Here is a 72,089-nt window from a genome sequence, read left to right as displayed (position 1 = left end):
TTAGCACCTTGCCAAGCATAAAAATCACATATAGATTACAACCAGAGCTCATGACACAGAAAATTCCTTATGTAATTTCCAAAATGCAAAATAGCAACAACAATCCCTGTTATCATACCTAAATGATTCTGCATTTAAAAATATTACTTGAATAAATGAATTATAGAAATTGAATGAAATTGTGTTTGAAGAACTGATAAAAATGGATATTAAAAAGAAATCTTAGAATATCTCGGCACAGAAGGCACAACTGATGTGAACCCATATGATTATAAATTGAGTTAGAGGATATTGTAGGATATTACTTCTGTGTGAAGTTATTTCTCCTTGATTACTGGCAGTGAACTACATATGTTTTCTCTAACCATATGTTATGTGACAGCCATGAAAATAAGCTCTGGCCCACGTGCCCAGGGTCTAAAATAAATCTGGGTGGGCCTAATGAAAGTCAGGCAGCAAGCCCAAAAGACATTTACTATACTCTTACTTGTTCCCCCTTTCCTATCTCATTCTGGTTTGGTTTCCATGGAAATCTTCAGCTCTGTCTATATAACAGCCTGAAAATATTTTGAATGTGAGGAAAAATATAGTTGAGCTTAATGATTGGATGCCAAGAATGTTCACTTTCAGCCTTGACCAAGTAAACAGATTTCATTGCTTTTAGTCAAAACAATTTAACCAAGTATTTTCTCTTTTACTTTATATTTCTGGGATAGCCATCTGATTGTTTTGGGTTTGTGATTTATTGACAAATACCATAATGCAAATCAAGTAGATTCTCTATTGCAGTCACTCTGTAAAAGAAAATAATGGTTCTCGAAAAGCAGGACTTGTACAGTAGTATTGTGATTAAGCACTTTCAAACTATTTTACACCTTAATCAGAATCCAAAATGACAAGACTATTAGCTTAAATGTTTCAGTATATTGGTTTCTCCTGTAAATGTACACATATTATATGTACACAAATACAAATCTATAGATGTATCCATAATATATATGTAAACATATTTGCTTATATATACATATATATACATATATATGCCCATATGTATCTGTATATATCTGAGTGTATATATTTGTCTACATACGTATGAAAATATTTTGTTGTGTACGTTTTATTCTCAGCACCTCCCTTTGCTTTAAAAAGGGCTTTAAAACATGCACATATCTAATAATTTAATCCGTTAGTTAAACTAAGGACAATTTCTACCAGAGGCCACCAATCTCTAGTAAATTGATCTATTCAGGACTCACCATTATTCCCTAACCCCTCTAGCACCCCACTCTGTACACCCAAAACAAACAAACAAAAAACAACAAAACATACACATTGATAAAAACCTGGTAAGGAATATGCTTTCTGGAAAATGCCTTTGACCAGATAATTGATGTTGACCCATTAAGAAATTAGTCTTGAAGAGGGGAAGTGATACTGGCCACCAGATGCCATAGGATAGAACTTCACAAACAAAAGATCTAGATTTGAGTTTTCCAAGTCTGTTACCTTCCCAGAATCCTAATTTTCAACTTTCTTTTAAAAAAAAGAATGTTTTCAAGTGCATCTCACCATATGTTTAGCTTTCTCATTTATTTCTTATTTACATTCATCTTTTGGCCTTGCTCATAAAAATCACAATATATATTTCATTTCAATCAGCTTGCATCTTTCATGTTGTTCATTTTGTAGCATCAGGACTAGAAAGGAAGGTGTTAAGGGATAAAATTCTAGCTAAACTGTCTAAAATATCTAATGAGTGGTCGCCAATAAATTATAAGCTTTAGCAAGAGTTAGACTTTTAAGCATTTATTAAGGAGAATAAGAATTTGATAAAGAGAGAAAGAAAGGCCTAGATTCCTATCTATTAAATAGGGAGAGCACATTTCTAGCTCCTTTCTCTGCCAGAGTCCTCAGGAAAGAGAGCAAGTCAGAGCACCCGGCTCTTCCTTCTTCCTCCCACTAGCCCACGTCACTTCCTGACGCCAAAGAAAAGACTCCTGGTCTTGCCCTCAAAGACCTTTGCTTCATGGGCGGAACTCTTCTACAGTAAGTCTCCAGCAGGTGACGACATCCCAATCATTACAAAGGTAAATTGATCTTAATATATAAAATACTCTGATTCTGTATAGAAATATTGCTCTTCAACCATCGGTTAGAAATATGGATATACTATAGTTTTTTTCTTAATTTGACAGTTAAGTAGCTATTGTTTCAATTCAATTCTACAATCATAGTCATGTGAAAGGCATTTTGCTAGGCATTAGGGATATAAAGGCAAAAAACCTTTATATCTGCCTTCATCAAGCTTATATTCTAAAGGGTAAATTGAAGTTCCACACAGAAAAGCAAATATAATTATATGCAAATGATTTATATGCATATTAATATAATTTTATTTTAAGAGGAATATAACATTAACAATGGGAAAGGGGACACCCAGATAGTCGCATATAGAAGATACATTTTGAAGGAAGCTAAGCATTCTAGGAAGTAGAGGTGGGGAGACTGATTTCTAGATGTGGAAAAGCATCTTTGTAAAGATACAATGGAATAAAACAAAATATAGGAGGCTAATTTGACTAGCATGGAGGTTGTATGAAAGGAAATGTATAAAATAAGACTAGAAAATTGAAGGAGTGTGATCGATACTGTGGAGAGCTCTAAATGGTAGGCTAAGAAGTTTATATTTTATCTTCAAGGAATTAGAATTTCATTGGCTATTTTAAAATATGAATCCTTTAGTCAGATTTGCTTTAGGGATATCCTATTTAAAGCAGTGAGAAGGATATATTAAAAACAGAATACATAAGACCAATATGGAAGGTATTGCAATAATTCAGGCCTAAGGGGATGAGGGCTTTTGCTGGAGTAATATTTGTGTGAGAAGAGAGAAGGATGGTATAAAGATAGAAATAACATGGTTGGAAAGCTTGATGGTAAGTGAAAATGAAGAGTCAAAGGTTTGGGTTAGATAAAGGCAGTAAAGGAGAAGGTTAATCCAGTTATAGAGGGAAAATTAGCAAAGACAGGGAAATATGAACATTATAAAACATATTTGATTACTTTTTTTACTTTGCTTGAAGTAAAAAGTGTGAGGATAGAATATCTTAGATAAGACTAGAAAGTTAATATGCAACCACATTTTGGAAGGCTTTGTATTATGGCAAAAGAGTTTGAAATTTTCTCAGTAAATAATAGGGATCTACAAGTGATTATTCAGCAGAAGAGTGATGTGACCAGATCTGTAAATAAAACCTATAAATAAAGAGGTCAGTCCAAAACACAATTGAAAATCTAGGTGAGTGGTAATAAGAATAAATATTATTGAGAACAGAGAACTTTAAAAAGGTAGAAAAGACAGGATTTTATAATAATACCTGAAATGGAAAATAGAAATCACAGTTACCATGAAGGGTACCAACCTGGGAGACTGGGTAAATTTAGTTGCAATGTGTTTCTTGGGAAATATCATAATCCCCATTTAAAGCATTTTGAAATGTCATTGGTACATCTAGATAAATGTGAAAATGTAGTGCTAAAAAGAGAGATGACAGAGGGAGAGAGAGAAGATGATAGATAGATGATAGATTATAGACATATACAGACAGAGCTAGATGATAGAGATATAGACATGGATATAGACAATTGTGAGTAATTTTCTGTTAAGTGATCATCGAAGCTTACAAAATGAATGAGATTGCTGGAGACAAGAGTATAGAGCAAGAATATTTAATTTTGCATATGTGATAAAACTTTTTGGAAGTTTAATAAAACCTATGTATCATTTTTCAAAATAATATTTCGGGGCAGCTAGGTGGTGCAGTGGATAGAGCACTGGCCCTGGAATTAGGAGGACCTGAGTTCAAATCCGGCTTCAGCCACTTAACAATTACTAGCTATGTGACCCTGGGCAAGTCACTTAACCCCAATTGCCTAAAAAAATATATATATTTATACAAAACTAAATACCTAAGCTTCCCATATGAACTGATTACACTGAAAGAGGAAGAAGAGATAGGAAAGGAAGAATAGGAAAAGCATTTATATAGCATCTATTATGTGTAGGCACTATTCTAGTCACATTAAAATTATTATTTTATTTGATAAGATTTGTAACTAATAAAATTTAATTGTAAATTAGTTAGAGTACACAGTGGATGGAACATTGAACCTAGAGTCAAGGAGATCTGAGTTCAGATCTGGTTTCAAACACTTTGTTCACTATGTAATGCTGAGCAAATCATTTAACTTCCGTCTGCCTTGGTTTCTTTATTTGTAAAATGGGGGTATTAATAGCTCCTTTCTTCCAGGATCATAAAGTTTAAATAAGAATATTTGAAAGGATTTTGCTTTCTAAAACTTTATAAGTGCTAGTCATTGTTATTATTAGTTATTAAAAAGTTGTTGGAAAATTTGAAGTTATCAGACCCTAGGTTAAAAACTTCTGGTATATAAAGAAGAATGCCAAGGTTAAAACCCAGGAGAACACCCACCATTGAGAGTTTGGAAAAAGGATTCAGAGATTTTGGAAACAGACATAAGACAAATAGAAAGATGCTATGTGTCTTTTAACAAGGACAAGCCTACATATGTTAAAAGGAGGGGGGAGGCACAGTGGATAGAGCACCGGCACTGGAGTCAGGATTACCTGAGTTCAAATCCGGCCTCAGACACTTAACACTTACTAGCTGTTTGACACTGGGCAAGTCACTTAAGCCCAATTGCCTCACTAAAAAAAAAAGGAGGGGGGGAGGGCTTATAACTATAAGGCTAATGATCAGTACTTTTTTTTTTCTCCTAAAGTGTTTCATGAAGATCATGGTTCTAATGAGTACAGTGTTTTTGATAGGGAAAATGTATTATACAAACACTATTTTATCCCCTACCATAGTGATCTGCAATGTTTAATACATATTTGTTCTATCATGCTGTATTGTTTTGAAAGTGTAGCATATCATGCACCCTATCTTAACTGTGTTGGTGGAAGGAGTATTCACATCAGTGAAATCACAGACATTTCTATGTATCGATGTTCTTGAATTACCAAGAAGGATGAACCTGTATTCCCATCTATCTCTTATCATAGAGAACTTGGCCCTTCTGGACTGATCACATTTTATCTTATTGACACTATCCCTCTCTTGCTCAAAACAAGTCATCTCTTCTGAATAAATGACTACCAGATTGGTCTATGTTGTCGTGCTGTTTTTCAGCAAGCAGCAAGTATGATTCATCACTAAAAACTTTTCCTTCTTTGCCTTCCCTCATCCAAGCCTCATAACTTCTGAGCCATTCTTCACTATATCTTCTACACAACTTCCTCATTGTTACTCCATTCCAGGTTGCTCATGAAGCTGCTGCAGAGCCACCTTGAATTTTAAAAAATTATATTCAATATAGTCTGTTCTTTCCCATAATGGAGTGCATCCCATTTATAGCTAAAAGCACAGTCTGTCATCTGGTTTCCCCAAAGATGTACTGATTTTCTTGATCATCTTGATGCATCATCTATCATCATACAGAATAAAATTATCCTTTCTGCCCATTCATTGTCTTTTTTCTGTTAAAATGCCTTGCTTATGTTTACTTTTTCTCTACATTTTTTATTGTAAACTTAACAGCTGAAATGAACATTTCCATATACAGAGTAGAAGAGAGTTTTACATAAAACCGCAAATCTTTATTTTGTAGAGCTTGCCTTTTTTTTTTACTACTCACGTATTGACAATGAAAATTTTGCTGGAAATGCATGCCTTCCTGAGGTTGGAGCATGGCATCCTTATTATTTAGGTTGATAGTCCATAATTCTCTGCTGTCTCTGCAAAATATTCTCACAATTTTTTTGAATATGTGTACTCTTTTTCAAAACAAAGTTATCAGCATAGCATACAGCCTTTCACAAGTGATTTTCAGAAGTGCTTCTGAAATTATTCAGAGCATTTGAATCCGGCAACTGGTTACAAGAGAACTTCCAGATTCCATGTGTCCCAAAAATATTGGGGAGGCATAAATGCAATTACTATGTAGATTTGCTTTTTTATTTTGGTTTGGGAATATGGCTCAGACCTAGGCATTTGCACCCCACATATAACTAGTTTTTAACTCATTGATTGCTCAAAAACAGTAGACCAATTAACTATTCCCCACTGAACAATCAATCCATTGATCTGGTAGCCCCATTCAGGGACTAACATATATGTGTGTGTTTGATGCACGTATGTTTTCATGTATGTGTAAATAGATGTATTTATGTATATGCATATGTCTGTGTTAGAAGTATGTGTGGGAATAGATATGTATATATATGTTTAAATATGCATATATGCATGTATGTATGCAGGTGTGTATGTTGTATTATGTATATATACACCTATTTAAAGGTGTGTATGTATGTGTATACATATATACATACACATACACGCACACATACATGTATACATACATACATATCCCTGGACTTCCAGTTTTCACCCATTCCATAATGTCCTTGACAGAGTAGCACAAATCACACTGTCCCTACTCATTCCTTGGACCATGTGACACTATAGTTTGCATCATTGCATAAAGATTTTTGTCACCAAATGGGCCACACACTCAGGGATTTATTTTTTTCCCCAGCAATTAAGTAATTAATTGATAGATAAACTAATTAAACATTTATTAAGCCCTTACAATATGAAGGTGTTGGTAGTATGATTTTTTTGTTATTTACTTTGTTGATCTTTGTTTTTGGACAAAATCTTTAATTTCATTGGTGTAGGGAATCCCTGATGAGAAAATTCCCTCTACCAATTCAAGTCAGTAACTACAGTCTTAGAAAGTTATCTGGGTGACTGAGGAAAGCTGTCACTCATCAAGGATTACACAACTAATATATGCCAGAGACACAGCATCCTTAGTTCTCTTGATTCCAAATCCATCTCTGTCTACGCTTATGCTTTCTCCCACAAGGGAAGCTCTAAAGTTTAAATAATATACAAACCCTGTCTTCATTAACTGTATAGCCTCATAGGGAAATAAGTAGTAGCAAATTCATGTAATTAAGTCCACATGCAAGAAGGATTTTGTGTGTGTGTGTATGTGTGTGTGTGTGTGTGTGTGTGTGTGTGTGTGAGAGAGAGAGAGAGAGAGAGAGAGAGAGAGAGAGAGAGAGAGAGAGAGATCGATTGATCACTGGGGGTTGGGAGTAGAGAGACAGGACAGTAAGAAGGGACAGAACTTCACACATAAGGTGCTCACACAAGATGCTACCCTAGATGAGGTTCGTCCTTTTTAGGTTGTTTGCTTCAGGACTGATTTATGTTAGGTCTAAGGGCCATCAATTGTGTGAGAGGGACTAAATCTCTTCCCAAAATGTTTTTAATGCAGAAAAATATGATATTTATGAAGAAACTAATTTTACAGAAATAAAACTTTAAATTTTCCCAGCCAAGTTCACAAACCCTGAGAAATATATTGGTAGAGCATTTAGGGGTCCATGGACCCCAGATTAGGTATCTATTACATAATAGAAATTATTATGGTGCATTTCTTTGCTTGTTAAAAATCTTAACAGGATAGGTAGACATAGAGATAGATATCCTGAATATATATACACATATATATATATATATATATATTTATATATATTATATAAAATCTATGGGTCTCCCCTTAATCCTCAGCTTGAAATAAAAGAAGAACAAAGTATCTAATTTCTGTAAAAGGTCAAAAGTTCTTCCCAAATCTCTTTCTACAGCATTATTAATTACTCAAGAAAGGATGTCAGCCATTTTTTAATTTTTTTCTTTCATCAGACACATGAACAAAGGGGATAGAATCAGGAAGTAAACAATATAAGTAATAGGGCTATAGAGAAGAACTCCACAGTTCAGTTGAGAAACCACTAACTTTGAGCTGGTCACCACTTTCCTGAAAATATAGATATGAGTCCTAAAACTTAAGGGGCAAAGAGAAGTAGGAAAGCACTCTCCATACTTGAAAGTGCCCTTTTACAGTGCCAGTCCAAACCTATGTTTCCATGTGACCAACAAGATAGAATTTGATGAAAAAATACCAATTTCACAATTAGAATTCATAGCAAATATTAAATAAACCCATTTAACCAAGCAAATAGTGAATAGAAATCAGAAATTATGCAGAGGAAAATATATACCACACAAATATGCAGACTAAATGAACTCTTCCATTGGCAGTGAGATAACTCAACAAAGGGAGAGAATTGCAAATCTCACGCAAAGAGAACATCCCCAGAGTATCTAGTGAAATAAGATAGTGACAGAGATATGCTTCAGGTGCTGACACATCTGTGTTTGTGTTTATTCTCAGGATCTTTCTTCTCCCATCAAAGACCTCAAAAGAGTTAGGACCTGGAACTATGTGACTTTATTCTTAAAGTTGGAAGCCAGCATAATGGGCCCTCTCCAAAGTTCTCACTGACTCTATTCATCACACAGAGAAAAAGCAAAATGAGTAATCATTCTCCAACAATGAAGAGTATTTTACAAACATGCTTTGAATCATGGGTTAGAGATGATATTTTTTTCTCTTTGCATTTAAATCCTACTGACAATCTGCCAAATTCCAAAGCTCCAAACCAATCAAATTCTTCTCTGAAGGTATTTGTTTGCCATAGAAAGTGTTATAGATCCTTCAAAATGAATTGTATTTTTTACCATAGCAAGTCAGAGAGAAGGAGGCTATTTCTTCACTTAACAAAAGGAAATGTCTGTTGTCCTTTGGGGTTTTCATTTAGTTTCACCCTTAAATATTAATTCAACTAAATTTATTCAAGAGACATTTATAAAGTATATACTTTATGGAAAGCACTGTCATAAGCCCTGATTATGAAATGACAGGAGACAAACAATAAGGCTATAGAAGCTCAAAAGGAATTTGTTGAAAATGCCACTACTTGGGGACAGCTAAGTGGCATAGTGGATAAAGCACTAGCCCTGTATTCAGGAGGGCATGAGTTCAAATCCAGTCTCTGACCCTTGAAACTTACTAGTTGTGTGACCCTGGGCAAGTCACTTGATCCTCATTGCCCCACCAAAAAATCCAAAAACCAAAACCAAAACACACACACACAAACAAACAAAAAAAGAAAAGAAAAAGAAAATGCCACTACTTGGCAAGGAATTGGAAATTGAGGGGATGCCCACCAAATGGGCAATGGCTGAACAAGTTGTGATATATGCATGTAATGGAATACTCTTGTGATATAAGAAATGATGGGCAGTCAGATTTATGAAAAATCTCGAAAGACTTACTTGAATTGATGCTGAGTGAAGTGAGCACAACCAAGAGAATATTAAACACAGTAACAGCAACATTGTGCAATGATCAACTATGATATACTTAGCTCATCTCAGCAATACAATGATCCAAGAAAATACCAAAAGATTCATAATGGAAAATGGTCTCCACATCCAGCAAAAGAACTATGGATTCTAAATGCAGATGGAGGAATACTATTTTTACTTCTTGTTGTTGTTTTCTTTTTTCATATTTTTCCCTTGGTTCTGATTTTTCTTTCACAGCATGACTAATGTGGAAATATGTTGTACATGACTGTACTGTATAACCCATATCAGACTGGTTGCTATCTTGGGAAGGGGGAAGGGGGAAGGAGAGAGAGAGAAAAAAACCTCAAAATCTTACAAAAATGAATGGTGAAAATTATCTTTACTTGTAATTGGGGGAAAATACCATTGAGTGAAAAAATGCCACCACTCTTTGTGTATTTTTATGAGTATTATACCATTTGAAGGATGCATAGCATCAGATTTAATAATGCATACTAAGAACTTAATTAATCAATAGTTTATATAACATTTGTATGACCGTGAATACCTCATTTTCTTTTTCAGTTCCCTGTCATTTATTGATAAGTTTCATTGAAAGTGCTGACTTGAAATGGTGTAGGGAGTTTTCACATCTATGAACTTTCTGTGCCAACTAAATTGTAGGTCCAGTCCATATTCCAATACTTATTAGGTGACTCCACTTCAAATATAGTGAGGAAGATGGTGAAAAATGTGTTGGAAAATGTGATTCAGAAGTAAAGAATTAGAAAGATCAATGGCATACTTAATACAAAGAAGCATCATTGTATTATACATATTTTCAGAAAAGAATTGAAGGAAGCAGAAATGGTGATTATCAAAAAATCATTTTATATTCATTTTATTTTAATAGACAGGAACCAATTTGTTACTTATATGGAAATCATTTCCCAGAAAAATAATTTTGTGCTCTCAGATTATGAAGTTATTAGAGCAAGGACAAAAATCAAAACCAAACTAGAAAGAAGGACAAAAATTTGAGCACATCATGTAAAATTGAGAAAAGTCAAACTTGCCCTTTTTGAATTAAATGATGATGTTTAAAAATGAGAAATGGATCTTCCCCATCCCCAAAAAAAGGCATTAATAGTACTGTTTACAGTTACACTAATGTAAATCAATGTCATTTAGACCAAAAGAGTCTTGAAATCACCCTCATGCTGCAAATATTTGGTCCCCTTGAAGGGTAAAAAATATAGCGGTCGAAGACACTGAGAGTTTAGACTATAAACTTACTTATAAATTCTTATATATGTGTATGGTAACCCATTGAAAATAGTAAAAAATAAGAGAGGCAAGAAAACATTTGCAAAAAGATTAGTAAGAGATCTACCAATGAAAGTCATCCTGAGGAAATTTAAGAATTAAACTATAGAGAGGACAACAGGTAAGTGGAAATCTGTAAAAATTTAATAACGTTTTCTCCATCAATTAAAATGGTGATGCCACATTTGGACTCTAGAATATGTTTGCAGTGTAATGGATGAGTAAGTTGAAATGACACCAAAGAAATTGAAGATAAAAGCAGCTCAGCTGGACCACATAGGTAAGAAGAGATTTGGGATTGATGTGGTGCACCTTTGAAGGTAATGATGCATTAATTTTCAACGAATATGAAAGAGATGATACTAAAAGCTTAAAAAGCTATTGTTCTTTGTTGTTATTGAGAGTTTATATATACATATGTATACATATATACACATATATATACATATATTTACTTATTTAATACGCATTTCCCAAGATAACTATTTCCCTCCCAAAGAAACATCCCTAATAAGAAAAAATATATAATAAAAAGGGGACAATTATACTTTAATATAATTTTTTAGAATGGCAAAATCTGACACATTCATTGTTCCACACCTCTGGAAGCTCACTACTGCAAAGTATTCAAAATCACACAGTAAAAACCAAAGAGAAAAATTGGGTTGGGGCACAACACTCAAAAATTTCATCCATGTCATAAAAAAAGGAACTTAATAAAAATTACATCACAGTTTTATATGTTATAAAATACATAAATACTTTAATAAATATTGGTAGTGAGAGCAGCCTTAGGCTATTACCATGGAGCTAAGAAAAGCAGAAGATTAAAAGCTAGAGGATGGCCTTGGCTCAAGCAATTCTAGGACTCAGGGTATGGTCATTGGCCTCAGCCATGGCAAGGATTGAATGTATGTGTTGGAAATGGTGGCTAGGCATTAGAATGCATGGGTATAAACCAATCAACCTCCACCCAAAGCTCTTACTGTGTGAGAAGATATATCATAAATATAGGCTTAAGTTTACATATGGAAACAGGTGTAGAAAGGACTGCTTTTTGTGAGTAATTTTGTAGTGTTGCAGTTTTATGGATTTTCGCTGTTTCTTGAGAATGAAATTAGGTTTAAACAACCACAAATTTTGCATTATGCTTAAAATTTTTATATCAATTGTGTTGGAACAAATTCCTTTTTTTTAGTACAAGCATTATATAAGAACTTAGTATATTTTGTTTTCAATTGTTTGCTATTTTGAAAAATGCCTGCTAAAAATTTGTCTTTGAAACCTTTTTTTAAAATTCTTTAAGCATTTTCTATTGAGTAATGGTTTTTGGTCATATGTTTGCATATAATTGCCCATATATCTTTTTTTTGTCTCTTATTTTTTCTCAATTACATTAAAAATTTACATTCATTTTGAGAAAAGAACTGACATGTTGTAAAATGTTTATAGCAGCTCTTTTTTTGAATTCCAAATTATCTCCCTTCCCTCTCCACTCCTTGAGAAGGCAAACAATTAGATATAAATTATACATCTAAAGTCATAAAAAACATTTCCCTATTGTCTGTATTGCAAAAGAAAGCATAGACCACCACCCAAAAAACATAGACCCCCCCCAAAAAAAACCCAAGACAAATAAAGATAAGGCATACTGTTCTAGTTCTGCTCACCTTACTCTATATCAGTTCATATAAATCTTTTTTTTTCTTTTCTTTTTTTTTTTTTTTTAAGTGAGGCAATTGGGGTTAAGTGACTTGCCCAGGGTCACACAGCTAGTAAGTGTTAGTGTCTGAGGCCGAATTTGAACTCAGGTCCTCCTGACTCCAGGGCCAGTGCTCTATCCACTGCGCCACCTAGCTGCCCCAGTTCATATAAATCTTAACAGGTTTCTCTGAAATCATCCTGCTCATCATTTCTTATGGCACAATAGTATTATATTACAAACATATACCACAAGTTCAACCATTCTTCAGTTGATGGGCATCCCCATAACTTCCAATTCTTTGCCACCACAAAGAAATATTATATATATATATATATATCAGGGACCTTTTCCTTTTTCTTTTATCACTCTGGGATACTGATTTAATAGTGGTATTACTGGGTCAAAGGGTATGCAGAGTTGTATAGTCCTTTGGGCATAGATCAAAATTGCTCTCCAGAATGGTTAGATTAGCCTATTCCTTAGAAGGCAAAATACTGAAGCTGAAGAAGTTAATGAGAAAACAAGACTCATTAGAAAATGCCCTGATGTTGGAAAGATTGAAAGCAAAAGAAGAAAGTGATGGCAGAGGATGATATGGATAGTGTTATGAAAACAATGTCATGAACTTAGAAACACTTTGTTGTTCATCCTTCATCTTGAAAGAGGAAGGTGATATCTTGACTTACAAGTGAATTGGATTTAAGTGAGGCAGGACTATGCAAAGTCACCTGCCTCACTCTCTCCTCCTGGATCATCTGAATCCAGTGACAAGACATGGGTCAGGATTACTGGTTATGGCCCTGGATGCAATGGGAGACCTTGGCCTTCTTAGAGTCTTCCCCTCCCATATTGATTCTTTTGAAAATTCAAACTAGGGCCATGGTTTTGTCTCAATTCTTACCCAGCCTTTAATTATTGAATGGGTATTGCTTCAGGACAAACTGATACCCAGGAAAGAACTTAGCTTTAAAAAAAAAATGGGAAGAATTTGAGAGATAGAGTAAGATAGAAAGACCTGGAGTGCTCTAGCCCATGGAATCACAAAGAGTGGAATATGACTGAATAATTGAACAAAAACATGGTTGGATCAGTTCATAACTCCGCCAGGAGTATTGCCTATATACCTTAACTAAAATACTTCTTGAGAAATATCTGACACAAACTTTTGACAGTTCATTGCATCTTGTTTATATTAGTTCCATTAACCTTATTATGGTAAAAAAAAAAGTTTCCCATTTTACACATATTTTAATCACCAATCCCCAGCCCCCTTATTTTTAGTTAATAAATTATACCATTGTCATAGCCATAGTTGTGAAATCTGATATGATTCTCTTTTCATATTTTTATAGAATGATTTTCAATATTCAAGTCATGTATCCATTTTGAATTTATTATAATATAGGGAATAATGCATTGGTTAAATATAATTTCTGTCATAATGCTTTTTCATATTTTCTAACAATTTGTATAAAATTAGTAATCATTTTCCCTACATGATTTATGCTTTCAGATTCATCAAACACTAAGCTATAGATTTTCTCTTGCCTCTGAAGTGAACAGAAATAATAATTATAAAATTTCCAAATAGCATGCAAAGTTCTCTTAATGAATACCAAAAATCAATTCCTGATTTAAAAAAAAATGATCTTGTGAACTTTCAAGAAAATGTGGAACAAGAAATATTAGAAAGGTTTAAAAGAAAAATGACAAACACAAAGGAAAAAATTGGAAAGATGTAAGGATACACACACACACACACACACACACACACATCAGAACTTGGAATTCTTAGGGGCAGCTAAGTGGTGCAGTGGATAAAGCACTAGCCCTGAATTCAGGAGGACCTGAGTTCAAATCCAGCCTGAGACACTTGACACTTACTAGCTGTGTGACCCTGTGCAAGTCACTTAACCCTAATTGCCCTGGGGGTAAAAAAAGAGGTAATTAAAAAAAAAGTAAGAACTTAGAATTCTCAAAGCAATTTTAAAAACTTTAATTCAATTTTCAAATTCGGAGGGGTGGAAGTGATTGCAAAATGGAGAATTTTTTTTTTCTTAAAGGATGTTGAAAATTAATAGATTTGGAACACACACACACACAAACAACGAAATGGGGGAAAGATAGTAAGAAAGAAACAAAAGTCCTTGAAATTATAAAAATACAAGAATTATACAAGACAAAAATGCGGCATCTTGATGAAATGAAATGTAAAGATAAGCATGGATCAAAAATCTCCTAGAAGAACATGGAAAATTAAAAAAAAAAGCCACTATAATGCAAGAAATAACACAACATTGCCTGTATATTTTTGGTAACAAAAAAAGAACATCCATCATGAAAATTTATAGATTTTCTCCAGAAAAAAAATTGTGCCCAAATATATTTTAATGTCATTTACTAATTATATAACCATAAAAATGCCAATTAACCCCTCAGCCACTTCCTCATATGTGAAATGGGAGTAATAATGATTGGATACATTAAGACTATAAAGTTGCAGATAAAGTGACAATTTTTGTCACTTTGTGCTGAAGAACAGCACAAATTTCTTATGTTGACCAACTTATAGATCTCATCTCCCCTTACCACAGTCTATAAATTGCAATAACACTATCAGCTATTTTTTCATCTCAATTGAATTGACCTATGTGCAAATATATATCATTATTGTTGCTTTGTCCTTCATTTTCTCTTTTCTTTTTTTGGTGGGGCAATGAGGGTTAAGTGACTTGCCCAGGGCCACACAGGTAGTAAATGTCAAGTGTCTGAGGCTGGATTTGAACTCAGATCCTCCTGAATCCAAGGGTAGTGCTCTATCCACTGTGCCACCTAGCTGCCCCCTTTGTCCTTCATTCTCAAAGAAGACCATGACATCATGTCATGACTTGCACTGGACTGGATTTAAGTGAGAGAAGGCTCAATCTCTCCTCCAGAGCCATATGTGTTTAGTGGCAAGACATATATCAGGATGACCAGGGATTGTCCCAGATGTTTAAGGCAATTGGGGTTAAGTGACTTGTCCAGGGGCACATAGCTCATAAATGTCTGAGGTGAGAATTGAACACAGGTCGTCCTGACTCTAGGGCCAGTGTTTTATCCACTGTGCCACTAGCTGCTCCATTTATCTCAGGTTTATTGTGAAGAAAGTACTTCATAAATCTTAAAATACTATATAAATTTATTATTAATATTGATACTATCATCATCATCCTGCTATAAACTGTACTTTCTAAAGGAAAAAGTGAATTTCGGTCTAGAACCAAAAATCACAATTTTTTTTTTTGTTGTTTTTGTTACTGTTGTTTTTCCCATAGCTTAAAGAATCAAACACTGATATGCATCACTGGTGTTATTATAAATCACAATGACTTCCACAAAGGAAGTTGAAGGCAAAGAAAGGTTAACCTAATTATACTGTTCTATACAGTTTGTCAGAAAAGAGAGAAAAAAGGTTGCTAAGATGCAAGATAAAAAATGATGCATACTGAACAACATAGGATTATATTTCATATTTTTTTTCGGTTAAGAAACTGAGTCTCTTATATTATTAACATCTTGTCCATGGTCACAGAATTTGGTAAAGTAGCATTATACCCACACAACCCTCTATCTACATTTAACACATATTGGTAGCATGGCATACTAAATAGTTAGTCTTAAGAGTCAGAGAAAATGCCATCTCTTACATTTACTAGCTGAGTCATCCTGGGGAACATTACAACTTACCGATGGTTTAAGCAATTCTTTAGGTCTTATGAGTCCAAAGTTTTAGAGAGATTAGAAACTGAACTGATAGAAAGAATTCCCATGCTGGACATATTTATTATGTAACCTTACTCCAAAGATACTTATGTTCCAATCAGGGGTTGCTATCAGGAAGTCTGGAGGTTTAGGTGGGAAAAGAAAGTGAAATATAGACATTTAGTCTTTATTTTTTCCTAACAATTTTTAATATTTCCCCCAGAAAAGACTTTCCAGCTGGTCTAGACCACATCTTCCTCCTACTAGGTGTCCAAGGAGACATACATAGCCTTACCTTGAGTGTTTTTTAATTTCTTTTTATTACATCACTTTCATTATTCCAAGTATCCCTTCCCCCATCCTATATGACATGCTATTTTCTTTAGAGAGGAAAAAAGGCAGTATAACTGATTGATATGTGGAAAGTCTGAAAACACATGCAATATGTAAAACCTCCCACTTCTATGAAGGGTAAGTTCGGGTTGTCTTCACCTTTCTTCATTCAAATACCCCTTTGTCTTTATAACTTTTTCATTTACTTCTTTTAATTTTACTTTTTTTCATTTACTTTTGAATGTGTAGTTCTTTCCATTTAGATTATTATAGTTACTGTGTATATTGTATTCTTGGCTCTGCTAACTGTACTTTCATCAGTTCAAAAAGATGTTATCATGTTTGTCTGTATTCATCACACTCCTCATTTCTTACAACACAATAGTATTACATTACATTCATGTACCACAATTTGTTTAGCCATTCCTCAATTGGTGGGCATCTACATTGTTTCCAATTCTTAGACATCACAAAAAAGTGCTGCTATAAATATAGTAGAGTGGGGACTTTGAGGGGTAGAACCAATATGGTGAAGGAGAGAAAGCAGTGAGAGGAAACTTCATTTCTTATAAACATCTCTGTTACAATTCTATGGCTTCCTTTGCCAGTAAGTTAAGGATAATGTTTTTCTATTGTGTTTTTAAAAATAATTACTATTGTTATATATCAGTTTTTGGCAGGTATATTTTAATTTATTCAATATTATATACCAATAAAGGTTTGATCACATGTCTCTCTAACTTCTCATGGTCTCAGACTGGGTGGTAGAAAAATCAGGGAGTGAGATTCAGCATGGAAGTTAGTGTGAGGAAAAGTATGAAGAGACCCAGAAGACCTAGAAGCCAGAGAGATCCTCTTAACACACCCCCCAAAAAAGACTCTAATGGCTTCTTCTGAGGATTTATATCCTCTTTTGATAGAGGAGGGTCATTGTACATTGCTCAAACCTAATTGATTAGCATTATTCAATTCCATTGGTTGACATGATTTGAAGGTGGTCCATATTAAAATGAACTATACAGATAACATCAGAGAAAAGAATGCAAAAGACCCTTACCCCAGTTGCTTAAGGCCAAGTCCATTATCTAGATGTGGTTTGATCCAATCAGTCATTCACACAGGTAGACAAAAGAATCCATCTCCATTTCTTTTGTTCCCTTAGATTTAGAAGCCTAGACTTTTGTTCCCTTGGATCTAGGAGACTGGACTTGGGAGTGGGGAGTGGGGGGGGGGTGAGGGAAATGAAAAGGAACTGAGAAAATGATCTCTGGGTCCCCCCAAGAAATCCATTATTAATAATTATTTCCTTACACTGCTATGTTATAATTATGATATAATTAATGCATTTCTCAGTCTTCTCAAGCACACATACTGTATCATGGGCAAAAAAAAAAAGCCTACCATTGCAGATAACAGAAATTATCACAAGGATTTATGACAAGTTTGATGCCATTTACAGAGCAGAGTAGATTAGAGGTTGCAGTTGATTTCTTCCTGCTTTCTGGAAGATCTCTCTGTTGATCACCACAGGTGTCATTAGCCTAATGCCCTAAAGTCCCCAAGTGCCTCTATAGCAGTCATGAACAACTACAGGAAATTTGCAGTTATACATAACATAGTAGGAAATTCACTTTCTATAAGCCTATTTTCAGTGTCTTCTTTGTGACAAGTGTGTTATGCTCAAGAAGTGTTTAAATTGCAGAAGCAATAAGTCAGTTCTGTTGTTTTGTGAAGTTATCCACTGCGCCACCTAGCTGCCCCTAACTGGTGTATTTTTATATATTTTTGATCAATTAAGTTTTGATCAACTAAAATCAACTAATATAAGCAGGCTTTTTGTTATAAAGTTCCCAGTCTCCAGTGTGAGAAATGGGTAGTAAAATATTCCTTTTTTTCTCCCACTGGAAGGGGAAAATAAAATATAGACATGTGTGTATATTACATATATAATATATACACACATTTACATGTGTGTATATATTATATACAAGTGTCACATAAGGAGAGTATGTGTGAAATTTGTACTTTGAAAAACCTTGAATTCATTTTACCATGGCAATGAAATCCTATTCGCAATATGTCTTTCTTGGCTCTTAGAGACCACTAATAGATACCAATTAGAAGACAGCATTACCTAATCCATTTTCTTTTAGGTTTTTAATTTTTTTTTTAATGTATGAGGTATTTTATTTTTTCCATTACATGTAAAGATAGTAGGTTTTTAATTTTTTAAAAAATTAATTCGCTAATCTCTTTTCATATGAAAATTTGTAATTTTTTTTTTTTTGCAGGGCAATGAGGGTTAAGTGACTTGCCCAGGGTCACACGGCTAGTAAGTGGCAAGTATCTGAGGTCAGATTTGACCTCAAGTCCTCCTGAATATCCAGGGCTGGTGCTTTATCCAGTGCACCACCTAGCTGCCCCCTCATATGAAGATTTTAAAATATTTTCATTTGCTTTTATTTAGTAAACATGCTTTAAGATAATGCTGCTACATCCAATAATTGTTTATCTTCCCTTACTTCTCCAAAAAATAATGGTCGTTGGATATTTCTCAACCTTAGCCTAGATTTTCATTTTCTCTCCTTTCAGATATTTGTGTTTCCCACTAGATAGAGTGGATTTTAAGGAACAGAGAACTTTCAGAATTGAGGTTGAGGTTATGACATTAAATTGATGTGTGACTTTTAACATATCCAAAAATTCCTTAACTTTTAATATGTGACTATGATTGCAATTAGGTACTATCATTTCTGATTCCAGTAAACTCTAAATTACATAGCAATCATCAACCAAATATGTGATTAAGAAAAGACTCAGAAGGGGCCATTGGAAATAGCACTGAGTTAAAGTCAGATAACTTCAATTCAAATTCCATCTCTGATGTGTGGCCTTGATAAAGTCACTTAGACTAATTAGGACTTTGCTGCATTATCTGTAAAATTATAGAGGTTGGAATAGTTATTGTATTTTTAACCTTTTTCTGTGATGAACTTCTTTTGCAATTTGATAAAACATATGGACCTCTTAACAAAATATTTTTAAAATATTAAATTTCGGCTAAAGACTAGTGAAGAAACAGATGATTTTCCCCATTCAAGTTCACTAACCCTCTAAAACTTAGTCATGGACCCCTTAGCAATCCTTTAACCACAGTCGAGACTCTATGGTTTGAGTGGTCTCTGAATTTATGATCATTTAAAGATTATGGCTTTTTCCTTTTTTTTGAGGAAGGGGACTGGGATTTTGAGTTCATTAATGTAGGGATTCTCCATGAGAGAACTACTAGCAATGCAAAGAGAGAGTTCATACCATTCACATTTACAGTTATGATTACTATTTTCCTCCATCCTATTTCCCCTTTTGTTTGTAAATTTTTTTCTTCTTTTACTCTATTCCACCTCGTCAATGTTTTGCTTCTGACCACTGCCTCCCTCAATCTGCCCTCCCTTTTATCAGCCGCCCTCCCTTTTCTTTCTGCTTTCTTTTGCTGCTGTTGTCATCTCCTCTCAGTGTCTGTCCTTTCCCTCTTTTCCCCTTTTACTTCCCTTAAGGGTAAGATAAATTTCTTTATCTAAATGAGTGTATATGTTATTCCCTCTTTTGAACCAAATCTGATGAGAGTAAGTTTGAAACAATGCTCACCCCTCCCTTCTTTCCCTCTATTGTAATAAGTTTTTGTGCACCTCTCCTTGTGATGTAATTAACCCTATTCCAAATCCCCCTTCCTCTTCTCCCCATATATTCCTTTTTCACCCCTTAATTGTCTTTATAGCATCACATCAAAGTCAATTTATACATATAACCTATCTATCTATCTATCTATCTATCTATCTATCTATCTATCTATCTATCTATCTATCTAGTCCTTCTATCTGCCCAAATAGAGATATAGTTCTCAAGAGTTATAAGTAAAATCTTCCCCTGTAGGGATGTAAACAGTTTAACATTATTGAATACCTTTTTTTTCCTGTTTGCCAATTTATGCTTCTCTTGAGTCTTGTATTTAAAGATCAATTTTTCTGTTCAGTTCTTGCCTTTTCATGAAGAAACCTTAAAAGTCCCCTATTTCATTGAATTTCCATTTTTTTCCCTGAAAGATAGTGATCAAGTTTGCTGTGTAGCTGATTCTTGTTTGCAGTCAAAGGTACTTTGTCTTCCAGAATATCGTATTCAAAGCATTCTGATCCTTTAATGTTGAAACTATCAGGTCCTGTGCAATCCTGACTGTGGCTCCAAGATATTTAAATTATTTCTTTCTGACTGTTTGCAGTATTTTCTCCTTCACCTGATAATTCTGGTATCTGACTACAATATTCCTTGGAGTTTTTCTTTTGGGATCTTTGTTCAGGAGGTGATCAGTGAATTCTTTCAATAATTATTTCATCCTCTGATTCGGCAACATCAGGGCAGTTCACCTGATAATTTCCTGGAATATGGTGTCTAGAGGTTTTTTGTGGTTTTGTATTTTGAGGTTTTTGGTTTTTGGTTTTTTTGTTTATATCATGGCTTTCAGGAAGTCTAAGAATTCTTAAATTATAACTCTTGGATATATTTTCTAGGTCAGTTGCATTTCTTATGAGGTATTTCACATTTTCTTCTATTTTTTTCATTCTTTTGATTATGTTTGACTGATTCTTAGTTTTTCACAGAGTCATTAGCTTCCATCTGTCCAATTCTAATTTTTACAGCATTATTTTCTTTGGTAAGCTTTTGTACCTCCTTTTCCATTTGGACAATTGTTTTTTCCCCATTTGGCCAATTATATTTTTTAAGGAATTGTTTTCTTTAGTAAATTTTTGTCCTTCCTTTTTCTAAGCTGTTGACTCTTTTTTCATAATTTTCTTGTATAACTCTCATTTTTCCCCCTTTTTTCTTCTACCTCTCTCATTTGAATTTTAAAATCCTTTTTGAGCTCTTCCAAGAAGGATTTTGGTCTTGAGATTAATTCATCTTCCTCCTTGAAGCTTCATATTTAATCATTTTGACAGTATCATCCTCATCTGAGTTTTTTGTTTCAGTCTTCCCTGTGACCATAGAAGCTGTCAATGGTAAGGGCCCTTTTCTGTTTCTTACTCATGTTGTAACCTATTTTTTAACTTATAAAATTGAGATCTATTCCTGGGGCACAAGCAATAATATTGCAAGTTTCTTGTGTTGTGAGATAGGGGTCTGGTCTCTGGCTTTCTGCTCTGAGGCCTCTGTGGTTTGTGAATTTCTCACTGCCCTGGGCTTGCTACCTGCACTGGTATAGCTTGGTCTGATTATGCCTGTCCTTCAGGAGGTTCCCTAGCTGGCAGTTTGCCTTCTCAGCCAGGGCTGGCAGGTCTCACAACTGGCTTGCTGTACCACCTGTCTTCTGAGCCAGGACCAAGGGGCTTAACTTGCTGATCTGTGCTGTGGCCAAGAGCCTCCTGCTGACTTGCCCAGACCCCCTCCATACTGTGCTGAGCTGCAATGTGCTCCCCTTTTGCTCAAGTGAGACTGACCTTTCCTGAAGTCTTCTAAATTACCTCAAATTGGAATGTTGTGGCTCTCTTTTTGTAGGTTCTATAGCTCCATAATTCATTTAGAGGCTTGATTTAATGCTGTTTTTGAGGAAAACTTGGGAGAGCTCAGGCAACTTCCTGACTTTTCTCTGCCATCTTCAATACCAGCATCTTCTACTGGCTTTCCCACCTGACTTTGTCTTTGTCATTGTCATTAAAATAAAGGTGTTAAAAGTTAGCTGAATTGATTAACTAGGGCTTTACCACTTTATTTTCTCTAATGAAATAGAAAAGTAAACAGTACCAGTTTGGAAATGAAATTAAAGCATTTATAAATAATAAGTAAAATTCACCCCCTCCTCCGGAGTCTATTTTTCTTGATGGGGTGTCAGGATGTATGAGATGGTATGGTATGGATAACACATTAGGATGATACTCGTCTTCAAGCAAGTGTACAGCAGAGATGCTTGGGTGATGGCAGATGTTAGGGTGCAAATTATTCATAAGGTCTTTACTTTGGAGCAAGAAAATACTTTAGAAGCCGTTACATTTAATCCCCTTATTTTACAGGTAAGGAAACTGAAGTTTTGAGAGATTACAGGACTTATCCATGGTCACACAGCTAATATGTTTTGGAAAGGTAGGATTTGATCTAATTTTCCTGAATATAAACACTACATTCAGTTCAGTGTACCAATTCTTCAGGAACCTATCCATTTTCCCTACACCTAAATGGGGAATTTGGCATGGGACAACTAGTTGGTACAAAGAATAGAGAACCAAGCCTAGAGTCAGAAAGACTCATCTTCATGAGTTCACATCTGGCCTCAGACACTTACTAGCTGTGTGACCCTGGGCAAGCCACTTAACCCTGGTTACCTCAGTTTCCTCATCTACAAAAGGAGATGAAAAAGGAAATGGCAAACTACTCCAATCTCTCTTCCAAGAAAACCCAAATGAGGTCCCAAAGAGTCAAACACAACTGAAAAACAACAAAACAACCACCACAACAAAAGAGTAATATATGGTTTCTTTCTTCTGTTGTTTCAGGAAGCTAAAAGCAGCATCCTGAACATTTGAGGCTTTGCTACTTCAGGGAACTTGGTTTAATTTTTTTTTCTTTTTCGCAGGGCAATGAGGGTTAAGTGACTTGCCCAGGGTCACACAAGCTAGTAAGTGTCAAGTGTCTGAGGCCGGATTTGAACTCATGTCCTCCTGAATCCAGGACCGGTGCTTTATCCACTGTACCACCTAGCTGCCCCCAAACTTGGTTTAATTCTTGATTCTAGCTGGAGTCTTGTGACTGAATGCTATAATCAATCAGATAAATAAAGGACATTTATACCCAAGTGAGAAAAGAAACAAGGCTAGTAAAATAAGACATTTTATCTATAGAGTTGAATATTTTTCCTTTTAGTCATTACACCAAGCTGAGTTCCACTTCATGTCTCATGCTTAAAGTTAAAATAAAAATCCAGAATGATAAATGCATTTTTGTCTGCATGAATTTCAATATTTTTGGTAAGAGATTCCCCCAAGGCATCACCCATATCCTCTTTCTCATTTTTAAAAGCAATGGCACATCTGTGCTGCTTTATTCCTTACTGTGTCCTCTTGCTCACAGTTCACTTTAAACATCAACTTCCCTTCTGAGAATATAAGATAGACAGAGAGTTGAACAGATTGTAAATATATGAATATTAGGAAGAAAAGTTTCTTTTCCCATACTCTCTTCTGTTCTAAGTCAATTTGCCAGGAGTTCTCAGCACCAGACAGTCTCCAAGTTCTCTAAGATTTCTGATACTGTATTTTGCTTGTTTGTTGTCAGATATACTTGACAAGTGTGTGTTCTGCCCCTAAGAACAGCATACTTTATTTTTTTTCCAATGAAAATTCAAGTTGAAGGTCATGAAAATAAGTACTGACCCTTTGTAAAGGTTCTAGACCTAAATAAAAACAAGAGAAGCTAATGAAAAGCAAGTATTCCTTTATTCATTAGATTTCAAGCTTTAAGGCACCTGACATCATTAACTACTTCAAGCTCCTAATTTTAGAGCTGAATAAGCTGGGGTTCAGATAGAAAAGTCTAAAATGGAGGTAGAAAATCAAATTGCTATTCCTTCTTTATAGTCTTTTTTTTTTTTGGTCTAGTTCAGGAGTTCTTATATTTTTTGTGTCATCAAACTCTTTTGGCAGTCCCATTAAGCCTATGGATGCCTTCCCAGAATTAATGGTTTTAAATGCATATTTAGGCATATAGAATATTTAATGATTGGAATGATGCCACCTACTGGAGACTTACTATAGGAAAGCTCTACCATGAGGAGAATGCTTCAGAAGGCAAGGCCATGCAGCTTTTCCTTGGTGTCAGGAAGTAACATTGGCGCCAGGAAGCAACATTGGCGCATGGGTACTGTCCACCAAGGCTACCAGCCAATCAACTTGAGGAGTCTCCCATTTTCTGGTAAGGGACAGGAAGGAGGAAGGAGAGCCTGTGCGGGGAGGTCTGTCTCTTTTGGGTTCCTGACTTGATGGTGGGGGTGGCGTCAGAGGACTTCACAGGAAATTTGAGGAAAGATAGAATGGTAGGCTGTTGGAATTCTGTTCTCAATCTTTCTCTTTTGATCTTTCAATAAACCCTTAAAAACCTAAACTCATTTTATCAGTGATTTTAGTCAGTTTCCCCCCAAACTGGGGGAACATATCAGAACCCACATTTAGAATCTTAAATTACACAAATTATAAAGGAAATAGATTGTATTGAAATATAGTTATCAAAATTGTATTTAAAAGGAGAAAGAAAAGTTCATGAACCCCTGCTTATGAATCTCTGTATAATTTACCTATATATTTTCTTGACAGTTCAGGAAGAGTTCCATCTCCTAACTCCTTACTTTATAGAGTAAAAAACCTGTCACATAACTACTAAACATCAAAAGGGAGATGAGAACTCAGAATCTTGGACTCTTTCCACTATACCATGCTGCCTCCTGACTGGCCCAACATAGCACAGACTAACACTAACAAAACCAGAATTGGAACCCAGATGTTTTAGCTCCAAGCACAGTGCTGTTTCTACTATATTATTGCTTCTCTTTATCCAGAGAATTTATTACTTTGAACAGACTCTTTGAGAATTCTATCAGTTTAGACACTTATAGAAGCATTTATTTAGAAAATGACCAAAACTTCAAACCCATGTCATTTTTATGACTGAATTTCTTCAAAAGAAATAAAGTATATGTAGAAGATAAATTTATGTTCAATTCATTGACTAATGAACTCTGAACTCACTTTATAGCAGTGAGTTTAGACCAATGAAAAGACTTTAATGGAAAAATGAAACATTCAGTAACATTGTGCTAGTAGCATGTGAGGTAGCACCCAGTGAAATTAATATGTTTGTCTCAAATTATAGTTTGTATGACTGGCATTGTACTTCTATATGAGTTACTGAGAAATCAAATCATTGGTACTTCCAGCATAGTAAACATATTAATTAATATTTGGCATTACCATAGAAATCCTCTTAGCACACTGTTACTGAATGTTCTGTTTTTCATGGGGATTAGGCTTCCTTTCTAGAGTTTTCTGAACTAACTCAATCTTTTTATCCTGAAGATTTCAAAAGTCTCAGAGAAGGGAGAAGTAAGATTCTATGGATAAAAATTCTATATGGGGAGATCCATTCAGCAAAGATAGAAGACACTTCACAATGAAGTTCTAAAGTTACAAAGAAACAATGTCAATGAGAAAAACAAAGGGGGAGTTTTCTAGAGAGACCGATGTGGATGCACAGGGAATTCATCAAACCAAAAGGCAAGTACAGAAATTGGAAATAGGGACAGGTGATATAAAATGAGTATAAAACATGATATAGTTGTATAAGAAAAGTGTCAGAACACAGGTAAGAAATGTTAAGGACAGTGCAAAGGGGTATGTTCCTGGAGGAGTAAAGGGAAAAATAAGGATTGATGAATGGGTAGGACTGTGGCTCCAGGTAAATGGCAAAAATGAAAAGAAATAGCAGATATAGTCAGTCATTTAACATTGATATTGTTTCAGTTTTCTCTGGCAAAGGCAAATGATATTTGGAATGGAAATTACAGGGTAAGAAAAGCTAATAGAAAGGTAGTAAGAAAATGCCTATGTATAATTAACAGGTCTAGGTGAATTATATTCCAGGGTATGGAAAAAATGAACAAATATGATTGCTCTCTCAATGAAGGGAATCTTTGAAAGATCATGGAGAATACAAGAACTAGAGGACAGAAAAGGGGGAAATGATGCTCTGGTTTTCAAAATTGTTCAGATAAAAGCATTTGTAAACTACAGGCTGGCAGACTGTACTTTGGTCCTTGGCAATTCCAGAAGGTAGTATTAAAAGAATGATCAGTAAACATTTAGAAAAGGAAGTAGTAATGTGGGGAGGGGGGGGGAGATAGCATGGCTTCATCAAGAGCAAATAATGCCCATTTATTTTGCTTAAATTTTTGTAGTATGGGCCAACATCCCCACCCCCCACCCCCTCACACACACACAATCTTCTCTCTCCCTATGAAGCATGCTCAAAGTATCTATTCCTCATTCAAGGAGACCATAGTGATTCCAGCCATGTGGTGATGTAGACCTGAAAGGACATGGCATTTAAGTATGATAGATTTAACTTTTAATCAAGTCCTAGTATATTCATTTCATGAAAATAGCAGGAGTAAGGGTGAGCATTGGTTAAAAGTAAGATAGTTTCCAGCTTACTCTCTTTGTTTTCACTCTCCTATGAGGCAAGTCTTGGCTTTCTGCTTAAACTGTCTCATACGGTCACGTTAAAGATCCTTCCCCATTCCCAACAAAAGTACAATATGGTTATACTTGGTAAACTCAGGCTTGGGCCCCTGCCAGACTTTTCTGCTTTGTCTCCCTTCTGGATTAAGTGACCAAACACAATTGTTAAGATGGATGACTTTAGTCTTATGGGAGAACTTGTTAGTTTGAGAGGTCCTGAGGTCCTATATATTCTAATACATTTTGTTTGTTTGTTTTGCAGGGCAATGAGGGTTAAGTGACTTGCCCAGGATCACACAGCTAGTAAGTGTCATGTGTCTGAGGTCAAATTTGAACTCAGGTCCTCCTGAATCCAGGGCTAGTGCTTTCTCCATGGCACCACCTGGCTGCCCACTTGAATATTCTAATATGAATAGCTAGTTATAGCAGGATCAGAGGCAGGCTGTCAAAAGGGAAATATTTCAAAACAGAAGGCATGTACACCAACAAGAGTTCCAGGGCTAATCATTTTACCAGAGAACAAATTAGGACTTATTTGGATAGAATACCAAACCAAGCTGAAATATAAAATAACTCTTCCCACAACTTGTATTTGTATTATGCTTGCTTATAATTGTACTCCTAGTGCTTTGCATAATACTTGGCACATAGAGAGCACTTAATAAATGCTTACAGATTTGTTGAGTGAAAATTGCGTCATGTTCTCAAGATTAAGTTATATTAAGCTATTAATTATAATTTAAAGCATTTTGGGCTACACATTGATATTTCTTCAAGTACCTTAACTTCTTAGTTCCAAAACACTCAGTTGCAATGACCTACTCTTCCATTCCACCTAAATTATCCATATAAATGGTCACACTTTTAATCCTACAATCTTCCACAAATTCTTTACTTGAATAAATTCCAAAAAGCCTTTCTCTTATCACAATATCTTATCATTGCACCTTTTCCTGTGTTGAATGCTCACTAGCTATGTTTTTCATTCTCACCTTGACCTTTGTGACCTTTGAGTTCTTTATCCTCGGGAATTCCCCAGGTCATTAACCCTCTACTCTCCTCCCTTTCCTAACTTGACCCCTTTATGAATCTATTTAACTCTACACTAAAATCCATATCCTTTTCATCTATCACTAGTTATGCCTTCATAAACCCCAACCTTGGGTTATTCCCACTCTCACTATCTGAATTCCTATTCATGTGCTGCTGAGAAAATCACAAAGCTGTCTTAATTGGGTCCATTAAAAATTGATGTCTCCTCATCTCAACTGAACTCTAATTGCAACAAGGAAATTTCTTTTTATTTTTTTATTAAAAATTCTTAGGATTGACTTTTTTTCACCAAAGACTGCTTCACTCTTCCAGAAAGGGGAATGGTAAACACCTTGATAAAACAATGAAATGGGGGCAGCTAGGTGGTGCAGTGATAAAGTTCAGGATAAAGAACCAGCCCTGGATTCAGGAGGACCTGAGTTTATTTCTGGCCTCAGACATTTGACACTTACTAGCTGCATGATCCTGGGCAAGTCACTTAACCCTCATTGTCCTGCCAAAAAAACCAAAAAAAAAAACCCCATAAACATAAAAAATGTTTCCATTCACAGTAATATCTGTAAGCAGCCTTAGTTCCTTAATGTAGTCAAACACTGAACTTTCATTGGCTATATCTTTTATCTGTCTCCATAGAGGAATGGTACACTATGAGGTAGAAATAGGATGGCTCCATTCACTTTAACCTTTTATTTCTCCTGTGATAAGTGTAGACCATTTTCACTGAAGTTTGCTCTAGCTTAGAACTATGACTCTCTAGCTTTCTACAGAGAAAAATTAGCTTGATACTGAAGCAACCACCCTTTCTAAATCTCTACATAGAGAAGTTCCAGCAGATTCTTGCAAAAAAAAAAAAAGAAAAAAAAAAGGCAAAGCAAGGATGGTATTTGGTTCATTCATTGATGACTAGATGTGTTCACTTAAGGCATCTGCCCCTTCCAAACCTACATAAACTTTCATTTTGTTATTTTGCTTTTTATAGTAATAACATCAACTATAAAATATTCCAACAAAAGAAGCCTCAGTCGAATAGAACTACAGCATCAAGACTCACACATTAATCATGTGCTAAAGTGCTTCAGTATTTGGTCATGAGGGACTGCAGTAACCTCAATACTGAGGATTAAGAATGATAAACCTGGAGGGTGGAGCCAAGATAGCAGAGAGAAAGCAGCAAGGTGCCTGAGGTCTCCTTCTGTTCCCTCAAAAAGAACATTAAATCAGGCCTCTGGACAGATTCTGAAACTACAGAACCTGCAAAGAGACAGAGAGACACAGTCCTCCAACCAGAGATAATTTAGAAGACTTCAGGAAAAGGTCTGTCTGACTCAGGCAAAAGGGAGGCCCAGCGCAGGGCAGCAGCCCAGCGCCGAGGGGGTCCGGGCAAGTCAGTAGGAGCTGCGGGCCACAGCCGAACAACTGAGGCTCCCGGAACCTGGTTCAAAAATCTGGTGGCCAAGAAGGACAGTGGAAAAACCTACCTGCACCAGCCAAGAGAGCCACGAACGGATCAGGCGGGATCAGACGCCAGGGTCTGGCGCCTGGCTGGCCGAGCACAATCAGACAGGAAGTGCAGGGTGGGGGATCTCCACACACCATAAAGGCCTCAGAGTAAAAAGCCAGTCACACAGCACCTATACCCCTGCACAAGAAGCCCAAAACAGGGACCCTGGTGCCCCCAGAGTAGACCTCAAATTAAACAATAAATAAATAAGCTGCAATAATGAGTAAGAAGCAAAAAAGAGCCCTCTCCAGTGAGAGCTTCTGTATCAATAGGGAAGAAGCCAACACAAACTCAGATGAGGACAATAGCCTCAAATTGCCTACATCTGAAGCCTCACGAGGGAAGGTGAATTGGTCGCAAGAACAAAAAGTCTTCCTGGAAGAGCTCAAAAAGGATTTTAAAAATCAATTGAGAGAGGTAGAAGAAAAAATGGGGAGAGAAATGAAAGCAAAACACGAATACTATGAAAAAAGAATCAGCAGCTTGGAAAAGGAAGCACATAATTTCACTGAAGAAAACAAAGCCTTAAACAATTCATTTGGCCAAATGGAAAAAAAGGTGCATAATCTCATTGAAGAAAAGACTGCCTTAAAAAATTCACTTGGCCAAATGGAAAAAAAGGTGCATAATCTCACTGAAGAAAACAATACCTTAAAAAATTTATCTGGCCAAATGAAGAAAAAGGTGCATAATTTTATTGAAGAAAAGACTGCCATAAAAATTTCACTAGGCCAAATGGAAAAAAAGGTGCATAATCTCACTGAAGAAAACAATACCTTAAAAAATTCATCTGGCCAAATGGAAAAAAAGTGCATAATCTCATTGAAGAAAAGACTGCCTTAAAAAATTTACTTGGGGGCTGCTAGGTGGCGCAGTGGATAAAGCACTGGCCCTGGATTCAGGAGTACCTGAGTTCAAATCCAGCCTCAGAAGCTTGACACTTACTAGCTGTGTGACCATGGGCAAGTCACTTAACCCCAATTGCCCCCCCCCCAAAAAAATTTACTTGGCCAAATGGAAAAAAAAGGTGCATAATCTCACTGAAGAAAACAATGCCTTAAAAATTAAAATTGGACAGTTGGAAGATAAGGAATCCATGAGACACCAGGAATCAGTCAAGGAGAATCAAAAAAATGAAAAAATAGAAGAAAATGTGAAATACCTCACTGGAAAGACAACTGATCTAGAAAACAGATCCAGGAGAGACAATTTGAGAATCATTGGACTACCTGAAAGCCATGACCAGAAAAAGAATCTAGACACCATATTCCAGGAAATTATTAAGGAGAACTTCCCTGGTATCATAGAATCAGAGGATAAAATTATCATTGAAAGAATCCACTAATCACCTCCTGAAAGAGATTCCAAAAGGAAAACTCCAAGGAATATTGTAGCCAAATTCCGGAATTATCAGGTGAAGGAGAAAATACTCCAAGCAGCCAGAAAGAAGCAATTTAAATATCATGGAGCCACAGTCAGGATTGCTCAGGACCTGGCAGCTTCAACATTAAAGGACCGCAAGGCTTGGAATATGATATTCCGGAAGGCAAAGGAGCTTGGATTGCAGCCAAGAATCAGCAAACCCAGCAAAAATGTGCATTTTCATTCAGGGGAAAAGATGGACATTTAATGACATTGGAGACTTTCAATCTTTCCTGGTGAAAAGACCAGAACTGAATAGAAAATTCGATCTCAACATACAAGACTCAAGAGAAGTTTAAAAAGCTAAACAGAGGGGGAAAAAGAAAAGGTTACGCTATTAGGTTAAACTGTTTATATCCCTACACAGGAAGATAATACTCATAACTCTTAAGAATTGTAAATCTATTTGGGCAGAGAGAACTTTACATAGAGGGTATAAATATCAATTGTCTTTGATGTGATGATACAAAAAAAAATTAAGGGGTTAAAAAGGGAGTCTATGGGGAGGAGAGGAAAGGGGAGGTGGAATGGGATGAATTATATCATATGAAGAGGTGAAAAAAAAACCTATTACAATAGAGGGAAAGAAAGGGGGGGGAACATTGTTTCAACCCTATTCTCATTAGATTTGATTCAAAGAGGGAATAACATACATTCATTGGGATAAAGAAACTTAACTCATTCTTTAGGGAAGCAAAAGGGGAAGGGAAAGGGAGGGAACTGATAGAAGGGAGGACAAAAGCAAGGGAGAAAAGGGTAAAGAAAAGAGAGGGGGTGATAAAAAGGGAGGGCAGATTGGGGGAGGCAGGGGTAAGAAGTAAAACATCGGTGAGGAGAAATAGGGTGAAAGAAGGGGGGAAAAGTACAAAGGGGGTAAATAGAATGGAGGGGAATAGACAGTCAGTAATAATAACTGTGAATGTGAATGGGAAGAACTCTGCTATAAAATGGAAGCGAATTGCAGAGTGGATTAAAAACCAGAATCCTACAATATGCTGTTTACAAGAAACACATTTGAAGCAAAGAGATACACACTGAGTAAAGGTAAAAGGCTGGAGCAGAATATATTATGCCTCAGCTAAAGTAAAAAAAGCAGGGGTAGCAATCTTTATCTCAGACAAAGTGCAGGCAAAAATAGATCTCATTAAAAGAGATAAGGAAGAAAATTACATCTTGCTTAAAGGTACGATAGATAATGCAGTAATATCAATATTAAATATGGATGCGCCAAGTGGTATAGCATCCAAGTTCTTAGAGGAGAAGTTAAATGAGTTACAAGAGGAATTAGACAGTAATACAATACTAGTGGGGGATCTGAATCTCCCCCTCTCAGAATTAGATAAATCTAGCCGAAAAATAAATAAGAAAGAAGTGAAAGAGGTGAATAGATTACTAGAAAAGTTAGACATGATAGATGGCTGGAGAAAATTGAATGGGGATAGAAAGGAATATACCTTTTTCTCAGCAGTACATGGCACATTTTCAAAAATTGACCATGTATTAGGGCACAAAAACATCATAGTCAAATGTAGAAAGGCAGAAATAGTAAATGCATCCTTTTCAGATCATGATGCAATAAAAATTACATGTAAGAAAGAGCCAGGGAAAGGTAGAAGGAAAATCAATTGGAAACTAAATAATTCATGAATGGGCCAAACAACAAATCATAGAAACAATCAATAACTATATCCAAGAGAATGAAAATAATGAGACAACATACCAAAATCTATGGGATGCAGCCAAAGCAGTGCTTAGGAGAAAATTTATAGCTCTGAATGCTTACATGAATAAAAAAGAGAAAGAGGAGATTAATGAATTGGGCATGCAACTTAAAAAGCTAGAAAAAGAACAAATTAGAAATCCCCAATTAGACAGTAAATTAGAGACCCTGAAAATTAAAGGAGAAATTAATAAGATTGAAAGCAAAAAACCTGTAGAATTAATCAATGAAACTAAGAGCTGGTTTTATGAAAAAAACAATAAAATAGATAAAATATTGGTTAATTTGATTTAAAAAAAGAAAGAGGAAAACCAAATTACCAGTATCAAAAATGAAAAGGGTGGTGTTACCACCAATGAAGTGGAAATTAAATCAATAATTAGGAATTATTTTGCCCAACTGTATGCCAATAAATTTGACAATCTAAATGAAATGGATGAATATTTACAAAAATACAAATTGCCCAGATTAACTGAAGAGGAAATAAAATACTTAAATAAACCCATATTAGAAAATGAAATTGAACAAGCCATTAATGAACTCCCTAAGAAAAAATCCCCAGGGCCAGATGGGTTTACGGGTGAATTTTACCAAACATTTAAAGAACAATTAATTCCAATATTATACAAATTATTTGCAAAAATAGCTGAAGAAGGAGTTCTACCAAATTAGTTTTATGACACAAATATGGCTGTGCTACCAAAACCAGGCAAAGCAAAAAGAGAAAAAGAAAATTATAGACCAATTTCCCTAATGAATATTGATGCTAAAATCTTAAATAAGATATTAGCAAGGAGATTACAGCAAGTGATCACCAGGATAATACACTATGACCAGGTGGGATTTATACCAGGAATGCAGGGCTGGTTCAACATTAGGAAAACTATTAACATAATCAACCACATCAATAAGAAAACCAACCAAAATCATATGATTATCTCAATAGATGCAGAGAAAGCTTTTGACAAAGTACAACACCCATTCCTAATAAAAAACCTAGAGAGTTTCAGAATGGGTGGAGCTTTCCTTAGAATAATAAACAGTATCTACCTAAAGCCATCAGCAAGTATTATATGCAATGGAGATAAATTAGAGGCCTTCCCAATAAGATCAGGGGTGAAACAGGGATGTCCATTATCACCCCTATTATTTAATATTGTCCTAGAAATGTTAGCTTCAGGAATCAGAGAAGAGAAAGGAATTAAAGGAATTAGAATAGGCAAGGAGTAAACAAAACTATCACTCTTTGCAGATGATATGATGGTATGCTTAAGGAATCCTTGAGAATCAACTCAAAAATTACTTGAAACAATTAACAACTTTAGCAAAGTAGCAGGATATAAATACATAAATCATCAGCATTTCTATACATGACCAAAAAAGTCCAGCAGCAAGAGATAGAAAGAGAAATTCCATTTAAAGTAATGGTAGATAATATAAAATACTTGGGAGTCTACTTGCCAAGACAAACCCAGGAACTCTATGAACACAACTACCAAACACTCTTCACACAAATCAAATCAGATCTAAATAATTGGAAAGATATCAATTACTCATGGATAGGCAGAGCTAATATAGTAAAAATGACAATTCTACCTAAATTAATTTACTTATTCAGTGCCATACCAATTAGACTACCTAAAAATTATTTTATACAGCTAGAAAAAATAATAACAAAATTCATCTGGAAAAACAAAAAATCAAGAATATCCAGGGAAATAATGAATAAAAATTCACAGGAAGGTGGGTTAGTGGTACCAAACCTGGAGCTTTACTATAAAGTGGCAGTCATCAAAACTATCTGGTACTGGCTAAAAAATAGAGTGGTAGATCAATGGAATAGGCTAGGCTCAGGAAATGCAGCAGCAAATGACACTGGCAATGTAGTGCTTGATAAACCCAAAGACTCCAGCTTCTGGGATAGGAACTCAGTATTTGACAAAAACTGCTGGGAAAACTGGAAGACAGTATGGCAGAAATTAGGCATAGACCAACATCTGACACCTTATACTGAAATAAGGTCAAAATGGATACACGATTTAGACATAAGAGGTGATACCATGGGTAAATTAGGAGAGAAAGGCATAGTCTACCTATCAGATCTTTGGAAAGGAAAACAGTTTATGACCAAACAAGAGATAGAGTATATTATAAAATGCAAAATGGATGATTTTGATTATATTAAATTAAAAAAATTTTGTACAAATAGAAGCAATGCATCCAAAATTAGAAGGGAGGCAGAAAGCTGGGAAACAATTTTTGAGGCTAGTACTTCTGATAAAGGCCTCATCTCTAAAATATATAGGGAATTAAATCAAATTTATAAGAATCCAAGTCATTCCCCAATTGAGAAATGGTCAAAGGATATGAACAGACAGTTTACTGATGCAGAAACCAAAGCTATCTATTCCCATATGAAAAAATGCTCTAAATCTCTAATGATTAGAGAAATACAAATTAAAACAACTCTGAGGTACCACCTGACACCTATCAGATTGGCTAAAATGACAAAAAAGGAAAATAATAAATGTTGGAGAAGCTGTGGAATAATGGGAACACTAATGCATTGTTGGTGGAGCTGTGAACTGATCCAACCATTCTGGAGAGTAATTTGGAATTATGCCCAAAGGGCGATAAAGCTGTGCATACCCTTTGACCCAGCAATACCACTTTTAGGTCTTTTCCCCAAAGAAATCATGGAAAGGGGAAAGGGACCCACATGTACAAAAATATTTATAGCTGCTCTTTACGTGGTAGCAAGGAATTGGAAGTTGAGGGGGTGCCCATCAATTGGGGAATGGCTGGACAAGTTTTGGTATATGAATACAATGGAAAACTATTGTGCAGTAAGAAATGATGAGCAGGAGGAGTTCACAGAAACCCAGAGTTTCTTATGTGAGCTGATGATGAGTGAGATGAGCAGAACCAGAAGAACATTGTACACAGTATCATCAACATTGAGTGTTGATCTACTGTGATGGACTATATTCTTTTCACCAATGCAATGGTACAGAAGAGTTCCAGGGAACTCATGATGGAGGAGGATCTCCAAATCCAAGAAAAAAAAAAAGAACTGTGGAGTATAAATGCTGAATGAACCATACTATTTCTTTTGTTTTTGGTGCTGTTGGTTTTTTTTTCTATTTTGAGGTTTTTCATCATTGCTCTGATTTTTTCTCTTATAGCAGGACTAATCCAGAAATAGGATTAATGTTATTATGTGTATATATATATGTATAGATATAGATATATCTATATCTATAGGTATATAGATATATAGATATAACCTATATCGGATTGCCTGCTGTCTAGGGAAGGGGGGAGGGAAGGGAGGGTGGGAGAAAAATCTGAAATTGTAAAACTTGTATAAACAAAAGTTGAGAACTATCTTTACATGTAATGGAAAAAATAAAATACCTTATATGTAAAATAAAATAAAATTTAAAAAATAAATTTAATTTAATTTTAAAAAATAATCATAATAAAAGAATGATTAACCTGGCCTTATGGGGGGGGCAGAGCCAAGATGGTAGAGGGAAGACATTAAACTCACAGAGTTCCTGACACAATTACCCTGAAAACAGCAATAAAACAAGCCCTGGAGCTTCAAAACACACAAAAAGACAGGCTGAGATTATTTTCCAGATTAAAGGAGGCCGTACTGGGCTGTAAGAGTGTAACTCCACAATCATGCCAACACAGACCCCAGACATGCTGTGAAAGAGGAACTTAACCCTGAGTCACTAAATCAGCTGAAGCACCAGCATCTTCTGAAACTAAGCTTATCATCAGGTGAGAGGGCTGAACAGCTGCCTGGGGTGGGGGTGGGGAAGTGCAGGGGTGTCTGTGGGACCTAAGGAGGAATTTGGCTATCCCACCCCAACAGGGAACCAGGAAGAAATTCTGAGCAGCGGAAGGCCCAGGTTGGGGAGAGGCACTGGCTTGTCAGAGCTGAGAACCACCATAGCACTCTGCTGGCTGTTTAACTAGCAACTTGGCTTGAGATTATCTTCAGAATATAGAACAGGCCAGGCCAGAGAAAAACGTGCCCTCCCTCAAACCAAAACACCTGGGACCCTCTGAAACTTGGGACAGTGTAGCTTGGAAGTAGGGCCCCACTCTAAGAGGGAGTTAAAAGTCAAGTTAAAGACAGCAAGATGAGAAAGCAAAAAAAAGTTGAGAATAATAGAAACTTTCTTTAGTGACAAGGAAGATCAAGGTACACTCTCAGAAGAGGATAACAACCTCAGGGCCCCTACATCCAAAGCTTCCAAGAAAAATATGTATTGGTCTCAGGCCATGGAAGCACTCAAAAGGGACTTTGAAGAGAAAGTAGGAGAGATAGAAGGAATATTTAGAGAGGTGGAAGAAAGAATGGAAAGAGAAATGAGAGAAATCTAGGAGAGTTATGAGAAAATAGTCAACAGCTTGAAAAGCCAAATGGAAAAGGAGATAAAAAACCTCTCTGAAGAAAATTATTGCCTAAGAACTAGGATTGAACAAATGGATGAGAAACCAAGACACAGTAAAGCAAATCCAAATGAATAAAAAAAAAAAATAGAGGGAGGGCAAATTGAACTATCTGCAACATTCACCAGTCTTTTCTCAATCGTTATTGTTCTTCATCTCTCCGCAACTTTTATATACTACTGAGCATCTTCTATATAATCTCTCTTCACTGAGAAGTTTCTTGACATTACTGTTTTGTGGTTCTATTCCTATCTGTCTCAAGACTAGGTTTGTTGGAACTTCATCCTTGAAATGCCCACACACCAGAGTTGTCCCTGAAGTCTCTTTTCTCGGCCATCTTATTTTCTGCTCTATGAGAGGTTCTTTTTTTTTCTTTGCAGTGCAATGAGGGTTAAGTGACTTGCCCAGGGTCACACAGCTAGCAAGTGTCAAGTGTCTGAGGCCTGATTTGAACTCAGGTCCTCCTGATTCCAGAGCTGGTGCTTTATCCACTGCACCACCTAGCCGCCCCTTGAGAGGTTCTTAACCTATTTTTATGACATGGGGCCCTTTGGCTATCTAATAAATCTAACCCTTTCTCTTTATAGTTTTCATTAAATGTTAATGAAAATAAAGATGTAATTATGTTTTACCTTCCAAGTTCATGAACTTCCTGACCCTAGCTATATACCTTTAGATAGTTCAATGACCCCAGGTTAAGAACTCTTGCTTTAGGTTATTTTACTTGGTGATTTCATTAGAGCCCTTGGGTTCGACTATCTTGTCTACAAAGATAGTTGCCAGATATTTTTTATCCAGCCCTATTCCCTCTCTTGAGGTACTGTCTCACATCATCCACTGCCTTTTGGATTTCTGAAACTGACTTCAATATATATCTCAAGCTCAGTATATCCAAAACAGAATGCATCATCTTTCCCCAAAAATCTTTTCCTCTTTTCAACTTTCTCATTAAATTCTAGTGGTATACCATCCTACCAGTCACAACCTCATTTTCATCCTTAATTCCTTATGTAAGCATAATAACTTTTGTTGAGTTTGTTTTTGTTATTGTTGTTTACCTTTACAAACTTTGTTACATATGTCTTCTCTCCACTCCCTCAGAATTCACACATGTCCTTCACATAGTAGCCTTCTAGAATTGGTATTCCAGACTCCCCACTCCAATTCATTTTCTATTCAACTGCCTAAAGTGCCAACCTGACAATGTCACCCTCATACATAATCAATTCCAGTGACTCCCAATTACCTCAAGGATCAAATGTAAAATTGTTTATCTGACATTTAAAACAACTCAAAACCTGACCCTTTTTTTTTTTACTTTCCTGGTATTTTTCCACTCTACTCCGCTCCACAAAATCTATGATCTAGCCATTGTGGCCTCCTTGCTGTTCCTTATACATGACACCCCATCCCGAAACTTTGCATTTACACTATTTCACATGCCTCTACTCCTCTTTCTCTTCACCTCTGATTCCTCATTTCTTTGTCTCACTTCAAGGCTTAATTCAAAAATTATCTTTTATAGCAGGCCTTTTCTTGCCACCACCATCCCCTAGTCCTTTCCCTCAGAGATTGCCTTCCATTTACATTGTAAATATACTGTTTGTGCATAGTTATTTGTATGTGGTTTCTAATATTAGACTGTAACTTCTTCGAGAGCAAAGACCAGGATTTTACTTTTATCTCCCCAGTGTTTAGTACAGCCACTGCTACATAGGAAATATTTATTAAAAGTTTATTTTGACTGATGGACTGAATCTTCCTCAAAGAATTACCTTTTTTTTTTTTTTTTTTTTTGTGGGGCAGTGGGGGCTAAGTGACTTGCCCACGGTCACACAGCTAGTAAGTGTCAAGTGTCTGAGGCTGGATTTGAACTCAGGTACTCCTGAATCCAGGACCAGTGCTTTATCCACTGCGCCATCTAGCTGCCCCCTAAAGAATTACCTTTTAAAATCAAGATAGTGGGGACCAAAGCTGTGAAGCAGATCATCTATGTGCAAAAAATTATTAATAATTAATATCTTGGGGACCCAGAGACCCAGTTTTGTCTTTTATATCCCCCACATCAGAAGGCCCAGTCCTTGAGAAAGTTCTAATTCTTTCAGGGCTTAATCCTATTCAGGGCAAATACAATAGAAATGGAAAATATACTCTTTTGACTAGCTCAGTGTGTTTATGGAATTATACCACACCTATCGGAATGCAACTTTGCCCCTCAGGGAGTCTCCCCATTAGGCCCTGATGTCAATAAGGTACAACTCATTTTAATATGGACCACCCTCAAGTCACACCAACCAATGGAATTGAATGATACTAGCCAATTAGCTTTGATCAGTATGTAGTGACACACCTCTATCAAAAGAGGATTAAAAAAAAAAGAAAAAGAAGATAAAAGGAAAGAACACACAAGGCTCCTAGCCAGTGCCATCTTGGATCACACATTTGTTCTGGACCCACTGTCAGTTGGTGACCCCTTAGGACAGGGTAGGTTGTTAGGACATGTGCTTTCTCTCTTACAAATACAGTGCTGGGAGATTTTTGGCTTATATTACATGCCACATGGCCAATACTCTTCTAATATTTAAGATACTTTAATAATAGATACTGCCAAAACTGGCTATTATTTTAAAAATAGCCATTAATATATAAATAGCAAATAGTTTAGAAAACACAGCCTAGTCCCACAATAATTTAGATAAAACAATGCACCAACCACAAAAAACAGTTGGTACCCAAATAATTTAAGTAAAACATCAGAAAAGGGTAGGCTGTACAGTGGATTAAGCATTGTTCCTGAATTTAGGCCAGACCGGAGTTCAAATCCAGTGTCAGGAACCTAATACTTGTGTTACCCTGTATAAGTCATTTAACCTCTTCCTACTTTGGTTTCCTGATTGCCATGCTAGAAAATTCAACTGTTTCCATTTGAATTGTCTTAGGAAGATTCTGGAGATTACTGGTCAAAACAAGGGTATCAGACACTGAATTCCTCTTTTGAGATGAACTGACAAGCATTCGAACTCTACTTCAGAGAGCACCACTCTAATGAATTGGCCAAGTAGCCCCAAATGCCAAAGAACTTACACAAAGCTAGAGCTCACACAGAGGTCAAAAAAAGTGATACAAGGACACTTTCAAGGTCTCTCTGAAGAAGATTAGTATTGATTGTGAGACATGGGAGATGCTGACACAGGACCACCCAGCATGCCATGCCCACATCAAAGAAAATACTGTGTGTGCTCTATGATCAAAGCAGAATTACAATAGCATGAAAGAAACTTAAGATGCATAAATTCAAACAGATTATTTGTGCTTGACCTGTGGTATAGCCTTCCAAGCTCATATTAGACTGATCAGCCACAGTTGAACACATCACACTTTGATTTCAGATGATTTCAAGTTTAACAGTATCTTTATTCCAAAAGGGTGACCTAGACTGAATGTAATATTCTAGGCATGGTCTGACCAAGGTTAAGTCAGACTATTTCCTCTCTATACTTCTACTCTGGGGCATGGTAAATTGTGGGCTCTACTCTATGACTTTTTTGAGGGCGGTGCAGGGCAATGAGGGTTATGTGACTTGCCCAGGGTCACACAGCTAGAAATTTGGGCTTGTTGATGTAACAACAAAAACTTTTCTTATTTTTTTAGTAATTTTCAGTCATGTCCAACTCTTTTTGATTTCAATTGGCGTTTTCTTGGCAAAGATATTGGAGTAGTTTGCCATTTTCTTTTCCAGCTATTTTATAGATGATAAAACTGAGGCAAACAAGGTCATGTGACTTGCCCAGAATCACACAGCTAGTAAGTGTCTAAGTCCTTCCCCTTACTAGAAATTTTCAGTCAAACTCTGGATGAGGACTGAATGAATAGATTCTTGTTCATTTACAGAATGTATTCTAAAGTCCCTTACAATGCTGAGATCCTGGGAAATTGTGATTCTGTTACTTTGGCAAAAGTGCAATTTGGCAGGTATATCCAATAAATCTCTCACATGTGCATATGTGCCTTGAAAATAAGGTTATGTATTTATCTAGTATGACAGATTACATAATATGTATAGATGTATATGTACATCTATATATATTATATTATATATATTATCTATAAGCATATATATAATCTGTTTGTATATACATATATATGGATTTCTTATAGGAACTTTTTAACTCAAAAATAAATGAGTCTATTTGATAATTTCTTTGCATGAGAAGTTTCATTTCCTATTAATTTTGAAAACTATTCATGCCTTCCTTTTTTTATATTTCATTAATTTCCATGTATATTCCTTCTGTAGTTACAAAGATATTAGACATGGAGGATTTAAGCAGCTCAGTAAAATAAAACAAGAAATAACCACATCTGACAACTTATACAACATCCCCTTCCTCTTCTAAGAGAAAAAGGAAGTATATTTCTTTGTTTTTCTATAGGTTAGCACAGCTTATTTCACTTGACATCTGTTCAGATCAGTCTTTTATATACAGTTTTTGTACTCATGCAATGGCATATATAGAAAAAGCAACAAACCAACTAGCAAACAAATAGTCCATGCCCTCAAGGAATAGAAATTCTAACATGGGGGAATATATACAATTTAGAATATATAAGATAAATATAGAATAGATAGAAAGTAGCATGAGAAAAGATGATATTAATCAGATTTCTTGCTATCTTGTGGGTCTTAGGGAAGGAGAAAAATTTGTAGCCTAAAATCTTATAAAAATTAATGTTGAAAAATATCTTCACATGTAATGAAATAAAATACTATTAAGTAAAAAAGAAAGAAAAAAAGGTAACATTATCATGTCGTAGGTGAGGATATGTGAGCTGAGTATAAAAAGAAACCAGAGATTCTAAGAGTCAGAGGTTGAGAGAGCTTTCCAGACATGAGGAATAGCCAGTGCAAAGTAATGAAGAAAGGGAGTAGAGTACCATTTCTGGGAAAGGACAAGTAAATCATTATGCCTGGATCATAGATTTTGTGAAAGGGAGTAGAATATTATATTACACTGGAAAGCTATGGAGTTATCAGGATGAATAGTTTTAAATATCTACCAAAAAGAACTTAAATTTTGATCTTGGAAGTAACATGGGATCATTAGAGTTCATTAAATGTGGAGAGGGCAAGTGAAATGGTAAACCTGAACTTTAGGAGAATCTTTTTGGCAACATAGTAGAGAATGGAATGGACTTGAGACCCAGGGAAACCAAAGTAGAAGGCTATTGTAATAATACAGGAAAGAGGTAATGAAGGAATAAACTAGGATCGTGAACTGATTGTTATGCAAGTCCAGGGAAAGGAACATATGTCCCTTATTAGAGAAATAAGTTACAAAATTTGGAAATTGATTGGATGTGTGGTGTTAAAGACAAAACTCAAATGATTACATAACGTTTTGAACCTAGATGATTTTAAGGAAGATTATATCTTGTACATTAATAGCAAAGTTCAGAATAATGAAAGGTTGGGATAAAATATAATATTTGTTTTGTACATTTTTAATTTCAGATGCCTATGGGACATGTAATTAAAATATGCAACAGGCAATTGGTAATATGAGAGTGTAACTTAAGGAAAAGATTAGGGATGAATTAAAATAAAAACTTCTTAAAACTGGGATCTATCTACATAGAGATAATATTTGAATGATACGTAAGATCAACAAGAAACTGTAGAAAAGAAAGAAAAGAGAGACTAGGGCAGAGTCTTAGGGGAAACTTACAATTAGTGGAAGATTGGGGCAGCTAGATGGCACAGTGGATAAAGCATGAGCCCTGGATTCAGGAGGACCTGAGTTCAAATCGTGTGTCAGACACTTGACACTTACAAGTTGTGTACCCCTAGGCAAGAAGTCATTTAACCCTCATTGTGCAAAAAAAAACCCCAAAACAAACAACCCCCCCACACAATTAGTGGAAGATAGATGAATAAAAATCCATCAAAAAATACTGAACAAAAAATTATTGGTCAGAGAAATAGGAAGAGAATCAAGTGAGAGGAATCATGAAATTCACAGAAAGAAGAAAGTATCCCAGAGTAGACAGTGAACAGCAGTGTTGAATATTTCCTAAAAGTAAAAAATGTTGAGGATCAAGGAGTCATTATATTTGAAAATTAAAATATCATTGATAATTTTGGAGATTCTACCTTCAGTTTGTTGATGATGTAGAACCTAGATTGCAGATACAAGAGAAACAAGTGAGAGAAAAGTACTTGGATTTTGCAAGGAAACTGAGAAAGGGGAACTGCGTTTAGCAAGATAAGGGGGCAGGAATGCTAGGATGTAATAAACATTTCTTTAATAATGAGGAAGACTTGAGAGCACTTATAAGAAACAGGGAAGAAACCGGTAGATAGGGAAAAATCAAAGATTAGAGAAAGGTTGGTATTATGATGATGGTGGTGAGGATTTAACTGGAGAAAACAGTGTGGGATGAGACCAAAGACATGTATGTATGCATGTGTGTCTATATAAAGACATACATACATACATACAGAGAGAGAAGAGAGAGAGAGGTAGATAGAGAGGTAGACAGATAGGGGAGATAGAGAGACCAAAGGGTCATTTCATCATCAGGCTTGGAGTGGAGTAGGAAATAATGGGGAAATATGTCAGAAGGATATGAAATGAAAAGGTGAAGAAAAGAGAACCTTTCAAGGATGGTTTTAACTTAATTGTAGATTCTCAGCAGAGAAAGAGGGTTGGTATAGTGAGTTATGTTGAAGGCTTGAACACACAAGAAAAGTTTTGATACAGATATATTTCTATATTTTTCATTTCCTATAATATAATTCCATATGCCATAGATTGCTTAACCCTTCCCCAATCCATAGGGACCTATTTTGTTTCTAATTTTTCCTACCATAAAAGGTGTTGGTATGAGTGTAAGATGTAGATGTTCTTTAATTGTGTCAATTCAGTGCACACAAAAAAGTGAAATATCACAAACTCTATATTTAAATTGGTGGGCCCATATTTTGATAACTATTTGACAATTTCATGAACTTCCAGTAGAAAGTTTGATTCTGATTTGCCTCCTGTCTTCATTTCTCAAATACAGTTGTTTGAATAAGATTTCTAGAAGTATGCAATACTACAAGTGAATGGGAATGTCATATTCTACCTAAGACATTGTTGATCTTAGGTATTTTTTTTTAATGATCTCAGGTCTTTCTGCTTTATTGCTTGAGGGAAAAGCAAGTTAAGATTTTCCATTGCCATCCAAAATATCCATTGAAACACATCATTTCCTTGAGCAGTTCAGCAACTTTTAGTTATTAGTACAAGACGAAAACATGTTTAATATAAACCTTTAAAAGGTGAAACCAACCATTGATTTTAATATGTAATTCATCTGGGAAAAATCTATTTTAAGGTATATATTTAATGTAAATAATATTCAAAAAAGTGAAAAGAAAGAAAAACAAATAACAAAGGAATGTATTCATCTGGTGTAGGCACCTTGCCAAACACTAACTGATTTAAAATTTATCTTTATCTCATTATTCCTTCTCTGAAAAAGACAAATTGAATTTGCATAGTTTGGAAATAAGTCCGCTAGGATGTTTGTCCTTAATTTCTCCACTTTCATAGAATCTTTTCTCTATCATTATAAAGAGGAGTTGGCACATTTTATCTGGAACGTACAATTTTATTTCTTAATACAATCTGGGTGGGGGTAATGTGATATCAGCATTTGGATAGTGTCTTTGATTAAAGCATATGACTTCATTTGATTAGAAATGTGGAAGGGACCAAATGGCATCCTGTAACAATGGGGTAAGATTGACAAATTGGTAAATTTAGAGGTATTTTATAAGGTCAAGATTACACTGAGCAAAGTAGTCTAAAACAATTTATCAAGTAGCTTGTGTGTGTAGCACTGTACTTGACACTGAGCGCAAATAAAAAGTAAATACAATACCAAACTTACATCTTTATTTGAGGAGCGAATACATGTTCATAAGAAATAACACAGAGACAATTATAAAGTATTCAATGTATTGTTACACAATTGATTTAAGAAAAATATGTTTGCCCTTAGCTTAATGAAAGTATGGTATGTAATAAAGGATATATTAGAAAGGATCAGCATAATAAAAAAATGAAGCTGTGCATATTTGCAATTATGTAGTACTCTACTGTCTAACTATGGAACTGTGAACAATAAGTATTCCATCTTTGATTTTTACAAACATGGATTTGTAGTTTTCAGCTACTTTTAGCCATTTTCTAAAAAAAAAATTTAGAATTATACTCACTATCCTATTGACTAAATGCTGTATTTTTAATACTATATTATACAATTCTTTTGAATAAATCCAATTTTCTGCATTAAAAATTTGTAATTTAAAGGGTAAAAACTGAGCAGGTGTAATGGAATAGTACAACTGAGACTAGAAAAAACAAAACACACACAAAATAAAGATAATCATTCTTAGTCTATCATCTTTTATAACTAATATGTATCCTACCTTTATTCCCTACCTATATTCCCAAGATTGTGTGTGGGATGCAGGTGGGAGGTGGGGAGATATGACAAGCAAATAATTAATTTCTGAGGTTTTTTTCATAATAATTCTCTCATTTTGAGATCTCTTATTTTCTAGAATTACTAGACTTTCACATTTTGATCACTTCCACTTCAGCATCTTCGTTCATAGTATAACGGGAAAACCATTGTCTCAGCAATCAAAGAAGCTAGGTTGAAAAGTTCCCTCTGCATTCACTACCTGTGTGACCTGCATTAAGTAACATAATCTGTTTGCACACGAATTGAATCACCAATAAAATAAGAAAGTCAGATTATGTACCCTCTAAGGTCTCATTAAGGACCATATCTGTAATATGATAATGAATAGTTTCTCATTTTCTGATGTTTTCCCTCTTTCTATCAAGTAACGGAGATGTGAAAGGTTCTCTCTCTTTAAAGATAACTATGAACCTTAACTACCTTAACTAATAATAACTATGTCTTGTTCGTGTAAGATGTTAGTCAAGGCCTAGTTTCTGCCATACTCACTTCCAGTTTTCCCAGGAGTTTTTGTCAAATACTGAATTCCTGGAATCCCAGAAGCTGAAGTTTCCGGGTTTATCAAACAGTACATTATTAAAATCATTTACTACTGTGTCTCCTGTGCCTAACCTATTCCATTTATCCTCCACTCTATTTCTTAGCCAGTACCAGATAATTGTGAAGACTGCTGCTTATAGTAAAGCTTCAGATTTGGTACAGCTATCCCACCTTCCTTTTCATTTTTTTCATTGTTTCCATGGATATTCTTGACCTTTATATTCCAGATGAATTTTGTTATTATTTTTTCTAGCTCTATAAAATAATTTTGAGGTAGTCTGATTTGTATGGCACTGGATAATTAATTTAGGTAGAATTGTCATTTTTATTGTATTAGCTTGGCTTATCCATGAACAAATTATATTTTCCAATTATTTAGATCTGATTTGATTTGTGTGAAAAGTGTTTTGTAATTGTGCTCATATAGTTCGTGGGTTTGTCTTGGCAAGTAGATTCCCAAGTATTTTATATTGTCTACCGTTACTTTAAATGGAATTTCTCTTTCTATCTCTTGCTGCTGGACTTTGTTGGTCATGAATAGAAATGCTGATGATTTATGTGCATTTATTTTATAGCCTGCTACTTTGCTAAAGTTGTTCATTGTTTCAAGTAATTTTTAGTTGATTCTCAAGGATTCTCTAAGCACCAAAAACAAAAGAAATAGTATGGTTCATTCAGCATCTATACTCTACAGTTCTTTGTTTTTTCCTGGATTTGGAGATCCTCTTCTATCATGAGTTCCCTGGAACTCTTCTGTACCATTGCATTGGTGAGAAGAATGTAGTCCATCACAGTAGATCAACACTCAATGTTGATGATACTGTGTACAATGTTCTTCTGGTTCTGCTCATCTCACTCATCATCAGCCCACACAAGACCCTCCAGATTTCTCTGAACTCCTCCTGCTCATTATTTCATACAGCACAATAGTATTCCATTGTATTCATATACCACAACTTGTCCAGCCATTCCCCAATTGATGGGCATCACCTCAACTTCCAATTTTCCTTGCCACCACATAAAGATCAGCTATATATATTTTTGAACATGTGGGTCCTTTTCCCCTTTCCATGATTTCTTTGGGAAAAGGAATCAAAAGTGGTATTGCTGGGTCAAAGGGTATGCACAGCTTTATCGCCCTTTGGGCATAATTCCAAATTGCTCTCCAGAATGATTGGATCAGTTCACAGTTCCACCAACAATGCATTAGTGTTCCCATTATTCCACAGCTTCTCCAACATTTATTATTTTCCTTTTTTGTCATTTTAGCCAATCTGATAGGTGTCAGGTGGTACCTCAGAGTTGTTTTAATTTGCATCTCTCTAATCAATAGTGATTTAGAACATTTTTCATATGAGAATAGATAGCTTTGATTTCTTCATCAGAAAATAGCCTGTTCATATCCTTTGACCATTTCTCAACTTGGGAATGACACAGATTCATATAAATTTGATTTATTTCCCTATATATTTTATAAATGAGACCTTTATCAGAAGTACTAGTGATAAAAATTGTTTCCCAGCTTTCTGCCTCCCTTCTAATTTTGTATGCATTGCTTCTATTTGTACAAAACCTTTTTAATTTAATGTAATCAAAATTATCCATTTTGCATTTAATAATATTCTCTATCTTTTGTTTGGTCATAAACTGTTCTTCTTTCCAAAGATCTGAAAGGTAGACTATTCCTTCCTCTCCTAATTTACCTATGGTATCACCTCTTATGTCTAAATCGTGTATCCATTTTGACCTTATTTTAGTATAAGGTGTCAAATGTTGGTCTATGCCTAATTTCTGAAATACTATCTTCCAGTTTTCCCAGAAGCTTTTGTCAAATACTGAGTTCCTATCCCAGAAGCGGGAGTCTTTGAGTTTATCAAACACTTCATTACTAATGTCATTTACTACTGTGCCTCCTGTGCCTAGCCTATTCAATTGATCCTCCACTCTATTTCATAGCCAGTACCAGATAGTTTTGGTGACTGCCGCTTTATAGTAAAGCTCCAGGTTTGGTACAGCTAACCCACCTTCCTGTGCATTTTTTTTCATTATTTCCCTAGATATTCTTGATTTTTTGTTTTTTCAGATGAATTTGGTTATCATTTTTTCTAGCTCTATAAAATAATTTTTAGGTAGTCTGATTGGTATGGCACTGAATAAGTAAATTAATTTAGGTAGAATTGTCATTTTTACTATTTTAGCTCTGCCTATCCATGAGAAATTGATATCTTTCCAATTTTTCAGATCTGATTTGATTTGTGTGAAAAGTGTTTGGTAATTGTGTTTATATAGTTCTTGGGTTTGTCTTGGCATGTAGATTCCCAAGTATTTTATATCATCTACCATTACTTTAAATGGAATTTCTCTTTCTATCTCTTGCTTCTGGACATTGTTGTTCATGTATAGAAATGCTTATGACTTATGTGGATTTCTTTTATATCCTGCTACGTTGACAAAGTTGTTAATTGTTTCAGGTAATTTTTGAGTTGATTCTCTAGGATTCTTTAAGCATCATAACATCTACAAAGAGTGATAGTTTTGTTTACTCCTTGCCTATTTTACTTCCTTTAATTCCTTTTGCTTCTCTGATTGCTAACACTAACATTTCTAGTACAATTTTGAAAAATAGATGTGATAATGGACATCCCTGTTTCACCCCTGATCTTATTGGGAAGGCCTCTAACTTATCTCCATTATATATAATGATTGCTGATGGTTTTAGGTAGATACTGCTTACTATTTTAAGGAAAGCTCCACCCATTCCTAAGCTCTCTAGTGTTTTTATTAGGAATGGGTGTTGTATTTTGTCAAAAGCTTTCTCTGCATCTATTGAGATAATCATATGATTTTGGTTAGTTTTCTTATTGATGTGGTTGATTATGTTAATAGCTTTCCTAATGTTGAACTCGACCTGCATTCCTGGTATAAATCCCACCTGGTCATAATGTATTATCCTGGTGATCACTTGGTGTAATCTCCTTGCTAATATGTTATTTAAGATTTTAGCATCAATATTCATTAGCTAAATTGGTCTATAATTTTCTTTCTCTGTTTTGGCTCTTCCTGGTTTTGGTATCACCACCATATTTGTGTCATAAAAGGAGGTTGGTAGAACTCCTTCTTCACCTATTTTTCCAAATAGTTGTTTAGTATTGGAATTAATTGTTCTTTAAATGTTTGGAAGAATTCACCTATAAAACTATTTGGCTCTGGGGATTTTTACTTAGGGAGTTCATTAATGGCTTGTTCAATTTCTTTTTCTAATATGCGCTTATTTAAGTATTTTATTTCCTCTTCAGTTAATCTGGGCAGTTTTATTTTTGTAAATATTTATTCATTTCATTTAGATTGTCAAATTTATTGGCATACAGTTGGGCAATATAATTCCTAATTATTAATTTAATTTCCACTTTATTGGTGGTAACATCACCCCTTTCGTTTTTGATACTGGTCATTTGGTTTTCTTCTTTCTTTTTTTTTAATCAAATTAACCAATAGTTTATCTATTTTATTCATTTTTTCATAAAACCAGCTCTTAGTTTTATTGATTAATTCTATAGTTTTCTTGCTTTCAATTTTATTAATTTCTCCTTTAATTTCCAGGATCTCTAGTTTAGTATCTAATTGGGGATTTTTAATTTGTTCTTTTTCTAGTTGCATGCCCAATTCATTGAATTCCTCTTTGTCTTTGTTATTCATATAAGCAGTTAGAGTTATAGATTTTCCCCTAGGCACTGCTTTAGCTGCATCTCATAGATTTTGGTATGTTGTCTCATTATTGTCATTCTCTTGATAAAGTTATTAATTGTTCCAATGATTTGTTGTTTGACCCATTTATGCTTTAGAATGAAATTATTTAGTTTCCAATTGATTATCAGTCTACTTTTCCATTGCTCTCTCTTACGTGTAATTTTTATTGTTTCATGATCTGAAAAGGATGTATTTACTTTTTCTGCCTTTCTACACTTGACTATGATGATTTTGTGCTCTAATACAGTCAATTTTTGAAAATGTGCAATGTACTGCTGAGAAAAAGGTATATTCCTTTCTATCCCCATTCAATTTTCTCCAGACATCTATCATGTCTAACTTTTATAGTACTCTGTTCACCTCTTTCACTTCTTATTCATTTTGTGGCTAGATTTATCTAATTCTGAGAGGGTAAGATTCAGATCCCCACTAGTATAGTATTACTGTCTAATTCCTCTTATAACTCATTTAACTTCTCCTCTAAGAATTTTGATGCTATACCACTTGGCGCATACACATTTAATATTGATATTGCTTCATTATCTATAGTACCTTTTAGCAAGATGTAGTTTCCTTCCTTATTTCTTTTCATGAGATCTATTTTAGCCTGTGCTTTGAGGTAAGGATTGCTACCCCTGCTTTTTTGACTTTAGCTAAAGCATAATATATTCTGCTCCAGCCTTTTACCTTTACTTTGTGTTTATCTCTCTGCTTCAAATGTGTTTCTTGTAAACAGCATATTGTAGGATTCTAGTTTTTAATCCACTCTGCAATTTGCTTCTGTTTTTTAGCAGAGTTCATCCCATTCACATTCACAGTTATTATTACTAATTGTCTACTCCCCTCCATTCTATGTACCCAACTTTGTACTCCCTGCCTTCTTTCATCTTATTTCTCCTCACCAATATTTTGTTTCTTACCCCTGCCACCCCTAATCTGCCCTCCCTTTTTATCATTCCCTCCCTTTTCTTTACCCTTTTCTCTCTTGCTTTCACCCTCCCTTCTATCAGTCCCCCCTTCCCTTTCCCATTTTACTTCACTAAAGAAAAAGCTAAGTTTCTTTATCCAAATGAATGTATTATGTTATTCCCTCTTTGAATCCAAGCTAATGAGAGTAGGGTTGAAACAATGTTCACCCCTCCCTTCTTTCCCTCTATTGTAAGAGGTTTTTTTATCACCTCTTTATATGATATAATTCACTGCATTCCACCTTTCCTCTTCTCCCTATAAACTCCCTTTTTAACCCCTTAATTTCCTTTATGTCATCACATCAAAGACAATTTATATTATAAAATTATTATATATACAAATATATATATATGTGTGTGTGTGTGTGTGTGTGTGTGTGTGTATAATTCTTCTATCTGCCCAAATACATATACAGTTCTCAAGAGTTATAAGTATTATCTTCCTGTGTAGAGATGTAAACAGTTTAATCTAATTGAGTAACATTTTTTCCCCCTGCTTACCTTTTTAAACTTCTCTTGAATCTTGTATGTTAAGATCAAATTTTCTATTCAGTTCTGGTCTTTTCATCAGATAACCTTGAAAGTCCCAAATTTCATTGAATGTCCATCTTTTCCCCTCAAAGAGGGGAAAAGCTTTGCTGGGTAGTAGGTTCTTGGCTGCAGTCCAAGCTCCTCTGCCTTCTGGAATATCATATTCCAAGCCTTGTGATCCTTTAATGTTGAAGCTGCTACATCCTAAGCAATCCTGACTGTGCTTCCATGATATTTAAATTGCTTCTTTCTGACTGCTTTGGAGTATTTTCTCCTTCACCTGATAATTCTCAAATTTGGCTACAATATGCCTTTGAATTTTCCTTTTGGTGTCTCTTTCAGGAGGTGATTGGTGGATTCTTTCAATGATGATTTTATCCTCTGATTCTATAACAGCAGGGCAGTTCTCCTTAATAATTTCCTGGAATATGGTGTCTAGACTCTTTTTCTGATCATGGCTTTCATGCAGTCCAATGATTCTCAAATTGTCTCTCCTGGATCTGTTTTCCAGATCAGTTGTCGTTCTAATGAGGTATTTCACATTTTCTTCTATTTTTTAATTCTTTTGATTCTGCTTGACTGATTCCTGGTGTCTCATGGATTCATTATCTTCCAACTGTCCAATTTCAATTTTTAAGGCATTGTTTTCTTCAGTGAGATTATGTCCTTTATTTCCCATTTGGCCAAATGAATTTTTTTAAGGAATTGTTTTCTTCAGTCCATCTTTGTGCTTCCTTTTCCAAGCTGCTGATTCTTTTTCATAATTGTCTTGTGTTATTTTCATTTCTCTCCATTAATTTTTAAAATCTTCTTTGAGTTCTTCCAAGAAGGCTTTTTGTTCTTGAGACCAATTCATCTTCCCTCTTGAGGCTTCACATGTGGGCAATTTGGGAGTATTGTCCTCATCTGAGTTTGTGTTTGCCTTTTCTCTGTTGATACAGAAGCTCTCAATGGTGAGAACTCTTTTTTGTTTCTTACTCATACTGCAGCTGTTTTTTATTTTTTTTAAATTTGATGTCTACTCGGGGGGCACCAGGGTCCCTGTTTCAAGGTTCCTGTGCTGGGATATAGGTGCTATGTCACTGGCTCTCTACACTGAGGCCTCGATTGCTTGTTGATTTTTCACCACCCTGGACTTCCTGTCAGAACGTACTGGGATCAGTAGGCCTGGTCGTACCAGTCCTGAGTGTGGCCCTCCAGTTGGCAACCTGCCCTCTCCGCTGGTGCAGGTGCGTTTTGCCACTGTTCTGCTGCGCCACCAGCTTGTTGTGTCAGGATCCAAGGGTCTCAGTTGCTCAGCTGTGGCCACAGCTTCCTGCTGACTTGCCCTGACCCTCTCTCCTGCGCTGCGCTGTGGTGAGCTGAGCCTCCCTTTTGCCCCAGTGAGACTGACCTTTCCTGAAGTCTTCTAAATTATCTCTGGTTGGAAGACTGTGTCTCTCTGTCTCTTTGCAGTTTCTGTAGTTTCAGAAAATGCCTAGAGTCTTGATATAATGTTCTTTGTGAGGGAACAGAAGGAGAGCTCTCGCAATTTGCTGGCTACTCTCTGCCATCTTGGCTCCGCCTCTCAATTGATTTTTTTTTTTTTAGTGAGGCAATTGGGGTTAAGTGACTTGCCTAGGGTCACACAGGTAGTAAGTGTTAAGTGTCTGAGGCCAGATTTGAACTCAGGTACTCCTGACTCCAAGGCCAGTGCTCTATCCACTGCGCCATCTAGCTGCCCCTCTCAATTGATTTTTAAAATCCTTTTTCAGTTCTTCCAAGAAGGCTTTTGGTTCTTGAGACCAATTCATCTTGACTCTTGAGGCTCCACATGTAGGCAGTTTGAGAGTATTGTCCGCATCTGAGTTTGTGTTTGGCTCTTCCCTGTTGCCACAGAAGCTCTCAATGGTGAGAGCTCTTTTTTGTTTCTTGTTCATATTGCCACTTATTACTATTATTGTTTTTTAATTTGAAGTCCACTCCTTGGGCATCAGGGTCACTATTTCAAGCTTCTTGTGCTGGGAGATAGGGACTGTGTCACCAACTTTCTACTCTGACGCCTCTATGGCTTGCAGATTTCTCACTGCCTTAGGCTTACTCTCTGTGCTTGCTCCTGGCATGTGCTGGCATTGCCAGGCCTGTTCGTACCCGTCCTGTGGGTGGCCCCCTAGCTGGTAGCCTGCCCTCTCAGCTGGTGCTGGTGGATCTCACCACTGGCCTGCTTCAGCACTAGCCCACCAAGCCAAAATCAAGGGCCCTCAGTTTCTTCCTGCTGACTTGTACCGACCCCTCCACTGTGTACTGTGCTGAACTGTGCTGTGCTCCCCCCCGGGAAAGTGAGACATACCTTTCCTGAAGTCTTTTAAATTACCTCCTTTTGGAAGATTGTGCCCCTCTGTCTTTTTGTAGGTTCTGCAGTTTCACAATCTGTTTAGAAGCTTGATTTAATGTTGTTTTTAAGGGAAACTTGGGAGAGCTCAGGCAACCTACCGGCTTCTCTCCACCATCTTGGCTCTGCCTCTCCAAAAATATCCTTTTAAATTCTTTTTCATGCCTTTCACATTTATTTCTAGACTAAATGTGTAGTTGGATTTGTCCTCACTGATATTATTCTTGTATAATCTTACCACTTTTTCACTTACTCACTTCTCAATTATACATCCTTCCCATTCCATATTCCAATAGTTTTAGATCTCATAAATTAGTAAATTCTTTGTATTATGGTAGACTGTGGGGGCAGTTTGGTGGCACAGTGGATTCAGGAGGACCTGAGTTCAAATCCAGTCTCAGACACTTGACACTTACTAGCTGTGTGACCTTGGGCAAGTCACTTAACCTTCAGTGCCCCCCATATATATATATATATATATATATACACAAACACACACACACACACACACATATATATATATATATATGTATGTATATGTATGTGTATGTATGTATGTACACACACACATATACATATATAAAATAGCAGACTGAATTTCATCCATGGCTTCTTACCTTGTGTCATTCTTATCTATATTGTCCCATACCTTCACTCCAGCTAAGAATTTACATTCCCTCTTCTCTGTTATCTTGTTACATGACTCCATCTCTACTTTCAAACATATATTCCTGATAAGCTTTTACTTTTTGTATGTAACTTATAGTTAGTAATATGCTACATCTACTATGTGTATGTCTTTCCATTGCATTTTAGGTAACCTACAATTTTTTCTGTTCATGAGTAATTTTATTCCATGTGTCATAATCCTATAACACCATATATATCTTTATCAATGTCTATGTTGGAATGAAAGGCGATTATCATTTCTAGAAGTCATAAAACAGTGATAATAAAAATAAATTTGATACTGGGAAAGTAAAGGAGAGGAAATAAAAGAAAAATACTGGATAATAATGTATAGAAAACAAGTAAACAACAATATAATGTTCACAAACTTCAAGAATGTAAAATTCTTGACAAAAAAATCTTTATTTGACAAGAACCACTGGGAAACCATGAAAGAGGCTGAGAAAAAATTTGATTCAGAAAACTTTCTTACACCTTATACTTTAATATACTCCAAATGGATATTTTTCATGATTATTAAAGATTATTCCTTTAAAAAATTAGAATCTATTCATGTCAGGCATCTTTAACAGTTATGGATGACCAAAAATTCTTAATCACAGAAGAGATAGAAGTAATAAGAAATAAAATATCTAACTACAATTACATGAAAATGAAAATCTTTTGTGTGAAGAGAATTTAGATAACTAGGATCCAAAGGGAAGTCATCAAATTTGTGAAGGGGAAAGATCAATCTTGAAATAAATATTTCTGATGTGTCTGAAATTCAAAGTATATAGGTAACAGATATAAATATATTACACAAAAGCTATTCCTTAATGGATAAAGAACCCAAATAAATGATCCAAAAAACACATCTCAAAAAAGTTGCAAATGATTAATCATCAATTAATCATCAATTATAATCATACAAAAGAATTTTCATATCATTCATAATATAAATATAAATTAGACAACTCTACCATATCACCTCACAGCCCTCAGATTGAGGTAAAAATAAACTGACACCAGGCAAATTTGGATGGTTTAAGGAAAACCAGAACAAAACTAATGCATGTTTGTTGAAGCTGGGATTTCTTTTAATCAATCTGGAATCAATATACTACAAAAATTTTAAAGAAAATAATAGCAAGGAGATTATAGAAAATATCACAAAGATCAAATACTATGACCAGACCATACAAGAAATGCAGGACTAGTTCAGTTTTGGAAAATCTGTAAACATAATTGACAATATCAATAAAAACTCATATGATTATCTCAATAGATGGAGAAAAAGCTTTTGACAAAATACAACATTCATTTCTATTATAAAAAATAGGAACAAATGAAGCTTTTCTTAAAATGTTAAGCAATTTCTATTTCATATCAAGAGGAAGCATTATATGTAATGGTGATAAACTCAAAGTCTTTCCAATAAGATCACGGATGAAACAAGAATGCCCATTATATTCAATATTGTACTAGAAATGCTAGCATATTATATACTGTAAAGACAAGAAATAAGTTAAAAGAACTGATGAGAAAACAAAATTAGCATTCTGCAGATGACAGAGGAAGAGAATTTGGAACAAAAAATTACAAATAAGTTAAAAATACAAAAAAAAAAACCAAACCCTCACTTGGTCTTGGTGATTAGTTTTACTTATACCCTTTTCATGTTTCTGTTGCAAACCTTTTAGGCTATTCCCTGAGTCAGTCCTAATAGGTTTCAGTTTTGGTCCCCAGAGATGTATATGGTACTCTTAGTTTTGGAGTGTACCTTGTCATTCAGCACTACTAAAAGAATTTATCAAAACCCTCTACCTGAGAGCTTTCCCTTAACATTCAGCTAGTTTATTAAAATATCTCAAAGCAATGGCAGTTTCTACATACACATAACATGAACAAGGGCTACAAAACATTATATAAACCTAGGGCACATCGTCTGATGAATACACACATTGGTGGAACTAATGGGCACAGAATACAATGGTATTGAGGCACACATGTAGGAAAGCCAAGGCAATTCATATATCCAGCATTACAGACAGAGCATTAAGTTCTTTTCTTGTAGAGTTTTCACGCGCCTCCACTTGGATGAGTGTATTTCTTGCTGAGTAAGTTGCTCCCCTGGTATATGCCATATAATATTAGTGCATCAGACAAAGTAATACTCTCTTCTCTATCTCTGCCCTCTGGCATAGGTACCAGGGTCACACTCCAAAAAGCTGCTTCTGGCCATTCCACCTTTGGATCCAATGTACTCTGCTTTTTAAGAGACATGAGGATAATGAAAAATCTTCATTTGGACAATGGCCAGGCTCCCTTTACAAGTTAATGAAGTACAAACATTCACACTTTGTAGAGGGAAAACCATACATAAGTTAGGTTAATGCGTTGTTATCTGTTCCTGACTTTCCTTTTTTTTTTTAATTTTATTTTTTTTTATTCTGAACTTAAGAAACAAAATATTTTCATATAGTAGAATAGAAAAAAGAGGTGATTTTATATGAAACTGCAAATTTATTATGTACAATTTGCTATTCCTTTTAAATATATAATGAAGTTATCATGTAGCTTTGTTTTTTATCTCCCCCTTAGGGTTTGGGATGGGAATCAGTTGGCCAGAGATCACCTACCCTTTATATGAGTTTCTTCGCATAATATCTTCCCACTTTGCTTCCATTTATCAACCTTAATATAAACACCTTAAATTAAAGAAAATATTGGTTTTTGTTTTTTCTTTTAATCATTTATACTGGCTATTTTTTCCCCATTCTTTTGGACCCTTATTTGCCTGCCCAGATAAGCATGTATTTCAAATCCTAATCTATCTCTAGCCATTTATCTTATGTGAGTTCCTCTTAAGGATTTTACTTTTCATAGTCCTCTTTATTTCTATCCTCTTCTACTCTAGTTTAAATTTTGTTTTCCCTTTAATGGGAAGAACAAAAAACAGAAGCAACCATGTTTATATGTTCTCTCATGCTAGGTAGAGATTCAGGACTATAAAATATTGTTCTGTCCTTTATTCCATCAGACTTTATTCTAGTCGTAGATTTACCCCACCCTTTCTTCCCAGTGTATATTTAATTTAGTTTAGATTCATTTAGTTTTTTTGTGGGGCCTTCTGCCATACCTTACTTCTAAAATATAAATACATAGCAAAAACATAAGGTCATAGTTACACTGGCTCCTGATTTTTGACCTTTGCAACTTGAGTCAAGCTGCCTACTCCTAACCTGTCCTCAAATGGGGCTTCATGGTCCATCATCTATAGGAATCTAATTATCTCCTATCACCATGAGTGTCATGGTAAATGTTTGACAGTAGGCTTTCCAACATGATTCTGTCTTTTTGCACAGCAAAAGGTACACAGTACACTTTTAAGCATCACCTACATTATTAACATTTTATCCATAACTTTAATAAATTAAGTCAATCAAGAAAACAATAAACCAAGCCCTGATTTGTGGCATTTCTTTTTTATTTCTGAGGTACAAATTTTCACACTGAAGATTCCACAATTCCAAAAATAGTGCAGGGGCAACTAGGTGGCACAGTAGATAAAGCACTGGCCTTGGATTCAGGAGGACCTGAGTTCAAATCCAGCCTCAGACATTTGACACTAGCTGTGTGACCCTGGGCAAGTCAGTTAACCCTCACTGCCTTACAAAACAAACAAACAAACAACAACAACAACAAAAAATAGTGCAACTGGGGCAGCTAGGTGGTGCAGTGCATAGAGCACCGGCCCTGGATTCAGGAGGACCTGAGTTCAAATCTGGCCTCAGACACAACACTAGCTCTGTGACCCTAGGCAAGTCACTTAACCCCAATTGCCTCACCAAAAACAACAACAACAAAAAAAATAGTGCTACTTCTACCACATCCCTGACTGTAAACCTGGGAGGCAGCTATGTTTGGAGACCCACAAACCTCTATTTTTGGGACAGAATCAATACTGCTTAACATAACACTTACTTGGAAAAGATGTGTTCTCTTCTTATGTTCATTGCACCAAGACAAAATTCATTTTATTGCCTGTGTGTATCACCAAAGACATAGTTTTATAATGGTTCCTTTATTCCCCTATCAATGGCAAGATGTAGCTTTCATTCCCACCCCCTTCTCCAACTGAATCTCTTCCTATTCTTACACTATTCTCCTATGGTCTACTATGTTACTTTACAAATTGAAGTAATTACCATTCCTTCTGTGCTCTCCATCTGGATATTTTGGGGAAGGGGTTGATAGGGGGCATGTTAGAAACTAACCAAAAAAAATATTATGATTCACTTATAGTGGAACATGGGATTTAATCCATGTAATATTAATTTGGTTTTTCCTCTTTCCCTTTTTATTCATTATGACCTCCTTAAATCTTAAACCCCTTAGGGCTTTTTTTTCCCTTGAAGATCTTTCTTTGTTCCATTTCCCATTGATCTATTTCCTTTTATTGGACAAAAGCTTAAAAAACATGACAGAATTCATTTTTTCTTAATCTTTTCTGGATAATTATATTTTTCCTGCATTTCTGTTGTACAATTTTTTCCAAGTAAAATATTATACTCAATCCTCTCTTTTCTATCTCTTCTCTTCTCTTCTCTTCTCTTCTCTTCTCTTCTCTTCTCTTCTCTTCTCTTCTCTTCTCTTCTCTTCTCTTCTCTTCTCTTCTCTTCTCTTCTCTTCTCTTCTCTTCTCTTCTCTTCTCTTCTCTTCTCTTCTCTTCTCTTCTCTTCTCTCCCTCCTTTCCTCTTTCTTCTCTCTCTCTCTCTCTGTCTGTCTGTCTCTCTCTGAATCAATCTCAGTAAGTCTCAGTCATTAATAGTATTGAACATTTTCTATGTGGCAGGAATTGAAATGTATTAGTAATACAAATATAAAAATGAGATGATCCCTTCCTTCAAAGAGTTTACATTCTTATAGGGAGAAAGAATACACTCAAATATATGTTAATTTAAAATAAAAAAAAAATCCATGGTGATACATGGGATGAGGCACTAATATCCATCAGTAAAGACTGTTTGATGGAGGTTTGATTTGAGCCTTGAATGCAGCAAGAAATCCTAAGAGGCAGAGGTGAAGAGGGAGTTAATTCCTATTATGGGAAACAGTCTGTGGGAAGACACAGGGGTCAGGTGAAGGGATGAGTGGGAAGTATGAGGAAGTGTAATTGCATGAACATAGCTGAAACAAAGTACAGTAGAGAACATAATGTTTAATCAGCCCACAAAATAGTTTAAAGTGGTATCAAAATGGGCTATAAATATATGTGTAGTATCCTAAAAGCAATGTGAATGAACATTAGTTTTAGTTGCATCTTGAGTTTCTTTGATCTGACTCTCTCAATCTATGTGTGTGCGTACACATGTATATGTACATATATTCCAGGCCTTTCTATGTTCCAAGATCTCCCAAAATCTGTCCAAGCTCATGTTCTTTGCTTTCATGATGCTATCCATCTCATTCTTTTCTATCTTCTTTACCTGTTGCCATGAATCCTTCTCAGCATCAGTCTTTTCCAATGAGTCCTGTCTTTTCATTCTATGGCCAAAGTATTTAAACTTCAGCTTAAAGCTTGTGCTTCCAATGAATAGTCTAAATTAATTTATTTTAAGTATTGATTAACATGACCTCTTCTGACCAAGGGATGCTCAAAAGTCTTCTCCAGCACCACAATTCAAAAGTATTGATTCTGCAGTGCATAACTTTCTTTATAGTCTAACTCATATCTATGCATAATTACTGGATAATATACTCATATTATCTATAAATCAACTTATTTTGTATGCATGTGTGGTATATGTGGATATGTATGTATTTATGCTTGTAAGTATATATTATTCAGGGGGCATCTAGGTGGCACAGTGGATAAAGCCCTGGCACTGGATTCAGGAGGATCTGAGTTCAAATCCGGCCTCAAACACTTGGCGCTTACTTATTGTGTGACCCTGGGCAAGCCACTTAACCCTTATTGCCCTGAAAAAAAATATTATTCAGAAATAGAAATGTTGAACTACATTCTTTTTCCCCCAAGATCAGGTTCACTGATCCAATGCATTTCAAATCTATACCTTTTGATAAATCAGTTGCTTCTACCTGGTAACTTGTAAATGTCTCTCAAAATGAAGTGTGTTAATACTATATGTCTGAATTATATATACTAAAGTGTATACACACATATGTGTATTATATTATAGAGTCTGAATACCATATTTGTCAATGAGTTTAACTTGAGGTTGCTCTCCTATGGCATACTGGAGAGCTTGTTAATCCATTGATTGACAATTTTATCAATTTGGTTGTCTGTTTTGAATACTTAAGGGCATTCTTATTTAATTTCCAAGAATATTGTATGCAAATTTGGTTCCTTCATAATTTTTTTCTAAATAAATCTGTCTCAAATTGACTTGTCATTCAATGTTCTCTCATTCCATTGCTTTGGCTTATAAAGAACTTAGGTTTTTTGGTTATTTTGTATGTTTAGAAAAATTCTTTGGTTATCTTTTATGCCACTTCTGAATTCATATGTCCTATATGTGTCATTCCATTTCTGAGAAAGTCAACACCTTTACTAGATATTTTTACTAAATTTTTCTAGATGTCTAGTCACATACAATTTTTTGTCCTTTCAACACTCACGTCCATTTTCATAATTCTCAAATCTTACTTTATAATGTTTAAGTTTAGCTACTCTTATTTTTTTTATTTTTCTAGTATGCTAATTCTCTTCTGGGGAAATAGTTGTACTATTCGTTTTTTCTTTCTGAAAGTTTCTTCTCATTTTCTGTTACCTTATAGGATTTATTCATTGCATATATGGACTTTGTTTTTCCTTACTCATTTTTTTCCATTTCTGTAGCATTTTCCCACAGTTATATTTCAGAAAATTTATTTTCTGAAAAAAGTTTTTTAAAAAATTTAATTTAAAAAATATTTTCTTGCCCCTCTCCCACTATTACTATGATGCTGTCATAAAGGAAGGGGGCTCCCTAGCAACTTGGGAATCTTAGGAGAACTCTACCTTGAATTATTATTGTTCCAACTTCTTTTTCAGCCACTTAGGACATAGAATCCAACCTACCCTATGTCTAAACTCTTTGGAATTTACTCACCTAAATTCCAAGCTATCTGTCAGTGTTTATCTTACATTTCTCTCTTCATCTCTGACAGATAAAATGACCTCTCTCATCTATAATCCTCTAAGCAGTTTCACTTATTGATCAGAATCTGGTTCAATGGAGCACAATCGTTTAGTGTTTCACTTAGCTACTAAAAGATCAAATTATGAATTTGCAAAATAAGAATTCATTAGCAACTCTGATTCTCTGATCATTAGTATGCTTCCCTTCATGATATGTCCAGAGTGGTTATTTCCTATCATAGCTATATCTACATATTTGTTAGGTTTTCAGTCTTTTAGAAATTTATCAACCCATTTCTTCCTTTGCTCTGATAGAAATATTCATATATAGAGAGAAATATATATGTGTTTAAATAAACACACACATATATGTATATCTATCTACATAGATCTATTTATGGACATATATGTATATGTATGCATATACAAATATGCACATGTGCCATATAAATGCATTTGTATGTATACATACCGGTGTATGCATTCCATTATGATGAAACCTGCCTTTACCTTTTTTGTCTGTTGCCTAAATGTTCTCTACCAACTCTTGTCCCTTATGAATCTCCTTACAATTAAATGTGTTCTTGATGTAGAAGACTATGTGGCTCCACTTTTTAATTAACCTGTTCCTTATCATATTTTCCTACAAGCATCATTTGAAGATGGAAGAGGCATAGATATTATGTAGTTCAATTCCAACATTTTCCAGAATAAATTGAGGCTCAGGGAAATAAAGTGATTTGTTCCAAGTCACAGAAGTTGCCAAGTTGGGATTTCAAGCCATGTTTTCCATTTTAAAATTCAATATTCTTTGATATAGCATAGAATAGAGTGTTGGACTTAGATTCAGAAGACCTGAGTCTGAACCCTTTTACTTTGATTATAAATTGTGAAACTGTGGCTATCTTATTCTCTGTTACCTTCAGTTTTCTTATTTTGAAATGATAATAAATATATATACCACAAGTGTTGTGGTGAGGTTTAGATGAAATAATTCATTTAAATAAATTGGAAAACTTGAAATATTATACACCTTTTATCTATAATTATTAGGAAACAATGATAATAGGGGATAATTGGCCTTTTGTAGCTTTTTAAGGTTGGCAATGGAAAATTAGAACTTTTAGCAATTTACCACATTTATGATTTTATTTGATTCTTACAATAACCATGTGAAGTAGGTGTTATTATTATCCCAATCTTACTCACAAGAAAATTGAGGCTAAGAAAGAATAAATGATTTGCCCAGTGGCAAGTAAACGTATGAGGCATGATTCCAAATTAGGTCTTCCAGAATTCAAATATATTCCTTTATACACTATGCCATCATACCATACTGCCTCGCTTAAACAAAGTCTACTTTTTCATTGGTATATTTTAAACATGAGTCATATCATACCTAGTTGTAGTTATACCTCTGAAATAATATTTATCACTGCCACTGGAGAAAATTTGTTAAACACACAAGCATTATTCTTTGCACCTCATTTTCCCCCATGGATCGATGAACATCTTTAATATGATTTGTCTTTCTATGTCAAATATTTGTTTTATTTAACTATTTTTTAAAAATTCCTGTTTACTCTTTAGTTTAAACACCTGTTAATCAGATTAATCAGTCTAAGGCAAATTGATTCCTCCTGCCCATCACTATGCAAATTCCATTCCTTACTCAGAGGTTTTCATTCCTTTGTTCTTTAGCATACACACATATGAACACACATACACATGTACATATGCATATATAAATGTATATAAATGTGTATTTATGTATATACATATGTACACACAATTATTAGTCTGCTCACTTATTTATTTATTGGTTGGTTTAGCAAACCCCTCCTTTGTTCAAGCATGGCAACTAGGTGGTTTATTGGATGGATTGCTGGGCCTAGAGTCTTCCTGAGTTCAAATCTGACCCCAGATACTTACTAGTTATGTGACTCTGACAAAGTTACTTAATTCTATTTGCTTCAGTTTTCCCATTTGTAAAATGAGCTGGAGAAGGAAATGGCAAACCACCAGATAGCATCCTTGCTGAAAAAACCCTAAATGGGGTCATGAAGAATTGGACACAACTAAAAAAGACTGAACAACCTTCTGTACAAGTAATTATGATAGATGCTGGGCAAAGATTTTTCATCTTTGAAGACATTAGAATCTAATGGGAGGAGGCAGGCCATATGATATGTATATAAAAATATGTACAAATCAGGATTTGATAGAAACAAAAGTGATTCATACATATAAGTTAATTGGATCACAAATTTGTAACTGCAAAATATCCCAGAAACTAGGTAGTACAACTTACTCATTTTACACATGAGAAAACTGAGGCACTGGAAACTGATCTGAGAATATCTGAGGAGAAAAAGAGATTAAATTCATCTGTATGGAAATAAGGAAAATATCATCAAAAATTGGAAACTGACATCGACCCTGAAGGTAGCAACAGCTGAAGTTGAGGAAGCAGCCTGTTACTCTACTTCAACATGAAAACACAGCACTCTAAAATGTGGCTGGAATCAAATTAAAATCTAATTGGGAGGGACAGCTAGGTAGCTCAGTGGATAGAGCACCAGCCCTGGATTCAGGGGGACCTGAGTTCAAATCCCACCTCAGACACTTTACACTTACTAGCTGTGTGACCCTGGGCAAGTCACTTAGCCCTCATTGATTGCCCTGCAAAAAAACTCCACAAAAACTAAAACATAGATAAAATTATTTTTTTTAGTCAATTTGTGACTTTAAAGATCCCTATGTATGATTTAGTGGCCCCTTTTTCTATTTGAGATTAGTACCTATCAGGCATAAATAATGGCCAGCACAAATGAAGGTGGGAGAGTGGAGAAAGATTTTTTTTTAATATTTTATTTAGAATTTTCTCCAAATTACATGTAAAAACAAATTTTCACATTGATTTTTGTGTTTGTTTCACAGGGCAATGAGGGTTAAGTAACTTGCCCAGGGTCAGAGGTATAACTACAACTAGATATGATATGACTCATATTTAAAATATACCAATGAAAAAGACTTTGTTCAAGCAAGCGTCTGAGGCTATATACGAACTCAGGTCCTCCTGAATCCAGGGCCAGTGCTTTATCCACTGCTAGCTGCCTCTTCACACTGATTTAAAAAACAACAACACCAACAACAACAAAACCAACAAAACCAACAAAAAACTTTTTGTTCCACTCTCCTTGCTGCTATCCCTGGGGCGGCCCATGTCTCACGTTTGGGAAAGAACGAGGGCAAGGGGCCTCTACTCCTAGCAGGGTAAGTACCTGCATACCGGACGGAGATTGGGCTGCTCCAACAGTGCACAGCAGCAGTGTGAGAAAGAGCCATACGCGAGACATCCAGCACCCAACGAGTCACCTTCGAGGTGGACGAAAACCAAAATATCACTGTGGTGAAGGGCATCCATCGGCTTTCAAAAAATTTTATTGGGTGAATGAAGCAATCTTCTCCATCTGTTTCAAAATCTCCGAGTTACTCTCCTGGTTATGGTTCTAAAGTTAATGAAGAAGAAATAAGAAGAGTAGCTGAAGAACTAGCACTGAAAGAGTCTGAACATCTGAAAAGAGTTAAACATGAAAAAATTCAGGCATGTGAGGATATCAACAAAGTTCTGGAAAAGGAGAGGGCTCTCATTAATGAGCTGTTAACTGGAACCATTCTTCAAGAGAGAGCATCAAGTGAAGAGAAGTCTAAGGTGAAGCATTTGGCTAAGCAGCTAGAAGAGAAAGTGCTAAAGAAATAGGACATTTTCTACAAAGAACAGCTGGCTAGACTAGAACAACGGAGTGCAGAGTTTTACAAAATTACCACAGAACAATACCAGAGGGTTGCTGAGGAAGTGTGATCTAAGTTCAAGCACTATGAGACTCATCCAATCTGTGCTGATCTTCAAGATAAAATTCTCTAATGTGATGGGGAAAACCCTCAGCAAACACTCACCTGCTCTACTCTGGCCAACCAGTACCAGCACTGTGTCAATCATGCCAAACAGAACATGCTTGAAAAGGGAGGATAAAGCCAACTTCCAAAGCAAGCAAAAGCCTATCAACTTTAATTCCATCAGTGGAACATTTTTCCCCAAACAATACAAAACCAATTTAAAGGGCAGACCACTAAGGAGATCTGATTAAACAGCAACAAACATCACAAGTCAATCAGTAAACTCTTGAAAAGCCAAGACGGTTATCTTATTACATAAAAATCTGACCTGTTAAAGTTCAAGGCTAGAATAGAGTGTTTTGTGGGTGGGTCAGGAGAAGAGGATGTACAAGGTGAGAGGGAAGGCAGTATCAGAGAGAGTGGGGGAGGAGGAAAAGCCCTGTGAATGAGAGCTACCCCCAGGGAACTAAATTGTCTGAGCTTCCTAGAATGCTGACTTTGTCTTCTTTCTTTTCTCCTTTTATATGAGAGGGATTTTTGTTTCTAATTTATTATAGTGATCATGTAACTAAGAAAAGAAAAAAAATGTCTTTCTTTTGCTGGAATAATGTCTGTGATTATAGGTGAAATACAGCCTTCTTATCAATGTAAAGGCAACTTTTGAAGTGTGTATATACATATATATGTACACATATATACACATTATACATATATATACATATATACATGTATATATAAAAGTTCCTTTACCATGAATACTGATAACCATGCCTCACTCAGTATCAATAACAAATATATTTTATAAACAAGGAAAAAAAACCTTTGTGTTACAAATTCTCTTCCTCCCCCCGTCTCCATCCCTCCCTAAGAAATCAAGCAATTCAATATTTGATGTATGTGCAGTCATGTAAAACATCTCCACATTAGTCAGGTTGTGAAAGAAAACAGACAAAATATCTTTAGAAAGAGGAACTAACAAAAAAAATATACTTTAATCTGTATTCAGATACCATCAATTCTTTCTCTGTTAGTGGTGTACATTTTCATATATCCTTCTCATAGCATCCTGCTCATCATTTCTTTCACAGTTACTTCTGCTAACTGTGTTACCCTTCATCCTATTCCCTACCCTTGACATTTACTCCATTTTCTAGCTCCTTTCACCCTATCAATCCTCAAAAGTGTTTTCTTTTTTACTGCCCCCTCCCCCAATCTGCCTTCTCTTCATTCACCTCTCCCCCTCATCCCCTTCTCCTTCCACTTTCCCTCAGGACAAGAAATATTACCATACTCATTTGAGTGTGTATGATTTTCCCTCTTTGAGCCAAGACTGATGAGAGTAAGGCTAATTTACTCCCCCGTTCCTTCCCCATCTTCCCCTCCACTCCATAAGCTTTTTCTTGTTTCTTTTATATGAGCTACTTTATCCCATTCCACCTCCCCCTTTTTCCTCTCTTCCAGTGCATTCTTTTTACACTTTAGTTTTATTTCAAAGATGTTATCATGGTCAACTAGGTGACACAGTGAACAAAGCACCATCCCTGGACCCAGGAGGCCCGAAGTCCACATCTGGCCCCAGACACAAACCAGCCCACCCTGCCTGCCCCCCCCAACAAATGGATAAACATAAAATAAATGCTTTACAGATATTGTCCCCTCATATTCAATTGACACCTGTGCCCTCTCAGTATATTACTTTCAGCTGCCCTAATAATGAGAAAGTCCTTATGAATTAGAAGTATCATATTCCCATGTAGGAATGTAAACAATTTAATCTTTTAATATTCTTCATGATTTCTTTTTCCTGCTTACCATTTTATGCTTCACTAGGGTCTTGTATTTGAAAGTCAAATTTTCTATTCAGTTCAGATTTTTTCATCACAAATACCTGAAAGTCCTCTTTTTCATTGAAGTCCCATTTTCCCCCTAAAGTTCTGCAGAGTAGGTGATTCTTTTTGGTAATCCCAGTTACTTTGCCCTCCAGAATATCATATTCCATGCCCTCTGGTCCTTTAATGTAGAAGCTGCTAGATCCTGTATTATCATGATTGTAGCTCTACAGTACTTAAGTTTTTTCTAGCTTCTTGCAATGTTTTCTTCTTGACCTAGGATCTCTGGAATTTGGCTATAATAATCCTGGAAGTTTTCCTTTTGGGATCACTTTCAGGAAGTGATCAGTGGAGTCATTCAATTTCTATTTTACCTTCTGCTTCTAGAATATATGGGCAATTTTCCCTGACAATTTCTTGGAAGATGATGTCTAAGCTCCTTTTTTGATTATGGTTTTCAGGTAGTCCAGCAATTTTCAAGTTATCTCTCCTGCATCTATTTTCCCGGGTCAGCTGTTTTTCCAAGAAGATATTTCTCATTGACCTCTATATTTTTATTCATTTGGATTTGCTTTATTGTGTCTTAATTTCTCATAAAGTTATTAACTTATATTTGGTCAATCTTAATTCATAAGCAATGACTTTCTTCAGAGTGCTTTTGTACCTCCTTTTCCTTTTGGCCAATTTGGCTTTTCAAGCTTCTGACTTTTTTTTTCATGACCCTCCTCAATCACTCTCATTTCTCTTTCCATTTTTTCCTCTACCTCTCTTACTTTATCTTCAAAGTCCTTTTTGAGTGATTCTATGGCCTGAGACCAATTCATTTTTTTATTGGAAGCTTTGTATGTAGGAGCTTTGACTTTGTTATCTTCTTTTAAGGGTGTATTTTGATATTTCTTGTCACCAAAGAAACTTTCTATGGTGTGCATCCTTTTCTGTCTGTTCCTTTTGTAGCCTATATCTTGACTTTTAACATCTTCTTAAAATGGGGCACTGCTTCCAGGAAGCACTGTCCCAAGCTTCAGTGAGTCCCAAATGGTACAATTTAAGGAGAAGCACATTCTCAGCTTGCCTGGCGTGGGCTCTGGTCTGTAAGTAAGCATGGGCCTGTTTGCCCTTTAAATGGGGAGCAGAAATCTTATTCACTGTGGTCACAAGGTTGGTGTGCTTGTGCCTCTCCCCCACTGGGCCACTGCCACTCAAGTTTGCTTCCTGGGCAACACAACAGTGCTCCACCTCAGCTCTGGCAAAGACCACTACTATCTCCCACCACCCAATCCCTGGACCCCCTCATTGGTCTGTAAACTGACTTCCATAAGTAGCCACTGATGCTAATGATTTCAAGGTTAGGGAGATGTGACCTGCCTGGGGCTGGATCTGTGTGGTGTGACTGTGCTTCCCTCTCAGCCTGATGCAACAGACCTTCCCTGCTGCCCCTTTCAGTCATTTTTGGCTGGAAAATGATGTTACTCTCTTCTTTTGTAGCTTATGCTGCTCCAGGAATTATCATATGGCATTATGTGGAGGTATGTGGATGGATCATGGAGAGCTCTGAATAGTTATAGCCTTTCCTCTACCATCCTGGCTCTGCCCCAAGTACAGAGATTTTGAAAAAGGTGCTAAATGAGGTTAACTTTCAGATACCAGGTGAAGTTACTTAAAGAAAAATTCAAAGATGGTAGTTGAATTGGAGGCCTAAAGAAATAGAAGTTTAGGGTTACTGTGGGAAGTGTGATAGGGAATTAAGCAGAGATTACCAGTACAAAATAATTAATGCCCAGTTTAAGTTACACAGAACAAATTCATAGGGGAAGATGTAATCAATTTGCTTTCATGACTTCTTCCAGTAGTTTTCCTTTTATCGGAATTTGAGGATTTGAGTTATCAAAGGGAAATGGTGAGGGTGTTCTGGGGTAGTAGATTAAACTAATGGGAATAGTAGAGGTTAAAAGGGCAGGTTAAAGCCTGGATCTTCTTGGAATATCTTATAATAGTCAAGACTGTAAAGTTGAAATAGGGTGGATAGACTAGGAGGACTAGGAAGACTCAAGGTACCAGAGATTATTATGGGTGAAAAGCATGGTCATTTAGGCAGTGAGATAGATAAAAGAAAAAAAAAAGATTGTGATTGGAGAGAATTTCAAAGGTCCAGATCATGGAGCTACTTCTTGTCAGATGAAGACATTTAATATAATCTAGATATGCTGAATAATAAGGCTGTATTGTCCACCTTGTGCCTGCTACTCCAATAACAAGCCTCAGCAACTGAAGAACAATGTAAATTATAACAGATATGCTGACCAGGTCTAACCCAATTTCTGTGACAATATATATTATTATTATTTAAAACCTTTCTCATGACAATCTACTCTTAAAATCTGATTTGTTTCAGCAATGCAATGATCAAATATAACTCTGAAGGACTTATGAAAATTGTAATCCATCTACAGAGAAAAACTGATGGTATCTGAAAACCGATTGAAGCATAATTTTTTTGACAGCTCCTTAATCTGAAGTTTTGTTTTTATCTGTTTTCTCTCACAACCTAGTTAATGTGGAAATGTTTTCCTTGACAACTCATGTATAACTAACATTGAATTGCTTGAGTTCTTGGGGGTAGAGAGTGGGAAGGAAAGGAGGAAGAGAAGTTGGAATATAAAGTTTTAAAAAAATGATATCAAAATTTGTTTTTACGTGTATTTTGGAAAATAAAATTGTAAACAGAAAAAAATCTTATTTTTATCCTTTAAAAACATTTTATTTATAACTTTTATATTTATATGTTATTCTTGGACCCCTCCCAATGTCCAGTGCCTATGAAGACTGAACCCTCTTTTATGGTAAATAAAAACAATTAAGTAGAAATATCTGATACAGTGACCATATCTAAAACATATATTATATGTGTGGACATATGTGTATGCATCTATATGTGGCATTCTGTCCTAGTAAAAACCAATCTCTGCTGTGAGTAGGGTGATATATTTCATCATTTCTTTCCTTGGAATTTTTTTGGTTTTTGAGTAACTCAGAATTTGGCTTTCCTTTAGTGATCTTCCATTCACATGGTTGGAGTTATTGTACATCTGATTGTTTTGTTTTGTTTTGTTTTTTCTAATGACAGATCCTATTTATCAGTTCTATCAGGGGAAAAGGGTTGTAAATACATATCACTGTCTCTATAAAAGAGAAGGTAATTGTATTCTCCCCAGTCAACATGGATGTGCTGGAGACAGCTCTAATAGACTTGTAAAACTAAATTTTAAAATATATTTAGTGAGGATTTATACCTCAAAAATTGGCAGTGACAACAATAAGTCACAAATTTATTTAAAATTTTGTTGTTTATTTCAGTTTAATACACTATTAATAGTGGAGATTAATTTTAAAAGTGTGTGTGTGAATACAATTTTGGATTATGGAGAAGAAAATCTCAGTTGTTAAACACCACCACATCCTTGTATTGCTCAATAAACATTACTTGAGGTCAGCAGGAATACTTAAAGAGGAATAGGAAATGAAATCATCATCAGATTAAAGGTGATAAATGTAGGATGATAATGATAACAGTGATGATGATGGTGATGATGATGATGAAGATAAATACATAGAGAACATAAAATTTGAAAAGTATTTTACATCCATTATCTTATTTGAGCTTCATAACACCACTGCCCAGCAATATGGTGAAGAAAAGGTAGGGAAGGAGTAGAGATAAACTAACCATGACCTACCAAAGAGAAAAAGAGAAAGAAGAATTGAAGGGTCAATGTGAAAGTACAGGGGCCAAATTTAATATGGGGAGAGTTAATTGGATGGCTCGCCATAATATTAGGGATCAGAAAATAATGAGGGACCTTTAGGTCCAAAATTTCCTCTCCCAGGCTTATAAGAAAGGAAATTCACAGCCTCTTTTCCACAAACAAACCAGGTTTTATTAATGGGGATAAAATATATAACAACAAAGGTGAAGTTAATAACACCAGGGACAAGGGAATAGGGGAAGAGAAAAATGGATAAGTTCCCTGGCTCTAGGAAAGACTTGACTCAATCCTCAAACTTGCTTCCAGCTCAACTAATTTGAAGAACTGATCTCGTTTCTATTAATTCACCACCTGGGGTCCATAGTTTCTATGGGAGTCAGCTGAACATCCCCTCTCCGGTCGGCTCTCAGAGTGCTCCCAGCCTCAGCATTCTCTTTTCTTCCTTTTCTCTCCCTCCCCAAAAAGGGAGGGCCTTCAAGTTGCATGGCTTAAAGTGGTCCCCCCTGCTGACATCAGCAGTAAATGTCACTCAGGACAGGCCAGATGTGGCCTATATCAAATCATCCCAAGTAGGTACTTAGTTCCTCAAACAATACTAAATCACTCAGGTGAGACCCCTGGGCATCTGCCAAATTCCATTATTTTATCACCAAAGGAAGTGGTTATACTTATTCTTCCATTCATGGTCTGAAAAAAGAAGACCTGGAAGAGAAAAAAAAATTAACAATGTACTTAAGGTATTGCTGCAAGAAGCCAAGAGGATGTGAGCTAAGCACCTATCTGTTATAGGCAACTAGATGTTTCAATAGATAGAACACTGAGCATAGATTCAAGAAGACTTGCATTAAAATGAGACTCAGGCACCTACTAGCTGTGTGACCCTAGAAAAATTATTTAACCTCTGCCTCACTCAGTTTCCTCATCTGTAAAATGAAGATAATAATACTCACTTCTTGGGGTTGTTGTGAGGAGAAAATGAAATAATATTTGTAAAATGTTTTACAAACCTTAGAATGCTACATAAATGTTAGTTTATTATTATCATTACAATTGTTATTCCTTACTCATAGATCCATAAAAGTGATACTTCATTTAAGTCTAGTAAATTGATGGGTAGCCTGTCTAGTGAAATTTTATCAGAATGGAGTCACCTGGGCATTGGAAGTTATATTAGAAACAGGAACTTAACATAATTATAAAATAGCTGTTCTTTACACAAAAAGCATTTCCTTAATAAAGAAAGACCCAGA

General features: G+C 35.5%; 1 pseudogene; it reads left to right on the top strand.

The window, feature by feature from the left end:
- Positions 1-22,313: 22,313 nt before the first annotated feature.
- LOC122738578 lies at positions 22,314-65,382 on the top strand (annotated as a pseudogene).
- Positions 65,383-72,089: the final 6,707 nt, after the last annotated feature.

This window comes from Dromiciops gliroides, chromosome 2 (genome assembly GCF_019393635.1).
Source record: "Dromiciops gliroides isolate mDroGli1 chromosome 2, mDroGli1.pri, whole genome shotgun sequence".
Classification (NCBI taxonomy): Eukaryota; Metazoa; Chordata; class Mammalia; order Microbiotheria; family Microbiotheriidae; genus Dromiciops; species Dromiciops gliroides.
Note: the sequence above shows the minus strand (reverse complement) of the source record. Positions and strands in the feature narration are given on the sequence as shown.